The sequence below is a fragment of the Miscanthus floridulus genome, chromosome 18 (assembly GCF_019320115.1).
Source record: "Miscanthus floridulus cultivar M001 chromosome 18, ASM1932011v1, whole genome shotgun sequence".
Taxonomy (NCBI): Eukaryota; Viridiplantae; Streptophyta; class Magnoliopsida; order Poales; family Poaceae; genus Miscanthus; species Miscanthus floridulus.
The window spans coordinates 71,992,795-72,064,883 of record NC_089597.1 but is presented as its reverse complement, the minus strand read 5'-3'; the positions used below and the strand labels follow the sequence as shown (position 1 = coordinate 72,064,883).

The window sequence follows — 72,089 nt, the reverse complement described above, 5'->3', positions numbered from 1 at the left end:
TCTTCCACTAGACACTAAGCACCCCAAAAGTGGGCTAAAACGGGTAGTTCCATCGAGCACACCCCAAGGGAGAACTCAAAACAATCCATGTTTTACATCCAAAATCCAATAATGAGTACGAGCTTACAATACTTAGTCCATTTCATACAACATAGAGTCTTAGAAATTATTTACTATAATACCAGAGTTCAGAGTGCGATAATTAAACAACAGAAAATGTAATAATCATCTAGCAGAAATGATATGTGGATCCTTCTATGCCCACCAGAAGAATCCTCCACACAAGAGCTAACTCCTCAAGTGGCACCTGTAAAATGGTAAAACAAACCCTGAGTACATAATGTACTCGCAAGACTTACCCAACTAGTGGGAATAATTTCCTGACTCTCAAGGATATGATAGGCAATATGGTCTACTGGATTCTTTTGTTTGCGGAAAGCATTACTAGTAGTGCATCCTTAAGGTCAAGTTTTATTAGTAGTCATGATTACTTTATTAGCTAACCATTCTAGGTAAGCACATGTTCTACCTTCAAGCAAGGGTTGAGCAATCAGAACCATTTTACCATATTTCATATTCCTGTTCTTACAACAGTACTAGACCATAGCCAAGTCATATCGTCTCACAGAAATGGCAATTCATGAACCAATGTATCCTAGCTGGGTACCCCAAAACACACGCCACACTTGTACCCCAGGCACAAATGAGACTAACCCTTTTTACTCCTATCGAGGGGTCTAGGTCCCCGTCCAAACTTGGACTCCAAGCCCCACACTTGAGACCCGGTCTCAGCATGGTGCTTAGACCTCCATGTTTCCCCACCTCCAATCAGTCGGTCTGGAAAGAGCCAGAACCCACGATAAGAGCGCGATGAGCCTTCCTGCTCCCATAAGCAAGTATGTGCTTAGGATAATAAGTGTGTGACCTAACTACCATCCACAGCAACGGACAGTCCTCAATCGACATGGATAGGAAAAACAATGTAACTAAGCTAAGCCCTATGGTCGCGGGACACAACTTGTTACACCCACTAGTAACCCATACCATATCCCTGTCCGGTCTCCATTTTCTCTTCATCCTTTTATTATGAGAGTAATAATAATCACCTATTATGAGCAACGACAGGTTACTCACGCTACCGATGACCTAAGCATAGCATCTACTCGAACTTGCACTAGTAGAATTCATAGGGTAGATATATATATATATATATATATATATATGCATATAGTTTCCACAAAATTTTCCTACAATGTAAATGCACAACACATATATATATGGTAGATATGAAAAATAGAGGTTATACACCATTGCTTGCCTTGGGCAGGCTCGGTGTCAGCTGAGTCAGTCAATGGTGGCTCTAGGACCTCCTCCTACATGAGAATCTCCTCCTCGTACTCCTCGACGATCTCCTCAAACTCGTGATCACCGGTGGTCACGATCTCTACCGACTCATTCTCTATATGCATGCGATGACGATGATGCAACAACTTAGAATTTAGGCAACATCAACTCTTAAAATATGAATACAAATGTTAAGCTACTAAGCTAGCTCTAATAAATAAGATACTAAGCTAACTATCATCTTCATCAAGCAAAGTGTTGTGTTCAACTGACAAGCACCTAGTTTCACAATTCAATGGTATGCCTTTATTTCTATTAAAGATTTAATGTATATTTAAACAAAGAACATTTAACTACCCTAATGTTTAGTCTAGTCTAAGGCCACAAAAATTATAATGAGCACATAATAATACAATGAAGCTATGATAAAAATTTCAGGATTAAAGCTATCACCAATTTACCACAAAAATTCCTATAATAATTATCCTAATAATAATAAACACTTTCAAGTGATTTAATACACCTTAGTACCAACATAGATATGTATGAACTAACTATACTAACAGGTAGATCACAATTTTTGGACACTAATACGATTTTATATTAAGTCTACAAGTTTAGCTCAGAAATTAAATTAGAAAAGCATTAACCAGTTCCTAAGAAAAAGAAAAATGATTTCAGCCGCACGGCCCATTTATGCGTGAGACGGCCCGCGGCGGGGGAAGCCCGCGCATGATGGTGCTTTTGCAAAAGAGACCTCAAGCTTATCCCAAATTACACCTAAACCCACAACACTATTCCTATGTTTCTCTAACGAATTCATTTAACATCCTAGCTTTAGTCGAATTTCCTTACGCACGCCCTAATGACTCTGTGCACGGCGCCGTGGCGGGCGGTGGCAGCCGCTCGGGCTATTACGTTAGCCACCAGAAGCTTGTGTAGGCCTAGCTAACGGGCTGACCTCCACCTATGGCCCTAGCGCCTATACTAAGTGGCGGTAAGATGCAGCGGGACACACCAGAGCAGATGGCAACAGTGTGCTGTCGTCTGCGATGGTGGCGCAGTCATTTTAGAGAGCTACGATGCTAATGGAGCAGTAGAGGTAGCGGCAAAGCATCAGGGGCTCACTACAAACCTGGCTGAGGTGATGGTTCAGTCGAAGACTACCTAAGCAGGGTTGGACACGTGCGATCGAATGGTGCGGCAGCGCACCGCGGTGGACACGGCCGGGTCAACGGCGCTAGGGTGGTGGTAGCGGTAAGGCTAAGGGGCATAGAAGGAAGAGGAGTTCTAGGCTAAGCTAGTAGTGTAGCTAATTTGGCTCTAGGTGGTTGGCTAGAGGGCTACCATCGGCACATGCCGATCACGGCCTTATCGGCCCGGCGGCGAGGAAACACCCAAATTGGAGCTTGGCCGGGCCCGATTCAAGGCAGGGTGGGGATGGATGAATAGGTGACTTAATGGCACAGCATGAGACATGACAAATCAAGTCGAGGTGACCTCTCTAAGCAAAATTAGTGAGCAGGGTCTACTGGTCGGGATGGCAGAGAAGGGAGAGGGGTAGGTCAGAGCTCGGTGCATCCTCGCCTTGGCGAGACGCATGCGGAGCCATCTGTGTGGCATGCGTGCAATAGCTACGGACAAAACATGCGCATCCACGACTGGGCATGGCATGTGTGGCTACAGTGCCATAAATGGTGAGGTGATGGCATCAACGGCGGGGGCAAGGCCACACGCATGGTGGCGAGCAGGATAGCAGCAATGTTGCAGCGCAAGGCAGGGAGGATAGCGGTAGCAACAGTGAGGCAATAGATAGGGCAGTCATGTGGTATGGCGGCAGCGGCAGAGGGGGCATAGGGCTAGTGGCTTGCCATGTAGGTGGCCTGCCGCTAGTAGCGGGCGCTGCGGCCAGAGACAGCCAGGCCATGACTAAGCCGAGGGAGGCCCTGGCCCACCAGCACGTTGCCACGTGCGAGCGTGGCTCAGCCAATCGTGGCCATGGTGAGCATCAAAATGCGGTGACCACGTACTCTAGGCCGAGTGACTAGAAATGTGTTGCGCATGAATTTTAAAGCATCTGCAAAAACTAAACTACTGGAGTTGAAACTAAACCGCCTTCACTATGCTAAAGAGGGCCTATTAGGCTACCAACCAGAGCTAAAACATGACACCACCTCTTAACTCAATTTCATAGGATTAATTCCCAAACATGGTGCTGTCAAACTATCTTTAGACTTGAGGAATTCTCTATCTTGAGCTGGATTCAATTTCAAGTTCCATTTCTAAGCTATTAGAAATACTAGCTAGCAATGTTATTTTTCTACGGCAAGACTTGCATTGTCATCTACAAAGTTTGTCCTTCAAACCTTATTTAGGTGTCACACACATGTTCAATAATACTTTTGCTTAATAAAAATTGGTTTTCAACCCTACTTGATACACATGAGCTATTGAATCAACTTTCATTTAACATCTTTATTAGTCATTTTAGGTTACAAGAAATTGATCTACACACTTTATCACATGCTTTATCACTTAAACATGATGCAATTGAAATTTATTTTTATCTCTTTCCCTTAAACAAAATCTCGTCCCAAGATTTCATGTGTGTGCCTAGTGTGGGAAAGAGATAAAAATAAATTTCAATTTACATAATTACCTTGGTGAACTAGAAAGGAGATGGGGATAATGTTTAAAAATATAGCTTTCTTGTTCCCAAGTTGCTTCGTCCTCCGAATGATTTTGCCACTAGACTTTATAAAATTTCACCACTTTGTTCCTAGTCACTCTTTCTTTTTCATCCAAGATTTTAATGGGATGCTCAGTGTAAGAAAGATCAGGTTGGAGAGGAAGTCCTTCAATTTCCACCACTTCATCGGGAACTCACAAACACTTTTTTAGCTGGGAAACATGGAAAACATTATGGACTGCTGACAAAATATCTAGGAGCTGGATACGATAAGCAATAGTACCACACCGTTCCAAAACTTTATAAGGTCCGACATAACGAGGAGCTAATTTCCCACAGACTCCAAATTGATTCACACCTCTCATCAGAGATACCTTGAGATACACATGGTCACCAACTTCAAATTGCAAAGGCCATCTCCTCTTGTCTACATAAGTTTTCTGACGGTTCTAGGCTGTTTTCAAATGACTGAATAACATTGGCTTGCTCTCTCACTTCTTTAATAAAATCAGGCCCGAAATAACCATGGTCTCCCACTTCAACCTAGTTAAGTGGTGTTCTACATTTCTTCCCATATAAAGCCTCGAAAGGTGCCATTCGAATACTTTCTTGATAGCTATTGTTATAAGAAAACTCAGCTAAAGTCAAGCATTCATCCCACTTTTCCAAAAAGAAATGACACAAGTTCTCAATATATCCCCAAGTACTTGGTTGACTCTTTTGGTTTGACCATCAGTTTGCAGATGATAAGCTGAACTTCTAAGGAGGCGAGTACTAAGTCACTTCTGGAGTTGCCCCCAGAAGTGAGAGACAAAAACTGACCCTCTATCAGAGACAATGGTGAGAAGAACTCCATGTAAGGTTACAAATCAATCAAAATATAGTTTGGCATATTTCTTGGTGGAATACCTTGTATCCACTGGGAGAAAATGAGTAGACTTGGTGAGGCGATCCACAATGACCTAAATAGAATCATACCCCTTTGCTGTGCAGGGCAAACCCACAACAAAATCTATAGAAATATCCTCCCATTTCCAAATAGGGATAGGTAAGGGCTATAGAAAACCAAGTGTATGCATATGGTCCGCCTTAACCCTCCCACAAATGTCGCATTTTGAGATGTATTTAGTAATATCCTGTTCATATTTGGCCACCAATACAAGTGACACAAATCATGATACATCTTGTTGCTTCTAGGGTGAATGGACAACTTGGAGTTGTGAGCTTCATCTAAAACTTTTCTCCTAAGCACACCACTTGAGGGAACCACCAATCAGTTCTTGAACTCCACCACACCTTGATCATCAATACCAAAATGAGGACCATGCCCTTCGGCAATTAACTTCTTGATATGAGGGATTTTCCGAAGCATCTTGCCTTTGCTCTATAATAATTTGCTCAAGTAAATCCTAGACTAGAGCAATATGGGCTAACACTTCAGAATGGGTGAGGGGCAAAGATTCTTCATCAACCTGATGCGACTTCCGACTTAAGGCATCAGCTACCACATTAGTTTTTCCTGGATAATAATGAACTTCTAAATTGTAATCCTTGATTAACTTGAGCCTCCTCCGTTGCCTCATATTCAACTCGGATTGAGTGAAAATATGTTTGAGGCTCTTGTGATCCGTAAAAATGTGTACTTTATTTCCCAATACGTAATGCCTCCAAATTTTTTGAGCATGCACCACTGCAGCCAGCTCTATATCATGGGTGGGGTAATTCATCTCATGCTTTTTCAGCTGACATGAAGCATAAGCTATTACACGTCCATCTTACATAAGCACACAACCCAATCTAGTCCTAGAGGCATCACAATACACATCAAATGGCCTATCAATATTTGGTTGAGCAAGAACAGGAGCAGAGGTAAGGAACTTCTTTAGGGCCTGGAAAGCCTCTTCACAAGCCAGACTCCATACAAACTTGACATTCTTCTTAAGCAACTTGGTCATCGGTTGAGCTATTTTAGAGAATTTGAGGATGAAGCGCCGATAATAACTAGCATGACCAAGTAACTGATGAATCTGATGCACTGACATTGGAGATTTCCAATTTAACACATCCTACACCTTGCTAGGATCTATAGAGATGCCTTCGGGGGTTAGGACATGCCCCAAAAACTGCACTCGATCCAACCAAAACACACACTTGCTGAATTTGGCATACAGCTTGTGTTCCCACAATCGAGTTAGGACTATGTGAAGGTGTTGTACATGCTCTTCATTGTTCTTAGAATATACCAAAATATCATCAATGAATACCACTACAAACTTGTCCAACTCCGACATGAAGATCGAGTTCATGAGGTAGATGAAGAATGCAGGAGCATTGGTGAGACCAAAAGACATGATTAGGTATTCATAAAGGCCATACCTAGTAGAGAAAGTTGTCTTTGGTATATCTTGTGGCCGAATCCTAATTTGGTGATACCTCAAATGAAAATCAATCTTTGAGAACACTTTTGCACCAGCCAACTGATCTAACAAAGTATCAATATGAGGTAAGGGATACTTGTTCTTAATGGTTACCGCATTGAGAGCGCGATAATCCACACACATCCGAAGAGTGTCGTCCTTCTTCACAAAAATAGCTAGACAACCCCATGGTGAAGAACTAGGACGGATGAATCCCTTCTATAACAATTCCTCTAACTATTTCTTCATCTTAGCCAATTCTTTTGGAGCCATGCGGTAAGGACGCCACAAAATAGGAGCGGTTCTAGGTTTTGACTCAATGGAAAACTCCACATCCCTATCTGGTGGTAACCTAGGTAGATCTTTACGAAAGACATCTGGAAACTCACAAACCATAGGAATAGAAGCAAGATCAGGAGAAGCTTCAGTATGAGCAATAACTGGTAGGGCGCAAACTGAAGCCATAAGGAGAGACATTCTATCCTCAGAAGAAGGAACCTTTAACTCCATAATTCTCTGCCTAAGGTTCAAGACTACCCCATAATTTTTCAACCAGTTAATTCCCAGAATTGCATCTATGCCTTTCCCAGATAGCACCATGAACTACAGATGATAAGAATGAGTGGCTACCACTAAACTGACTATGTTTGTTAGAGTTTTAACGCATAACTATGCACCTAGGGTTCTGATTCTATAGGCAATAGAAATAGCCATAGTAGATATATTGTGCCTTTTGTGCAAACCCCATACTCATGAATGAATGTGATGCACCAAAATCAAATAATACATATACTGGGTGGGAATCAATGGTAAACATACCAGTCATCAAAGGCTCACCCTGTGAAATTTCCTCAACCTCGGTGAAGTTAACCTGTCCAAAGTGGCTTATGGGCACCTTCTTCCTGATGATAGTCCTCTTGACCAGACGATAGTTGGCCGAAGGCTGAGAAGACTGGGGAGGCTGGTTCTGAGGGCACTCTCGGGCATAGTGACCTTCCTTAGTGACCTTCCTTGCCACACTTGAAATAAGCACTAGGCTTGTTCCCCAATCCCTAACGAGGCAGAACCTGCTGTCCCTGAGGCTGCTGCACCTACTAAGTAGGTGCATGGTACTGAGTGGGCGGTGCCTGGTGAATCTCCTAAGTCTGATGGGACTACTATCCTCCCAGAGAGTGATAGGACACCCTCCTCACAACTTGTACCTTCTGAGACTGTGGGTGACTAGAAGATCCAGAGATCACCCTCTTGCACTTCCACTCAGCATGAGAGTCACGCTAAAGTCCCTCCATAGCAATAGCAGCATTTATTAATGCTCCAAAGGTCTAATAGCCTCCTGTATATAGCTTCTCTTGCAAGATACAGGAGAGACCATGATTGAAATGGTCCATCTTCTCATCAGTGTCCACATGAGTCCGAGCATATTGTGCAAGATGGTTGAACTTGTTCACATACTCCATCACAGTCATATTTCCCTATTTTAGTTTTAGAAACTCAAACAGCTTCCTATTTAGCAAACCAGTAGGAATATAATACTAACAGAAAATAGTGGTAAACTCCCACCAAGTCACATGGTGGTTGACAGGTTGCATGGCACTAAAAGTGTCCCACCAAGCACTGGAACATCCCAGAAGCTGCTGTGCAGCAAAGCGCACCTTCTACTCATCAGTCACAGTGAGTAGCTAAAACTTCTGCTCCATAATATGAAGCCAATGCTCTATGTCCAAAGGCTCAACAGTTAGTGTGAACATGGGTGGGTGTGTCCCCAAGAAGTCTTGGTAGGAATAGGACCTCTTGGGACCGCAGGCACCATCCCTGTTCCTGCCATTACCATCGGGGCCTCCACGGGTGAAGCCACCAATAGCCTGTGCTAGCATCTCCAAGACATGGGCCGACTCGCGATGAGTAGCCAACATCTCAACCATCATCTCTGCATGAGTCATCGGAGGTGGTGGTGGTGGCGGAGGAGGACCAAGGAGTGGGGCCTTGTGGATCTCTCCATTGGCATTGTCGTTATCCTCTCCACGATCATTTTTGCCTTGATCTTCACCAAGACCACGGCCCATCCGAGCACTGGTGCTCCCGCGACCATACCTTAGGATCATCTATAAACATATAGGAACCCACCATTAGGGACAAGGCCCTAGATTAGGAACAAAAGATTAGAGAAATGATAGGGCTTGAAAAGTTGTGGAATGATAAGACTTTTCATTAAGAGGGGAAGCATTTCTTTTTATTTATTAATTTATCATATTAACTACCCAAAAATTATATGTGAAGGGGAGTTTAGCTTAAACAAGATTCTCTTTTTATGATGCATGCATCGACCTATTCATTCGCTCAAGCCAGAATATAGTGGCATTTACATAAAATTTTGGCATAGCGCACACTCACTTCTCGTACACTAATGATTCTTACGCAGCATAAGTTAGTGTACCTATAGAAATTGATTAGATAAAACCAGTGCCACTATCCTAGAAACACCATATTGCTAGGGCTTATACTTACATAAATTTATCGCATCCTATTTTTCACAAATCTTTTGTTGGTCAAATTTGAGGTTTTTTAAAAGAGTTCTTAAACTCGTATACTCATTATTGGCTCATACCACTTGTGGCAGAATCACCAGGAATAACATACTTTTGGAGGCGCTCGTCTTCCACTAGACACTAAACACCCCAAAAGTGGGCTAAAACGGGCAGTTTCGTCGACCACACCCCAAGGGAGAACTTGAAACAATCCACATTTTACATCTAGAATCTAATAATGAGTACGAGCTTACAATACTTAGTTCATTTCATACAACATAAAGTCTTGGAAATTATTTATTACAATACCAGAGTTCAAAGTGTGGTAATTAAACAACGCAAAATGTAATAATCATCTAGCAGAAATGATACATGGATCCTTCTGTGCCTACCAGAAGAATCCTCCACACCAAAGCTAACTCCTCAAGCTGCACCTGCAATAGGGTAAAACAAACCCTAAGTACACAATGTACTCGAAAGACTTACCCGACTAGTTGGAATAATTTCCCAACTCTCAAGGATATGATAGGCAATATGGTCTGCTGGTTTCTTTTATTTGCGGAAAGCATTACTAATAGTGCATCCTTAAGGTCAAGTTTTATTAGCAGTCATGATTACTTTATTAGCTAACCATTCTAGGTAAGCACATATTCTACCTTCAAGCAAGGGTTGAGGAATCATAACCATTTTACCACCTTTCATATTCCAGTTCTTACTATGGTGCTAGACCATAGCCAAGTCATACCATCTCACAAAAATGGTGATTCATGAACTAATGTATCCCAGCTAGGTACCCCAAAACACTTGCCTCGCTTGTACCCTAGGCACAAACGAGACCAACCAATTTTACTCCAGTCGAGGGGTCCAGGTCCCCGTCCAAACTTGGACTCCAAGCCCCACACTTGAGACCCGGTCTTAGCATGGTGCTTAGACCTCCGCCTTTCCCCACCTCCAATCAGTCGGTCTGGAAAGAGCTAGAACCCACGACAAGAGCACAATGAGCCTTCCTGCTCCCATAAGCAAGTATGTGCTCAGGATACTAAGTCTGTGACCTGACTACCATCCACAGCAATGGGTGGTCCTCAATCGACATGGACAGGGAAAACAATGTAACCAAGCTAAGCCCTATGGTCGTGGGACACAACTTGTTACACCCACCAGTAACCCATACTATATCCCTACCCGGTCTCCATTTTCTCTTCATCCATTTATTATGAGAGTAATAATAATCACCTATTGCGAACAACAACAGGTTACTAATGCTACTGATGACCTAAGCATAGCATCTACTCGAACCTACACAAGTAGAACTCATAGGGTAGATATATATATGCATGTAGTTTCCACAAAATTTTCCTACAATGTAAATGCACAACACACACACACACACACACATATATATATATATATATATATATATATATATATATATACGGTGGATATGAAAATAGAGGTTTTGCACTGGGGCTTGCCTTGGGAAGGCACAGTATCACCTGAGTCAGTCAGTGGTAGCTCAGGGACCTCCTGCACGAGAATCTCCTCCTCGTACTCCTTGATGATCTCCTCAAACTCATGATCATCGGTGGTCATGATCTCTTCTGACTCGTTCTCTATATGCATGCGATGATGATGCTAACGGATCAGTAGAGGTAGCGGCGAAGCATCATGGGCTCACTACAAACCTAGCTGAGGTGATGGTTCAGTTGAAGATTACCTGAGTAGGGCAGGCCATGTACGACCGAATGGTGCTATGGGACACCGCGGTGGACATGGCCGGGTCAGCGGCACTGGGGTGGCGGAAGCGGTAAGGCTCTGCCATCGGCACCTGCCGATCATGGCCTTATCAGCCCAGCGACAAGGAAAGGCCTAAATTGGAGCTTGGCTAGGCGTGATTCAAGGTAGGGTGGGGGAAATGAGTTTATTATTTAACCTAATTATCTAAATAAATTAATAAAGGCAAGAAAATAATTTATATAGGAATGGCCACTATGTTTTCTTACGTTCATTTGATGTATGTTAACTGTTGGTAGCATTGGTAGTACTTATAGTACTATTCTTGTTTGTATTGAAATATTATTTTCACTATAATTCATTTATAGTGACTTTCTGGGCAGATTTTAGAGTTAAGCAAATTAACTGGTAAATTTGATGTTTGCTGTGAATTTGGTCAGTAACAAAGTTTTAGGGAACTTGTTTATCTAGCTTGTGTCAAAATTTCAAGGCATTTGGCCTAGTAGTTTGAGAGTTATATCAGTTGGAAGACAGCACTCCCAACTGCCCGCTCTTTGGAATCCATAGACAGTTTTGTAAGATCAGTCTGTTTGAGCTAGTTTGAGTTTGAATTAGACTTTGATGATTCAACAAAAGTTGTAGAGAATTTTATACGCTTTCTAGAAAGTCTTAAATCATGATATTTGGACCTATAGAACTCCAGTTATGGATCAAACTTGTAGCTGTTGTTTGCAGCCTAAAAACGGTGATTTCAGTGAATAACTTGTTTGCTTGATATGAGTCGATGTGATGAGTTAGATGCTAGGCTAATTAAAATAACTTGTTAGTTGCAGGTGCTAGACCTGCTCTTACTAAAGATGAATGACTTTATCTTAGGTTATTAGAGCTTGGTGAGTGTGCCGTTCTTGTTTTCTAAAAGAGATATGCACCTACTCGGTAAAATAGATGTTAATCTTGAATCATCGTGTCTTTCATGCGTCCATCTATACATAGCTGTACATTTCATCATCACCTTCCATCTCTTATGCATGCATGATTCTTATACTATGCATATGCATGCAATAGGTGTTCTAGAGGGAGTCACACTTCTGGAATTCGAGCAAGTACTTCTAGAGGAGCAGCAGCAAGCTCAGGAGCAGGAGGTGCAGGCCCTCGAAGAAGGAGCCAACGAAGAAGTTCTTGAGTGTCCCGATCACCAACCTTTATCTTTTCTAAAAGACAAGCCCCGGAGCATTCTAAGTCTCCTATATTTCAAAAAATAGTTCCTTTGAGTATCTTTATCTGTGATGCATTAAGTGATAGGAATTGGATGCAAACACTTGTTGCATATATATCTATTCCTTGTCCAATAAATGTATCCTGAATCATATTTATGTCCAGGAGCGAATCAAAGCTTAGCCTTGCTTAGACCAGTAATAGTTAGGTGATTTCCTATCACCTGCAAGTTAGGATGATGTCTGGTCACGGTTGGCTATATTTGGTATCATGGAAGATAACCATGTGTTAATAATGAATTGTGACCGGGTGGGATGTTGATAGTGAAGCAACAAGGCAAGGAGGTCTTGGGTGTGGATCTATCCCCGTCTGTGTTAATTAAGGATCGATTCATTGTACATCCTCATGTCATGTTGAACGCATGTCCATCACTTAGTTGGCCGAATAACTCGTTCTGACCACGAAGCCAAGTATCTCAACTCCGGCTAGAAGAATGGGAAGTGAAAGTGCGCACCCTGACGGTAGTAAGGATGTGCGGGGAGCCATTGGCATAAGTCCTAGGTGAGATTGACCACCTGGCAGAGTGGACTCCCTGAGGGTGCGGCGCTGCTCAGAACCGTGATTCCTGAGTTGTACTAATGGTGACCTAAGGCTACCTTTGGATGGTATGCTAGGGTTTGTGTTAGGAATACCCCTCCAGCTAGATAGGAATTGATTCAAATCGCTGTCTCTCCCAAATAGTGAGAACTTGACTGAGCAGTGGCAACGTAGATGCACTTAATGGAACTTGATGGTTAAATCGATGATGATGATGATGATGATGATACAATATTATATTGGATATGGTTACTAATGTTTGGAGTTAATCAATTGCTTGCTCTAGTATAGGTGCTAATCTAGTGATAGGTTAACATTGATAACTTGCTGCATACTCATAATTTAAATTATGCTCTTATATCATTAAAGCATTTATGCAAAATGGTTGTCAAGCAAGATCCACCGATAAAGCCTTGCATACTTCTTGGTATCATTTATTTTTAGTTTACGACGGGTAAGTCTTGCTGAGTACATTCTCATACTCAGGGTTTATTCCCCCTTGTTGCAGATGACGTGCTTTATAACGGCTACTACAAGTATTGTCTCCACCCTGCGGGGGGTGAAGACTTGATCATGTGCATGATCATCTATGTTATCTTATCTTGTTGCTTTTGCTGGATATGACTATGGAACTGGCTTGTATTTGAACTAAGTGTGTGTGAGGGTCTCAAACTACTTTGCTTCCGCTATTTGTGAACTCATTTTATAATAACTATGTGAACTCTGATGTATGAGGTACTCGTGAACTACTTGTGAAATGGATGTAACATGTGGCTTGTTATGTTGAATTACTATGATCTTGGTTGTATGCAAGTTGGTTTGAAATCCTTCGTGGCTTTAGTTGACTACCGGGTTTATATGTGTTCAAGTATGATAGTTCGATCACTTCGGTGATTGCTTTCGTACTTGTGCTCTTATAAATTGGTTGGTTATGTTATAGCTGGCATCAGAGCTAGATTCAACATTAAACATGTCATATGTGTATTTAAAACAAAGGTTTTTGTTTGCAAAAATCAGTTTTGACAACTTATAGCTACTTATATATAGGTGGGTTCAAATCTGAAATTTTATCTAAGTGTGCCAGTGGTCATATCCTCTATGCCCACATAAGGACTTTTAGGTGGCTTATTTAAGTAATGACTTTGGGGGGGTAATTGCTTGCATTTTATTTTGTCATCCATACGGCATGCTATTGTATGGATGCCATCCGCCTGGGTGATAATGTATGGATCAATTGCCTCTACGCCCAGGTAAGTGTGAGTTATGAGAGCATGACCATCCAACTGTCGGTCTAGGGGAGAGTTAGTTGTGGTTACCGGAATGTTTACATGTTGCGCACATGTATATATGAAGGTACTTAATTGTGGGTATATCTGTCGGGTAGCTTTGGATACCGAAGTATATATATTCGGGGATGTATATATGGAGAGTATCTTAGTTTATTGCTTTCATTGTGTGCTTATTTCTCTTTTGTTGGGATGGGCTGCAATGAATTTGTCTGCAGGTACATTAACAATGCAACGTGTAGCTCGACTAGATGCGTATATGAGAGAACGTATGTATGCCACCATGTATGTCGCTAGAATTTTAATTTTTCTTAAGATTCATGAGGACATATGGAACGTGCATGCATCATGTTCACTCATGCCATTACATTTTTGCATCACTCCCTCCCTTATCTTTAATTATTCCATTATATATTTCTCATCCTGTAAGATAATCCTCTCACACCCAAATTGCAATGTTACTACAGATGGCCGCACCAGCCCTACCGCCCAGGAGCAGCACATTCCTACACATGTTTGGCACCCCAACCCTGTTGTGGAGGGTGCTACATTTAGTGGGATATGCGGAGCCGCCTCGTTATACTTGAAAACAAGGGGAGGCTGAAGGAGGGATGTTGTGGTATGACATTGAGGTGGTTGTCCCGCCTCATGCAAATAGACCCCAGTGGCTTGGTTGGAGCATCGAAGCCGATGGACAAACCCCTTGGGAAGGGGCACAAGTGGCAGCTTTGGAAGTTCTACTTGATATTTGTCTAGAGTTTGGTGACGAGATGATCAATGGACCAGCTGAGTCCATTCCTCGAGTAGCCCTATCTGAGGCAGAGTGGCTGAATTTTGAGGATGATCCCTTGGTAATGACTGAGGCAGAAAGGGTACAGAGCTCAGGGCCAGCCATGAGTGCTATGATGGCTATGCTAAAGATGTTTCAGGATCGCCAGGGCACTTATGTCAGTGCCTTGATAGCCCTTCGGTAGGCACTGAATGAACATGCTCATGGAAGGTCAGCGTGCGTTGGGGCACGCCATGCATACCCTAGCCCAGCATCAAGCATAGGGCCACAATCAATGACAGGGACCAGAGCCCAATCAATTTAGTGATTTTAAAGAATTCCAAGATACCAAGCCGTCAGTCTTCAAAGAAGCTGAAGAGCCGCTCTAGGCAGAAGACTGGTTGAACACGCTTGAGCATAAGTTCTGTTTGCTCAGGTTGACAGAGCAGATGAAGGCAGAGTATGCTTCGCATCAGCTATAAGGACCAGCAGGTATATGGTGGCATCATTATAGGTCCACCTTACCTGAGAATGCCCAGATCACTTGGAATCCATTCTAGGAGGCTTTCAAGAGTCATTATATTCCTCCCAGGTTGATGGTCATAAAGCACAATGAGTTTATGAAGCTGGTGCAAGGCACCAAGACACTCACTGAATATCTTCATGCATTCAATCATCTGGCAAGGTATGCTCCAGAGTTTGTTAATTTAGAAGCAAAGATAATCGCCAGCTTTAAGAGAGGGCTTAGCCCCAAACTGATGAAGTCCATGGGAAACAACAAGAGTGCCACTTTCAATGAGTTCATAAGTGATGCTCTTACTCAAGAGAATAACAATAATGTCAATGCTGCTTCCAAAACTCACAAGAGGGCCTTTGAGGCAAGTGCCTCTCAGGCTAAAGCTCTAGTGGCTAAGACTTAGTTTCACCCACCGGCTATAGCTGTTAGGTACTGACCGCCACAGAAGAAGAATCAGGCAAAGACTGGTTTTAAGAAGGCATTTATTGTACCTCTTCCAAAGGGCACCATAGGACTAGGAAATTCTTTTGTTCCACTAGCTAATAGGCCCTGCTAGAATTGTGGCAGGACAGGTCATTGGTCCAAGAATTGTCCTTATCCTCAGAAGAACAATCAGAAGCAAGGGAATTCTGGTGCTCGTCAAGGGCATGTTAACTACACCAACATGATAGAGATACCCATAGGAGAGGTGGTTATTGTGGGTAAGTTTCTTATGAATCAACATCCGGTAGTTGTACTATTTGATTCTGGTGCTTCGCATTCATTTATGAGTCCAGCTTTTGCATCAAAATACAATCAGAAGGTAATTACACTATCCACGGGTAGTTATTACATTAGTGCAGCTGGAAGTAATATTTCTACCAATCAAATAGTACTAGGTGTGAGTATTGAAATAGAGGGACGTGTGTATACAGTGATATGGTAGTTTTGTCAGGATTAGGTATAGATGTAATCTTGGGAATGAAGTGGATGAGCGGTCATGAAGTGCTCATTGATACTTCCACTAGGGTTGTTATGTTGACGGATCCTATCAGCAAGGAGGCTTTCCTAGTGCCACTTCCTAGAGAGCTGGAACTCCACAACACTGCTAATGCTATCTAGACCCCAGGAATCAAGGATGTTCTGGTAGTTTGTAAGTTTCCAGATGTATTTCATGATGATTTACCTGGTTTATCGCCAGATCGAGATATAGAATTCAAGATCGAGTTAGTGCTGGGTACTACACCTATTTCTAGAAGGCCTTATAGGATGCCACCTAATGAGTTGGTAGAGCTTAAGGTGCAGTTACAAGATCTATTAGAGAAAGGTCTTATCCGACCTAGTGCTTCTCCATGGAGTTATCCTGCTATATTTGTGAAGAAGCACAACTCATTGCGCATGTATGTGGATTATCGTCCACTCAATGCTATGACAATCAAGAACAAGTACCCATTGCCCCACATTGATATTTTGTTTGATCGGTTGTCTAAAGCAAAGGCATTCTCCAAAACTGATTTGAGATCTGGTTATCATCAGATTAAAATTAGACTGGAGGATGTGCCTAAGACCGCTTTCTCCACCAGATATGGGTTGTATGAGTATCTTGTTATGTCTTCCGATCTGACCAACGCTCCTGCATACTTCTTATATTTGATGAACTCCATATTCATGGAGGAACTAGACAAGTTTATAGTTGTCTTCATTGATGACATCTTGATCTTTTCCACAAATGTTGAAGGACAAGCCGAGCATCTGAGAGTTGTTTTATCCAGGCTACGAGAACATAAGCTTTATGCCAAGTTCAGTAAATATGAGTTTTGGCTAAAGAAGGTACCTTTCTTGGGTCATGTGTTGTCCGATGAAGGGATTCCGGTTGATCCGTCTAAGGTGCAAGAAGTCTTGGATTGGAAAACACCAACTTTAGTGCATGAGGTTAGAAGTTTCCTTGGTTTGGCTGGATATTATCATCGATTCATCTCGGATTTCTCTAAGGTAGCCAAGCCCATGACCAGGTTGCTTCAAAAGGATGTAAAGTTTGTTTAGACTCCAGAGTGTGAGACTGCTTTTTGCACTTTGCGGACTTTATTGACTTTAGCTCCTGTTTTAGCACAACCTGATATCAAAAAACCTTTTGATGTGTTTTGTGATGCATCAGGTATCAGTTTAGAATGTGTCCTTGTGCAGGAAGGCTGGGTTATTGCTTATGCCTCATGTTGGCTAAGGAAGCATGAAGCCAATTATCCAACTCATGATCTTGAGTTAGCTACTGTTGTTCATGCTTTGAAGATTTGGAGGCATTACCTGCTCATTAACGTGTGTCATATCTATACCGATCATAAAAGTCTCAAGTATATCTTCACTCAACCAGAATTGAACATAAGACAGAGAAGATGGCTAGAGTGGATCAAAGATTATAACTTAGAAGTCCATTATCATCCGGGTAAAGCAAATGTTGTAGCCGATGCTTTGAGTAGAAAATCTCATTGCAATTCTCTCTTGGGAGTAGATTATTATTTGGCACATCTGTTACATCCTACTGTGTTGCACAGTATCACTCTTAGTTGCTCTCTAGAAAGTAAAATCATCAAGCTTCAAAAATCCAATGTGGGTGTGTTCGACATCAAAAGGAAGATGAAGGAACAAGAAACAAAGCACTTTTGTGTTGATGAGAAGGGTGTTCTATGGTTTAAGGATAGACTTGTAGTACCGAAGGACAAAGAGCTTAGAAACCAAATCTTAGAAGAAGCTCACTCATCCAAGTTATCTATCCACCCAGGAAGTAGCAAAATGTATCAAATTTGAAATCTCGCTTTTGGTGGACCAAGATGAAGAAAGAAATCGTAGCTTATGTTGCAAGGTGTGACAATTGTTGTAGAGTCAAAGCAATTCACTTGAAGCCTGCTAGACTTCTTCAACCATTGTCTATACCAAGATGGAAATGGGAAGAGATTAGTATGGATTTCATTGTTAGACTTCCCCCTACCCAAAAGAATTTTAATTCTATATGGGTAATAGTGGATCATTTAATGAAGTCTGCTCATTTCATACCAGTTAGAATTAACTATCGACCAAGTAACTATGCTGAGTTATATTTTAATCAGATAGTACATCTCCATGGTGTTCCTAGAACCATTGTATCTGATAGAGGACCTTAGTTCACTGCTCATTTTTTGGAACATTTGCTCAAGAAGTTAGGCACCAACTTAGTCAGAAGTTTTGCTTATCATCCACAAACCTCCGGACAGACGAAGCAGGTGAATCAAATATTGGAAGACATGTTAAGAGCTTGTGTCATATCTTCTAAAGGTTCATGGGATAAGTGGTTACCCTTGGCCGAATTTTTCCTATAATAATAGTTATCAAGAAAGTATCAAGATGGCTCTGTTTGAAGTGTTGTATGGCCACAAGTGTAGAACTCCTTTGAACTAGGTTGAATCTGGAGAAAGGAGATACTACAGCATTGATTTCATCGAAGAGGCTGAACAACAAGTTTGTACTATCTAGAAACATTTGGAAGCCACTCAAACTAGGCAGAAAAGCTATGTGGATAAGAGAAGGAAGCCCATTGAGTTTGAAGTGGGTGATCACGTTTATCTAAAAGTATCACCAATGAAAGGTGTGCAGCGATTCAGAGTAAAGAGGAAGCTTGCACCTAGGTATGTAGGCCCATATCTGATCATAGAAAAGAGTGAGAATGTAGCCTACAAGATAGAGTTACCTTACGAGATGAGAGCTATCTTCAATGTTTTTCATGTCTCTCAATTGAAGAAATGTCTCTGTGTTCCTAAAGAAAGAGTTTCATTTAGAAATATCAAGTTGAAATCAGATCTAACCTATGAAGAAAGGCCAGTGCGGGTTACTGATACAAGAGAGAGAGTAACCTGGAATCATGTGGTCAAGTTTTACAAGGTTATGTGGAGTAACTAGGGTAGTGAGAGCGATGCAACATGGGAACGAGAAGATTATTTGAAGGATGTATACCCTACCTTTTATTCAAAATGGTACACATTTCAAATCTCGGGGCGAGATTTTTATAAGGGGGGAGGGTTGTAACACCCTAGGTGTTAGGCTTGCATAATTGCACTTGCATTGCATAGCATAAGCATCATTCATTCATGCATAAGCATTTCTATATGAAACATTGCTATGAAACATGTGAAACATACTATTGTTCTTTTATATTTCATTATATGTATGCTTTATGATCATGTGTGATTGAGTGCAAGCGATTGATGTTGGTAACTAAAATACCTTATCTACACTTAGGATGTCTAATGGAACAATGTTTATGTTAATGACCTTGCCTAATTATGCTTCTAGGGTTTAGTTTGACTAGGTGCTCCTCTTGAGTGCTTTTCTTTGACTGAACTGGAACAGTATCATAGAGTGTTTGTATGTCTAAGCAACCTAAAGGAAAGTTGTAGCAAATTATATATGGAACAAACTTTGTTTAGAGGTCAAGTCATGAAAATGTGTGGAACAGTCCCAAACATGGCCCATAAGTCAGATTTGGGTGCTGATGCAGCACTTGAATTTTTCTAAGTCCAAAACCGATTTTCAGTTTGATTGGCTCACATTTGGGATGATTTTACTCCTCAACCATTGAGAATTGGAATGTGATCCTTTAAGAAGAATTGTAGATGGTAGTACGGGATACAACTTTGATTTAGATTGTTTACACTGATAAGCTACGTATTAGGAAATTGATCGGCTCCAAATCGCTCTGTCAGGCTCTGATCGCGGTTTCTAACGGTGGCTACAGTGCCGACCGGTTTCAGACTTCGGCCGCCGCGTGGATGGCCGCGCATTGCCATTGGCCTTTCCAGCCAAGCCACGTCGAGCCTCAGCCTGGCACTTCACTCCCCAACGTTCGTCGTGACCGTCCGCGCTCCCATTTTCATTTCCCTACCTTCCCCTTCGTCGTAGCGCTCGCCCACAGCAGCCGCAGCAGCACCGAGCTCATGTCGTCGCCATTGCCTGCCAGCTGCTTGCACCGCATCACTTCTCCGCCACCATAGTAGCTTCACTATGATTCCACTATCTCACCATGCCCACATTGCTAGCTAGAATCACTCGGTAAGGTCTTCTCGCTGCGCACGGCCTTGCTGGTGTTCCACCGTCGAGCCCTGTCGCCGTGGCTAGCCTGCATCTGACTGCCACTTGCCTTGATAGCGTGTGCACTAGCTGCGCTATAGCTTGTAGAGTCTAGGCATAGCTCTTGATTGAGTTGTCTCAGTCACCTCTGGCGTCTCGCCATCGAGCTGCACCGCCGCACCGCCATGGCTGCTGTCGTAGTCGATAGCTCTGGCCATAGGTCCAATTAGCTAGCTCGTTGTGTTCACAATGTCTTGGTGATCGTCGTTGTGCCGGTGACGTCGCTGGAGAAGCCACCGTCGATGGGCTCCGTCGATCCCATGTCGTCCCGCGTCGTTCCCCTATTTTCGTTTCGCTGACATACGGGCCCGTCTGAACAGTGGACCCCTGTTGTCAGCGACACAGATCTAGAAGATGGTTCATTTATTTCCTGATTTACATGTAACTATGGAAAAATATATCTAGCGCTACGAGTATCCTATTTGTGTGAACCAAATTTTTTTGGGTTCCACATAAAGTGTAGTATTTGATAAAAATATGTAACACACTATTTCCTGTATTATTCTAGGTGAATAAAATAGAGTTTAATAAGTGCTTTTAAATGGTTTCACTTTTGTTAAATCTATAACTTTAGCTAGGAAAGTGCTAAAAATGTGATCCCAATTTTGTTAGTCTTGTATTGTTATGTACTACATGGGAAAAATATTGGTGGCACTGTGATCTTGCTAGAAATATGAGTTTACTATTTATCTTGAATAAATACTAGATTCTTGTGCTATTTTCATGGTAAAAATATGTATCTAGTGAGCATGAAACTTTTTGTACATTGTTATGGTGTTATGATGAACCTAAGAAAAATATAAAATCTGTTGCTTGACACTTTTCACTAGGGTTTCCTATTTAAGCTATTTTAAGCCCTATTGGCTTGTCATTTTTGTGTAGGATGTTATGTTTGTTCAAATGATGTGAAATTTATATAGTAGTCTATTGGGGACATGTATAAGCCACTGTAATTTTTGTAGAATTTTCTATACAATTTGGATATGAGTTTATTATTTAACCTAATTGTCTAAATAAATTAATAAAGACATGAAAATAATTTATTTAGGAATGGCCACTATGTTTTCTTACATTCATTTTATGTATGTTAACTGTTGGTAGCATTGGTAGTACTCATAGTACTATTCTTGCATGTAATGAAATATTATTTTCACTATAATTCATTTATAGTGACTTTCTGGGCAGATTTTAGAGTTAAGCAAATTAACTGGTAAATTTGATGTTTGCTGTGAATTTGGTCAGTAACAAAGTTTTAGGGAACTTGTTTATCTAGCTTGTGTCAAAATTTCAAGGCATTTGGCCGAGTAGTTTGAGAGTTATATCTGTTGGAAGATAGCACTCCCAACTGCCTGCTCTTTGGAATCCACAGACAGTTTTGTAAGATCAGTCTGTTTGACCTAGTTTGAGTGTGAATTACACTTTGATGATTCAAAAAAAGTTGTAGAGAATTTTATACTCTCTCAAGAAAGTCTTAAATCATGATATTTGGACCTGTAGAACTCCAGTTATGGATCAAACTTGTAGCTGTTGTTTGTAGCCTGAAAACGGTGATTTTAGTGAATAACTTGTTTGCTTGATATGAGTCGATGTGATGACTTAGATGCTAGGCTAATTAAAATAACTTGTTAGTTGCAGGTGCTAGACCTCTTACTGAAGATGAACGACTTTATCTTAGGTTATTAGAGCTTGGTGAGTGTGCCGTTCTTGTTTTCTAAAAGAGATATGCACCTACTCGGTAAAATAGATGTTAATCTTTTATCATCGTGTCTTTCATGCGTCCATCTATACATGGTTGTACATTTCATCATCACCTTCCATCTCTTGTGCATGCATGATTCTTATACTATGCATATGCATGCAATAGGTGTTCTGGAGGGAGTCACACTTCTAGAATTCAAGTAAGTACTTCCAGAGGAGTAGCAGCAAGCTCAGGAGTAGGACGTGCAGGCCCTTGAAGAAGGAGCCAACGAAGAAGTTCTTGAGTGTCCCGATCACCAACCTTCATCTTTTCTAAAAGGCAAGCCCTGGAGCATTCTAAGTCTCCTATATTTTAAAAATGGTTACTTTGAGTATCTTTATCTGTGATGCATTAAGTGATAGGAATTGGAGGCAAACACTTGTTGCATATATATCTATTCCTTGTCCAATAAACGTATCATGAATCCTATTTAGGTTCAGGAGCGAATCAAAGATTAGCCTTGCTTAGACCAGTAACAGTCTAGTGATTTCCTATCACCTGCAAGTTAGGATGATGTCTGGTCATGGTTGGCTATATTTGCTATCGTGGAAGATAACCATGTGTTAATAATGAATTGTGACCGAGCGGGATGTTGATAGTGAAGCAACAAGGCAAGGAGGTCTTGGGTGTGGATCTATCCCTGTCTGTGTCAGTTAAGGACCGATTCGCTGTATGTCCTCATGTCATGTTAAATGCATGTCTATCACTTAGTTGGCTAAATAACTCATTCTAACCACGAAGCCAAGTATCTCAACTCAGGCCAGAAGAATGGGAAGTGAAAGTGCGCACCCTGGCGATAGTAAGGATGTGCGGGGAGCCATTGGCATAAGTCCTAGGTGAGATTGACCACCTGGCAGAGTGGACTCCTTGAGGGTGCGGTGCTGCTCGAAATCGCGATTCCTGAGTTGTACCAAAGATGACCTAAGGCTGCCTTCGCACGGTATGCTAGGGTTTGTGTTAGGAATACCCCTCCAGCTAGATAGGAATCGATTCAAATCGCCATCTCTCCCTGATAGTGAGAACTTGACTGAGCAGTGGCAACGTAGATGCACTTAATGGAACTTGATGGTTAAATCAATGATGATGATGATACAACATTATACCGGATATGGTTACTAATGTTTGGAGTTAATCAATTGCTTGCTCTAGTACAGGTTAATATCGATAACTTGTTGCTTACCCATAATTTAAATTATGCTCTTATATCATTAAAGCATTTATGCAAAATGGTTGTCAAGCAAGATGCACCGATAAAACCTTGCATACTCCTTGGTGTCATTTATTTTTGGTTTACGATGGGTAAGTCTTGCTGAGTACATTCTCATACTCAGGGTTTATTCCCCCTTGTTGTCGATGACGTGCTTTATAACGGCTACTGCAAGTATTGTCTCCACCCTGCATGGGGTGAAGACTAGATCATGGGCATGATCATCTATGTTATCTTATCATGTTGCTTTTGTTGGATATGACTATGGAACTGGCTTGTATTTGAACTAAGTGTGTGTGAGGGTCTCAAACTACTTTGCTTCCGCTATTTGTGAACTCATTTTGTAATAACTATGTAAACTCTGATGTATGAGGTACTCATGAACTACTTGTGAAATGGATGTAACATGTGGCTTGTTATGTTGAATTACTATGATCTTGGTTGTATGCAAGTTGGATTGAAATCCTTTATTGTTTCAGTTGACTTCTGAGTTTATATGGGTTCAAGCATGATGGTTCGATCACTCCGGTGATTGCTTTCGTACTTGTGCTCTTATAAATTGGTCGGTTCTGTTACAGTGATCATATGTGACCAATGCAAGAAATGATTGTGAGTTCACAAAAACACCTTAGACATATCTAGGATGGTAAATGGAACAATGTTTGTATTCATGACATAGGCCAATTTTGCTTCTAAGTCCTAGTTTACTCATAATGTCATTTTTCATGATCCTACTTTGACCAAAGTTGAACTATAGCACAGAATGTTTGCATGGTAGTTCACCCTTAATAAAAGTTATAGTTCTTGACATGGGTAACAAACATTGTTTTAGGGCCATGAGCTAATTCAGTGCCTAACATAGTCAAAAATAGCTCCAAAGTAACAATATAATGTTGTTTCTAGACTAGAATCTAAACCTGATTTCAGTTTCCATTTGCCCTAATTAGGAGCTCTATAGTTTGAAAACCATTGCAAATTAGACAAAACTTTCTAAAGAAAAGTTGTAGATCTCTTATAGCTCTACAATTTCTATTAATGAACTTTTTGCTAACTCAAATTGGATTAGGAGATATAGAGGTGCAAAGTGGCACTGTCAATAAGCCTGAGTGTCGATTTGAATCGGCTGGCCAAGCGCGTCCTGGCCGACCGCTGCCAGGCCACGCGCGCCGCATGGTGGCCGCTCGCTGGTGTCGGCCCAACTGATCTGGCCAGTAGAGGGAGTAAAGGGAGGCGCAGCTACTGCTCTCTCCCATTCCCACTCTCTCGCCCTGCCTCTCTCGCTCTTGACCTCGCCATTACCAAGCTACGCCGCCATCGCCACTGCCGCACCACCGTCATGCTCACGCTCCACCACCACCACACCTCCATCCAATCCATCATGTGCATAGCTTCACCGTGAGCCACTCTACCTCCCTGACCCACCAATGTCACCGTTCGAGCCATGGTAAAGCCGCATCGCATGTCGCCGTCGCCGCCATGGCCACGGAGCACTGCCAGGCTTCGAGCTCGCCATGGCTAGCCCTCTCCACTACTCCTACCTCCTTTCTCCCATGGTTTGTCATTGCCTTAGGTCATAGAAGCTCATGCCATAGTCGGTTTAACTCTACCACCACTGCTATGCGAGAATGCGCAACCGCACCGAGCACGCCCGCCATGGCCATGAGCTCAAGCTTGTCACGGCCAGCACCGACTAGGTCCTGTCGCCCCCCTTGAGCGCGTGTTTCCACATCTTAGCACCATTACCGAAGATGGAGACCCATCACCAACCACTATCTCAACGGAACAGCAGGCGCCGCCGTGTGCGCTGTGTGCCGCCATGCATGTGGCCGAAGCTCATCGCTACTTCGTCGTGGTCGTAACCTAGCCCTAGAGCTCCACTAGGACATCTTGATGTTGTAGCCATGCTCACCTGGCCATGTCATCACTAGAGACAGCAAGTCCGCCACCACGCGCCACTGCTAAGCCGCCATGCTCGTCGGTGATGTCGCTCCGATGATGCGCTGAGTCAATCATGGATACCAGTCGACACAGGGTGTTGAGGGGAGCACGTCCGCGGCGACCTCACCACCGATGACCTCAGCATCGGTGAGATATGGCCGGTCAAACGCCGTGCCCTGCTCCTATGTCACTAATGCATGGGGTCCATTGACCGTGGGGCCTAGTTGTCGGCGCCTCTGTGGTGCACTGGACCGGGTGCACGTAGCATTTAATAGGGTTTTCATGTTTTAGTTTTATTTGTTTTTTAGATTTGAATAAAATCTTGCAAAAATCATATCTTGAGCTAGGAGTATCCAAATGGAGTGAACCAAATTTTGTTAGCTTCATCTTGAAATGTGCTATCTAATAAAAATATGAAACCTACTATTTGGGTTATTTTTCTATAGAATTAAATTAATCTAGTAAAGTGCTTTTAAATTAGTCTCTATCTTGTAAAATGCATAACTTGAGCTAGGGAAGTGCTAAAATTATGATTCCAATTTTTCTGGTCTTATGTTGCCATGATATAGATAGAAAAATACTAAACCTACAGTAGGCATACTAGAAATATGGTCTTTCTATTTAACCTTGATTAATTGCTAGCTTCTAGTGAAAATAAATGGGGTAAAAATACATAACTTATGATCATGCAAATTTTTATACAGTGTTCCTGTGCAAGGATGAAAGTAAGAAAAATATGAAATCTGTTGTTTGAAACTTTTCACTAGGCTAAATTATTTTCACTAAAATGAGCCTATGCAGCTTGTTATTTTTGTAAAGGTGGCTATACTTATCCAAATGGCATGAAATTTGTGCAGTCGACTATTGGGGTCATATGTAAACTACTTTAATTTTCTCTGAATTTATTGATCATTGGAAATAATTATCCTCTAAATCTCCCTATTATATAAGGAAATTAATAAATGTGCATAACTAAATTATTTGGGCTTAACCATGATGTTTTCTATGGTGCTTGTGATGGATATGATCTATTGATGTTATTAGTTGGGCGTAGAAGTAATTGGTTATAGGCAGCTAGTTAATTATTGCTTTATAATTCAACTAAATAGCTGCATGAGTAGTTTCTATTGTGTTGACAAATTTAGGATGATAGTGACCTTTCTTGTGAAACTTGTTAATAACATAGTTGTAGATAACCTACTCATCTTGCTTGTCCTAAAATTTCATGCTCATAGGCCAAATGGTTTAAGAGTTATAGCTGTTAGAAGTTTGCTATCAGATTTGCTTGTCCTCTGGACAGATCTGAAAGATTGAATTGTTTGACCTAGATAGCTACTGAATCACCTTAATGTGATTAAAATAAAGTTATAGGAAATTTCATAAGATTTCCAAAAAGTCCACAACCATATTGTTTGGAAGTGTATAACTCCAGTTATGGTCAAAACAAGTGGCTGCTGTCTTGTAGTCCAAAAAATGCTTAAATAGACATTTGTTTAATTACTAGAGAAGAGATATGCACCTACCCAGTAAAAGAAAATTTATCTTGTTATCACTTTAATACATTACTATTAAGGACACTTATGAGTATGCATTTTATCATATCATATTATCCATGTCATTATCTATGCATCCATGATGCCTTATTTCATGCTCATACATATAGGATTGCCCAGAGGAGTAACCCTACTAGAATTCAAAGAAGAGGTGGAGGAGAATCAGGAGACCATAGCCCATAGCTCCCAAAGGCGAGAAGCAAGCTCTAGAAGAACTATAGAGTGCCCTGATCACCATCCTACTTCTTTCCTGAAAGGCAAGCCCCGGAGCATTATAAGCCTCCTATGTTTTATAAAATATCACTTGAGTCCTTTATGTTTGATGCATTAGGTTATAAGAGTTGATTGGAAACACTTGATGCATAGAACTACCTTGTCTAGAAATATACCTTGAATCCTATGTAGGTCCAAGATCGAATAACTGCTTAGCAATGCTTAGCTCAGTAGAAGTCGGGTGATTTCCTGTCACCTGTGAGATATAGGTGGACACTAAACCACGATTGGCTATATTTGCTATCGTATAAAAGAACCATAGGATGTTGTAACTCAAGGCCGAACAGAGTCTATGTTGTAAGTTGACTCATGTGATTTCGTCTACGCCGATTAAGGACTGCATCGTTGTTGGTCCTCGGTCATTTTGAACGCAAGCCTCTCACTTAGCTGGCTGGATAAGTCATTCCGACCATGAAGCCGAGTAGCTTAACTCAAGTGGGGCCTCATTCTATCAAAGTGCGCACACTAGAGGTAGTAAGGATGTGCGGAGAGACGGACATGAGCCCAAGGGTAGGGTAGTCCTGATCGTCCTGGCAACCGATAGAGTCCCTGATTGTGCGGTGCTGATCAAAACCATGAAATGTGTACCTAAGTTGTACCAAAGGTGACCTAAGGCTATCATGGCTGGTAGACCTAGATTTGTGTTAGGAATAAATTCCCAGCTAGTTGCAATCGATTCGAATCACCATCTCTCCTAGATAGTGAGAAACTTGACTGAGCTTCCTTCTACCATAGTGATAATGGCAAGTGGAATGGTTTTGAGAATGATATAATAAATTGCTATGGTTACTATTGTTCTATCACTATTGATATACCACATGTTTGGCATAGGTTAGTTCCTAATCTATAGATGAATAGTTATAATTAACTAACTTGATGACCGAATTATAAAATGTATAGTTCAACTAGTAGCTTTTTTGCAAAATGTTGTCAAGCTAGCTCCACTTATAAAGCCTTGCATGATCCTTGTAGTCACTTTATTTTTGGTTTATGACGGGTAAGTCTAGCTGAGTACCTTCTTGTACTCAGGGTTTATTTCCCACTTGTTGTAGGTAACACATTCTTTCATGGCTATTGTAAGAATTGCTTTTGTCTTGCTGTGGACGAGGAGTAGGCCTCGGGCGAGGCGCTTCTATTTATATATCTAATCTATGATGCTTTTGTGGGTTGTGATCACAGATTGGCAAGTATTTGAACAATGGTGTGAGATGTTGGTTTAAAAACTACTTTGCTTCCGCTACTACTTTATTTGAACTCGGTTTGTAATAACTTTAATCACACTCTAATGTAAGGCAATGTATTTGTGAACTCTATGTAACATGTGGCATGTATGTTGAATCATGTACGATCTTGGTTGTATGTTGGCGATGAATCAAGACCATTCGTGGTACTCGATGGACTACCGGGTTTATATGGACTCAAGTATGATAGTGCGACCGCTTGCGGGCTGCCATTGTACTTGTGCTCTTATAAATTTGACGGTTCTGTTACAGCGGCATCAGAGCAAGATTCAACATTATTCCCATATGTGTATTTAAAACAAGTCTTTGTTTTACAAAAACTAGTTTTGGCAAACTTATAGCTATATATAAATAGGTGTTCAAATCTGAAATTTGAATCTAAGGTGTGCCAGTGATCATTTCCCTTATGCCCAGTTAAGGATTTCAGGTGGCTAAATAAGTACTAACATGGGGTGTTTTATTTTCATCGTCCATACGGCATGCTATTGTATGGATGCCATTCATTTGAGTGGTAATGTATGAATCAAATGCCTCTACGCCCAAGGTAAGATGATGAGTGGCATGACCACAAGATGTGAGCGTGTAGTCTAAGGGGAGACATAGCTTTGATACTAAAGTATATATGTCTCATATATATATATATATATATATATATGTGTGTGTGTGTGTGTGTGTGTGTGTGTGTGTGTGTGTGTGTGTGTGTGTGTGTGTGTGTGTGTGTGTGTGTGTGTGTGTGTGTGTGTGTGTGTGTGTGTGTGTATGTATGTATACTAAGGTATTTAATTGTGGGTTGGCTTTGATATGGTTGTATATGCATATTTATATGTATATATGGGACGTATTTACTTTCGGGTAGCTTTGATATGGAAGTATATATGTGGGTATATATATGGAAGTACTTAGTATTCAACCTAGAGCCCAGATTTTCATTTCTGTATTTATATAATTGTGGGGTTGGGCTGAAATGAAACTCTTGTGTAGGTACACTAACAACAAAACGTGTAGCCCGACTAGTTACATTATTTATGAGAGAACGTATGTATGCCACCGTGTATGTCGCTAGAAGTTTTAATTTTCCTAAGTTTGTGAGGATGTATGGAACGTGCATGCATCATGGCAAATCATTCATTACATACTTACATTGTTCCTCCCCTTATAAGTTTCTTATTCAGTTAAGTAACTCTTTTCTATTATAACGTTGTTCTCACAAGAGTTGCACCATTTTGCTACAGATGGCAGCCTATTACCCACCGGAAGGGAATGAGGTATTCTTGGGTATCTTTGGCACACCTGCCTTGCTCTGGAGACTATTGTATTTTGTGGGGCACATAGAGCTGCCCCAATACTTTTGGACATAGAGGCATGTGCAGGGGGAACCATGGTTTGAGGTCCAAGTGTCCATCCCAGCTTGTACACGGGCACCGTAATACCAGGGCTGGAAAACAGAGTCTGAGGGAAGAACCACTTGGGAAGGCACTTAAGTGGTAGCCTTTGAGATCTTGAGCACACTTTGTCAGCAGCATGGTGATTCACTCACCAATAGTGCAGCAGGATCTATTCCTCTGGTGGATCTAACTATGGCAGTTTGGAGGCAGCATAACCGCGTTTCTATGGTGTGGGACCATGACAAGCGGGCATAGGGCTCGAGTCCTGCTATGAGTGCTATGTTCACTGTCATGCAAATGTTTTATGCCCGAGAAGATGCCCGCTATTTCTAGCAAGAGTCTTATAACATCTGTGTGAACAAGCTCATGGAAGCTAGGGAAGTACAGCGAAGACTGAAGAAGCATGTGCGTAAGCACAAGAAGACAACTAGGGAGGCTCTTTGGGACATTGTTGATGCTCATACAGCGTTGGGAGCCCTATAGACTTAGATGGATAATACTGTTGTAGATAGGAACATAGCACAGGCAGAGACATGGGCCGCCCATGCTCAGAGGGTGTAGGCGATCCAGCAGAGGGATTAGGCCTACCATCTTACAGCGGCTAGATAGGAGGTTAGGACTAGGACTATGTTTCTAGTTGGGCGGCTAGAGAATGACTACCATCGGAGGGAGGCGGAGTTTTGGCGTCAGATTTAGGAGAACCAAAACACCATTGAGGAGCTTCAGCATGATGTTCATCGCCTCAACAACATTATTAATCCTATTCCTCCCCCAGTAGCCGCAGAGGAAGAAGATCCAAATGTTGATGATGGCATGGAGGATGTTGAGGAGGAGTCTGAGGAGGAGGTCGAGCCCTGGGAGGATGACCATGGTCATTATATGTCCGGTGTTGATAGTGATCACTTTGAGCCCTGACTCAGCTATAGTGATTAGCTAGATGCGCTAGTTCTATATCTTTTTTGATCTTTTATGTAATGGACATGTAGCTTAAGTTTCAATCTTCGAATGTATCGTTGATGTAACATTGGAACCTTGCATTTTGGTCCATGATGGTTGGAATTTTAATTAAGTCCTAGTTTCATTTTGTTGGTGAAGTGTGACATGCATGTTAATGCGTTGTGAGTACAATAAGTGATTAAATTGGTGATGTTATGTTGTGAGAATGAACTATTGTGCCTCTGTTTTATTGTATGAATTTAAGATTCTCTCTAGTAATATCAGTTTGGCATGATTATATAATTCTTCTGCAATCTCTTGACATCATCCAATAATCACTTATTGCTGCAATTTTGCAGATGCCTCGCACATGTGCTGGGGCTAGCGCTAGCCAAAATGGTGGCAATGATGGTGACCTCCCACCACCACCGTCACCTTCCACGAACAAATTTTTTGTGTAGTTCTTGGAGAATCAAAGAGCTATGGAAGAAACATTGTGCCTCATTACGCAGAACACAGCCCATACCCACCAGTAGAATCAGGGGGGTAGAGCCAAATCAATACAGTACATTCAAGGACTTTCTAGAGACTAAGCCTTCTATCTTTAAAGTGACAGAAGAACCGCTCTAGGCTAATGAGTGGTTGAACACTATTGAATAGAAGTTCCGTCTGTTGAGGGTCACTGAAATGATGAAGGCCGAGTATGAATCGCATCAACTACAGGGGCCTATAGGTATCTAGTGGACTCATTATTTGTCTACCTTACCTGCTAGAGCAAATGTTACTTGGGAGCAATTCAAGGCAGCCTTTAGGGGGCATCATATTCCCTAGGCTGATGCATAAGAAGGCAGCCGAGTTCATGAAGCTCACTAAAGGGACCAAGACTCTTATAGAGTATATGCATGCCTACAATAACTTGTCCCGTTATTCCCTAGAATTTGTTGATATAGAGGCAAAGAAGATTGAAAGTTTTAAGAGAGGCCTCAGCACTAAGTTGATGAAAACAATGGCCAACTCCAAATGTGCTACATATAATGACTTTGTTAGTGATGCCCTAACACAGGAAAACTAGAACAACCAACATGAGGTAGCAAAAGGCCGCAATGGGTAGCTGAGGTAGGTGCCTAAGGGTCTTCGCACTTCAGAGCTCTAGTTGTAGCTAGGCCACAACTCCATCCCCCAGCACCTAAGTTTAGGCCTCCCTAGAAGAACACCCAGGCTAGCCGACCTTGGAAGGTATTTCTCAAGGCATTCACCATTGCCCTGCCCAAGGGTAACGTAGGCCAAGGAAGCTCAGCAGGGCCAAGAAGTAACCAGCCATGCTTCAATTGCAATTAGACGGGTCACTAGTCTAAGGAATGCCCCTATCCCAAGAAGAATGGGAATCAAAACCAGGGTAATCAGAAGCAAGCCAATCCTAAGGCACATCCTAGATACATGCACTATACAGCCATGGAGGAGATTCCCGCAGGGGAAGTCGTGACTTCTGGTATGTTTCTTGTAAACAAGCACCCGCAATTGTTTTATTTGATTCTAGAGCTTCGCATTCATTTATGAGTCAGACATTTACATCTAAGCATGATCAGAAGATAATTGAGGTAGACAAGGGTGGTTATAGTATAAGTTTAGATGGCGCTACTATTTCCACAAACCAATTAGTCAGAGATGTACTCATCTCCATACAAGAGCGGGAGTACACTATGGATCTTATAGTATTGCCAGGATTAGCCATAGACGTGATATTGGGCATGAAATGGATGAGTGGGCACAGAGTTCTTATCAACACATCCACTTGAACCATTATGTTGAGGGAACCTAAAGGGGATGGTGCTTTCCTAATGCCACTTCCCAGAAGTTTTGATCTTCAAAACTTGTCTTGTGCCATCCAAACCACTACTCTCTATGATATTCCTATAGTTTGTGAATTTCCAGATGTATTTCTAGATGAGTTGTCTGGTTTGCCACCAGATAGGGATGTCGAGTTTAAGATTGAGTTAGTGCCAGGATAGCACCTATCTCAAGAAGACTCTATAGGATGTCACCCAATGAGTTAGCTAAACTTAAAATTCAGCTACAATAACTTTTGGACAAAGGTCTCATTCGACCTAGTTTGTCTCCCTAAGGTTGTCCAGCTTTATTTGTGAAGAAGGAAACATCGTTACGGATGTGTGTGGACTATAGGCCACTTAATGTCGTAACCATTAAGAACAAGTACCCTTTGCCTTGTATTGATATTTTGTTTGATCAATTGGTAAGAGCAAAGGTATTCTCTAAGATCGATTTGAGATCAGGCTACCACCAGATTAAGATTAGGCCAGAGGATATACCTAAGATAGCTTTCTCCACTAGATATGGCTTGTATGAGTATTTGGTCATGTCTTTTGGACTGACAAATGCTCCTGCCTATTTCATGTACCTGATGAATTTGATGTTCATGTCCAATCTTGATAAGTTCGTAGTCGTGTTTATCGATGATATCCTGATTTACTCTGAGAATGAGGCAGATCATGTAGAGCATCTGAGAGTTGTCTTGTCTAGGCTGAGAGAGCATAAATTGTATGCAGAGTTTAGCAAGTGTGAATTCTGGCTGAATAAAGTACCTTTCTTGGGTCATATATTATCTAAAGATGGAATCTATGTAGACCCATCTAAAGTACAAGAGGTCATGGATTGGAAGGCCCCGACTTCGATTCATGAAGTTCAGAGTTTTCTAGGGCTAGCAGGCTATTATCGTTATTTCATTCCTAACTTTTCCAAAATAGCTAAGCCCATGACTAGATTACTTTAGAAGGATGAAAAGTTTGATTGGACTCTAGAGTGTGAGCCTGCTTTTCACACTCTACGAACCTTGCTAACCATTGCTCCTGTTCTGGCACAACCCGACAATGAAAAGCCTTTTGATGTGTTATGTGATGCATCGGGTACAGGTTTAGAGTGTGTGCTTATGCAAGAAGGTTGAGTTATTGCATAGCCTTCTCGATAGTTGAGAAGGCATGAAGTCAACTATCCTACCCATGATTTAGAGCTTATCGTAGTTGTCCATGCATTGAAGATATAGAGACAATATTTGTTGGGGAATGTATGTCACAGATACACTGATCACAAAAGTCTCAAATACATCTTCACTGAACCTGAACTGAACATGAGACAGCGTAGATGGTTAGAGCTGATTAAGGACTATAATTTGGAAGTGCACTATGATCCGAGAAAAGCCAATGTTGTAGCAGATGCTCTTAGTCGGAAATCTGATTGTAACACCTTAGAAGCCTTGTTGGAAAATGGGTTTAATCTATTGCATCCTATTGTGCTACACAACATCACTATTAGTTGTTCACTTGAGAGAAAAATCATAAAACTACAGAAGACAAATGTAGGTGTGTTTCACATAAAGAGAAAGATGAAGGAATAGGAAACCAAGCATTTCAGGTTGGATGAAAGAGGTGTGCTATGGTTCAAAAACCGACTAGTGCTACCGAAAGACCGCGAACTTAGAAATCAAATCCTAGATGAAGCTCATTCATCCAAGTTGTCCATCCATCCATGTAGTAGCAAAATGTATCAAGATTTGAAAACCCATTTTTAGTGGACCAAGATGAAGAAAGAGATCGCCGCCTAAGTCGCTAGGTGTGATAATTGCAGTAGAGTCAAAGCTAATCATTTGAAGCCTACTGGATTGCTCCAACCTTTGTTTGTTCTAGGATGGAAGTGGGAGGAGATCAGCATGGATTTCATTGTTGGACTCCCACCCACTCAAAAGGGTTTTGACTCGGTATGGGTAATTGTAGATCGTCTGACCAAGTCCGCGCACTTCATTCCCGTAAGAACAAACTATCGACCGCATCAGTATGCAGAAATATGCATAGCTCAGATAGTACGCTTGCATGGGGTACCAAGAACAATTGTGTCAGATAGGGGATCTCAATTCACTGCTCGGTTTTGGGAGCACTTGCGCAAGCAGTTAGGTACCAACCTTGTTCGAAGCTCAGCATATCACCCTCAGACCTCTGGGTAGACTGAGCGAGTAAATCAAATCTTAAAAGATATGTTGAGAGCATGTGTGATCTCTTCTAAGGGTTCATGGGAAAAGTGGCTACCTTTAGCCAAGTTTTCCTACAACAATAGTTATCAAGAGAGCATCAAGATGGCTCCTTTTGAGGCTTTGTGCGGTCAAAAATGTAGAACTCCTTTGAATTGGGTTGAGCCCGGAGAGAGGAGATACTATGGCATTGATTTTGTCATGGAAGCTAAAGAGCGAGTGTGTATTATCCAACAACATATGAAAGTCGCTCAGCCTAGGAAAAAGAGTTATGTCGACAAGAGAAGAAGACCTATCGAATTTGAGGTGGGTGACTACATATACCTCAAGGTATCACCCATGAAAAAGGTGCAATGGTTTGGGGTGAAAAGAAAACTAGCACCTAGATATGTAGGCCCATACAAGATCATTGAGTGAAGTGGAAGGGTAGCTTACAAGCTCTAGTTACCTCTAGAGATGCGAGCCATATTCAATGTCTTCATGTTTCTCAACTTAAAAAGTGCCTTCGCATACCTGATGAAGCCATTGAACCAGCCAATACTAAGCTCCAATCATATTTGACTTATGAAGAGAAACCGATCTAAGTTTTGGAAGAAATCGAAAGAGTCACCAGGAGCAAGGTCATCAAGTTCTACAAAGTGGTGTGGAATAACCACAGCGAACAAGATGCCACCTGGGAACGAGAGGATTATCTACGTGAGGTTTATCCCACCTTTTATGAAAAATGGTAGGTCATCCAAATCTCGGGGCAAGATTTCTATAAGGGGGGAGGGGCTATAACACCCCAGTGTTACGCATATAATTGGCACTTGCATTTCATGAGCACAAGCACCATCCAAGCATTCATGAGCATGAGCATATGAAGTTTCAACTCATTCACTCTATCTTTATCACATGTGATGCTGCTTATATACATGCATATGCTTGTGATCATGTGTGACTAATGCAAGAAATGGTTGTGAGATCACAAAAACACCTTAGACATATCTAGGATGGTAAATGGAACAATGTTTGTATTCATGACATGGGCCAATTTTGCTTCTAAGTCCTAGTTTACTCGTAATGTCATTTTTCACGATCCTACTTTGACCAAAGTTGAACTATAGCACAAAGTGTTTGCATGGCAGTTCACCCTTAATAAAAGTTATAGTTCTTGACATGGGTAACAAACTTTGTTTTAGGGCCATGAGCTAATTCAGTGCCTAACATAGTCAAAAATAGCTCCAAAGTAGAAATATAATGTTGTTTCTAGACTTAGAAATTTTTCTAAGTCTAAACCTGATTTTAGTTTCCATGTGCTCTACTCTAGAGCTTTATAGTTTGAAAACCATCGTGAATTAGACAAAACTTTCAAAAGCAAAGTTATATATCTCTTATAGCTCTAGCAATTTCTATTACTAGACTTTTTGCTAACCTCGAACTAGATTAGGAGATATAGAGGTGCAAAGTGGCACTGTCAGTCGGCCTAACGGCCAATTTGAATCGGTCGATCGAGCGCGTCGTGGCTGACCGCTGTCAGGCCGCGTGCGCCATGTGGCGGTCGCTCGCTGGCATCGCCCGATCGGTCTGGCTAGCAGAGGGAGTAAAGGGAGGCGCAGCTGCTGCTCTCTCCCATTCCCACTCTCTCGCCTTGCCTCTCTCGTTCTTGCCCTCGCTATTGTCGAGCCGTGCCACCGTCGCCACCGCCGTGCTCGTGCGCCACCACCGCCGCACCTCCATCTAATCCATCACATGCATAGCTTCGTCGTGAGTCGCTCTACCTCCCTGACCTGCCATTGTCATCGTTCGAGCTAAGGTAAAGCTGCATTGCACGTTGTCGTCGCTGCCATGGCCACGAAGCGCTGTCGAGCTCTGAGCTCGTTGTGGCCAGCCCTCTACTACTCCTCCTACCTCCTCTCATGGTTCGTCATCGCCTTAGGTCATAGAAGCTCACATCGTAGTCGGTTTAACCACCCTACCGCTGCCGCCGCGTGGAAACACGCCACCGCACCAAGCGCGCCCATCATGGCCACGAGCTCAAGCTCACCGTGGCCGGCACTGACTAGGTCCCGTCGTCCCCCTCTAGCGCATGTTTCCACATCTCCATTAACCCTAGCACCATCACCAAAGATGGAGACCCATCACCAACCACCATCTCGTCAAAATGGCAGGCGCCACCACGTGCGTTGTGCGTCATTGTGCTGCCATGCATGTGGCCAGAGCTCACCGTTGCTTCACCATGGCCATAACCTAGCCCTAGAGCTCCGCTAGAACATCCTGACGTTGTAGCCACGCTCACCTGGTCGTGTCATCATCAGAGACGGCAAGTTTGCCACCGCGCGCAGCCGTGGAGCCACCATGCTTGCCGGTGAGGTTGCTCTGGTGATGCGCTGAGTCAATCACGGGTACCAGTCAACGTGGGGTGTCTAGCGAAGCACGTTAGTGGCGACCTCACCGCTAGTGTCCTCGCCGTTGGCAAGATATGGCCGGTCAAACGTCGTGCCCTGCTCCTGTGTCGCTGACACATGGGGTCCGTTGACCACGGGGCCAAACTATCGGCGCCTCCGTTGACCGCGGGTAGAAGTCGGGTGATTTCCTGTCACCTGCGAGATATAGGTGGACACTGAACCACAATTGGCTATATTTGCTATCGTATAAAAGAACCATAGGATGTTGTAACTCGAGGCCGAACAGAGTCTATGTTGTAAGTTAACTCATGTGAATCTGTCTACCCCGATTAAGGACCGCATCATTGTTGGTCCTCGATCATTTTGAACGCATGCCTCTCACTTAGCTGGCCAGATAACTCGTTTCGACCATGAAGCTGAGTAGCTCAACTCAGGCCAGGCCTCGTTCTATCAAAGTGTGCACACTAGAGGTAGTAAGGATGTGCGGAGAGCCAGACATGAGCCTAAGGGCAGGGTAGTCCTAATCGTCCTGGCAACTGGTAGAGTCCCTGATTGTGCGTCGCTGATCGAACCCACGAAATGTGTACCTAAGTTGTACCAAAGGTGACCTAACGCTATCATGGCTGGTAGACCTAGGTTTGTGTTAGGAATAAATTCCCAGCTAGTTGCAATCGATTCGAATCGCTGTCTCTCCCAGATAGTGAGAAACTTGACTGAGCTTCCTTCTACCGTAGTGATAATGGCAAGTGGAATGGTTCTGAGAATGATATAATAAATTGCTATGGTTACTATTGTTCTATCACTACTGATATACCATATGTTTGGCATAGGTTAGTTGCTAATTCATAGATGAATAGCTATAATTAACTAACTTGATGACCGAATTATAAAATGTATAGCTCAACTAGTAGCTTTTATGCAAAATGTTGTCAAGCTAGCTCCACTTATAAAGCCTTGCATGATCCTTGGAGTCACTTTATTTTTGGTTTATGGCGAGTAAGTCTAGTTGAGTACCTTCTTGTACTCAGGGTTTATTTCCCACTTGTTGCAGGTAACACAGTCTTTCATGGCTACTGTAAGAATTGCTTCTGTCCCGCTATGGACGAGGAGTAGGCCCCGGACAAGGCGCTTCTATTTATATATCTAATCTATGATGCTTTTGTGGGTTGTGATCATAGACTGGCAAGTATTTGAACAATGGTGTGAGATGTTGGTTTAAAAACTACTTTGCTTCTGCTACTACTTTATTTGAACTTGGTTTGTAATAACTTTAATCGCACTCTGATGTAAGGCAACATATTTGTGAACTCTATGTAACATGTGGCATGTATGTTGAATCATGTATGATCTTGGTTGTATGTTGGCGATGAATCGAGACCCTTCATGGTACTCGATGGACTACCGGGTTTATATAGGCTCAAGTATGATAGTACGATCGCTTGCGGGCTACCATTGTACTTGTGCTCTTATAAATTGGACGGTTCTGTTGCATTGACGTGATCCAAATGTTAGAATTGATAAAAGTGTTTGGCGGAGCGCATTCAAATATGTGTTGCATAATGATGAGCTCTATCGGAGAAATGCCAAAGACTTGTTGCTTAAGTGCCTGGGTCTGATCAAGCAAGAGTGGCTATGGGAGAAATCCATGAAGGCATTTGTGGTACGCATCAATCGGCCCCAAAGATGAAGTGGTTATTGCATAGAGCCTGTTTTTATTGGCCTACTATGATGGCCAATTACTTTCGTTACTACAAAGGATGCGAAGAGTGCTAGAAGTTTGAAAATATTCAGCTTGTGTCTGCTGCTATGCTTCATCCTATCATCAAACCATGGCCATTTTATGGTTGGGGGCTAGACTTTATTGGCCAAATTCATCCCCCGTCTTCAAAGAGACACCATTTTGTGTTGGTTCCTATGGATTACTTTACAAAGTGGACCGAGACAGTTCCTTTGAAGAATATGACACATAAGGAGGTAATTGAGTTCATCACTGAGCATATTGTTCATAGATTCGACATCCCTCAAACATTAACTACCGATCAAGGGACATCATTTGTGTCCAAGGAAGTGAGGGAATTTACCGAATTATATAAGATTAAGTTGTTCAATTCATCTCCATACTATGCTCAAGCTAATGGTCGGCTGAGTCTAGTAATAAGTCTTTGATCAAGCTTATCAAGAAGAAGATTGAAGAAAATCCAAGGAGGTGGCATGAAGTTTTGTCTGAAGCTCTATGGGCACATCGCATTTCAAGGCATAGTGCTACAAAAGTTACTCCTTTTGAGTTGGTATATGATCAAGAGGTCGTGTTACCCGTCAAAGTGAATTTGGATGCATATAGGCTTGCTAAACAAGATGATTTATCTGTTGTTGTGTATTATGACTTGATGATGGATAATATCGATGAGGTGACTGATGTGAGATTAAAAGGTCTCAATGAAATAGAGAAAGACAAGGATCGAGTTGCCAAGGCATATAACAAAAAAGTCAAAAGCAAATCCTTTCAAGTGGGAGAAGTAATGTGGAAAACCATACATCGAAGAGCAATCAGTTTGGCAAGTGGTCACCAAATTGGGAGGATCCTTACAAAGTGATCAAAGTCATATTCGGTAATTCCTATCTGCTAGAGACATTGCAAGGTGAACGTCTCACAAGAGCAATCAACGGGAGGTATTTGAAAAAGTACTTTCCAAGTGTTTGATAAGAAGCCTAAGCACTCTCCAAGCAATGGCCGATACATGTATCACCCTTAGAACAAAAATGGCCGATGTATACATCGCCCTTAGTCGATGAGCATCCGATGAGAGGGGTATCGTCGTTGTTTGGTTTTGTTTGATTAATTGTTTTCAGGTTCATGCATCATTCACTTAAAAACAGGGGGCATATGTTGACAACCAAAATTGTCCATTTTGTGAAGTTGTCAAAATATGAAACGGATTACATCATTGTGTTCCTCTCATTGAGATGGTCAAAAACATATATGGAACGTCCAATTTGGAGTCTGGATGGAGTTATGCTCTCGAGAAGTTTGCTCAGTTGTCGGCAGTTCCGACCCAAGTCAGAAGTTTCGACTGTCGGAAGTTTCAATAGGTGTCAGAACTTCCGGGAAGCCTGAAAAAACCTACTCGGGTACCAGGGGTTATCCCCACGTCGGGAGTTTCGACAAAGGTCGGGAGTTCCGACTCTCGGAAGTTCCGACGGAGGTGAGAACTTCCAACAGACCTAATTAAAAACCCTGTTCAGATCTGGCCTTTTGGATTCCGATCTGAACTATTCTAAACTCGTGGAAAACTTGAAAAATAAGTCTTGGAGAGGTTTCATACTGGGATAAGACCACCTCTCTCTATATATATGAGAGGATCATGGCCGATTGAGTTCACATCTATCCAATCGTCATGCAAATCAATCTACTACCTCTACTCCAACCCTTTTACCCCCTTCTCCAACCCCAATGATGTTTATCCCTTGATCCAACGACAAGGATGGCGCCCTAGGCTTGCTGGCCGACCTAGGGCAACCCAGCGACGTCCTTGCCCTGACGGGGTCCCTCCCGGACGAGAGCTTCAACGGTTTCTTTGCTAGTTTACCTGAAAACTAGCCGGTTCTTCGTCACGCAAGCACGTTGGTTATCCTTTGGTGGTTTACTTGTAAACCTCTCAGTTCTTCACCGCGAAAGAGTGACATTCTCACTGTGTTCTTCGGTCCATAGCGACCCCGGGTGCATCTAAGGCCCTACTGATGTGTGATTCGGATGACTTCCGACGTCAACAAGTTTTGACGCGCTCGTTGCAAGGAATCTAGCAAGAAGCCTAGAGCTTCTTTAAAGATGGTTGATATACACATGTGACCGTTAGAATAGTATGGCTGATGTATATATCACCTTTAGAACAAAAATAGTCAATGAACTCAGCATCATTGTTATAATTGTCATGTGTTTTTAAACCCGCATATGCTTTGCTTAAAAACATGTGGGCATATGTTAACAACCAAAAAGGAATCGGTGAGTTGAAGATAGATTGTGAGTTGAAGATAGATTGGGGTGCAAACAAGAATCAACTGAAACGATCAACATATTCAACCAACGTTTATCTTCACCACCCACTCTTCGCATTGAAATATGCCGACACTCCCCTTAGACGGGCTGAATCCGAGTGGTTGATTGTTATGTCCCTCCCTCTCCACCACCCACCGACACTAGCTCCCTTAGACAGGGTTGACCGAGTGGTTGATTGTAGCACTAGCACGTTTAGTTTGTATAAGTGTGTTTTTAACACAAACGGTCATCGACGACTGGAGCACCAAGCGCTATACCATCTGCTGCTATTTGTCCACAGCACATTCATGATTTCTGCAGTTGCAAATATTACAATGGGTTCAGCTGCCAGCTGAGTTTCTCTTCAACTTTCTGCAGGTTTCCTCCAGCCTATCAACCCATTCCAAGCATCAAACAGGGGCTTCCATCTGAGCTCCTCCCCTGCACGGCGCCTTGCCTTGGCCTGCGCCTCCGTCTCCGCTTCGCAGTTTGCATCCCCTGCAACAAAGTTCAAACAGATGGAACTTTGTATGTTTCTGAAGCTCATTTGCAGGAACAAGTAAAGAGACAGATATTTTGGTTCATTTTACCATTGGGGCTCCTGGAGCTGGTGGATTGATCCGGTTCCAGTTCCTGCTCCTCCCTTTCTAGTCTCTTGGCGAAGTTCTTGGCTGCTGCAAACACGTTCCTGGGCCGTTCCCACCCACCGCCGAATATGCCATGGCCTTCCTTTGGTTGCGGACGGGACAGGAATTCCAGCACAGGCAGCTCATGGCTCTCAACCCAGTGGATGCAGTTCACGGGGCAGGACTCCACGGCCAGCTGCCCTTGCACAACATAATTCAATTAATCAGCAAAGCACTAGGTGATTTCTATGCTGTCGGCGTCGGGTCAGGAAACAACCAAACGACCTGAATCTGCTGCTCCAGGTCTCCAAACTGGATCTCCACGTGTGCGCTGCCGAGAACGTCGTCCATGGCGAATGTCCTAGCAGCATGATGCACGCACTCCCGGCATCCTTTTGTGATGCGCCACAGTAGTTAGTGTGTATTCGTGGCCATCTACAATGAAACAAAAAAAAAATTGATGCTGGGTAGGTACCTATGCACTTGTTCTCGTCCACAAAGAGAGCTTGACTTCTCACAGGCCCATTCCAAGAACTGTATCCGTCCCCAGTGTAACCGACTCCTAACCCCACTCTACTCCTGCCCCTTCCATCAGCATGCCTGGAAATATCTCGCATCAAAACCTTGTATGCCTCGTTCAGCAACAGCGTGTAGTCATGACCCTGAGCATTCAAATCCCAAATTCTTCTATTTTAGCTTCAGAAAATTAGCACGGAATAGAACAAAATTGATATTAGAAGCTGTCAAAATAAAACTAGCAAACCTCAAAAAAAAAAAAAAAAAAACTAGCAGCTGTTCTTTTCTTGGGCACACCCAAACTATGAATGGAAGAAAAAGGGGTGAACGGAAGAATAGAAGAGCAAATGGTAGAATGAGGAAGAGGGAAACGGATGCACCTTGTAGCCGGCAATGTCTGGATGGTGCTGCTTCTGGAGTTTCCTGTAAGCGTCCTTGATTTCCTGAGGTGTGGAATGAACTGCGATACCCAGCACCTGGTAGTAATAATCCCTGGTCCTTCCCCTTGCTGTGCTGCAGCACCTGATCACACCTCGTGGTCTGTCATGGTGTGGTCTAATCAGTTCATGGTGAACTGATCCATTTCTTGGTAGCAAATGACAGTGATCAGATACAGCAGAGGTGCCGAAGAACCCTACCATTTCTGTATGGATTGTGGTTATTCCTTCTGTCTTTGGTTTTCCCCAGCAACTGGGGATAGTTCTGTTCAGATATTTGCTGCAGATATTTCCAAATAGCTGTCCTTTTCATAGAGTAGATATTTGCAGGAACTTTCTCAATTTCTGCACTTTTCAACAAAAGAAAACTCGACCACAGGGGGAAATGATAAGAACACGGACCGGCAAGGGGAGATCCCCGAGCACACTGCTCTAACCGGTATAACTCGTGAGAAGCTAGTTACATTTTACAAATGTTTAGAAAATATTTGCACAAGTAAATATGTGAATTTTATATAGCCCAATAAGTCAACATGTTCATTTTCAAAGACTCCTAGTCATAGAAGTACACTTATTGGTCACAATGAAATCTACAAACCACAGTACAGGACCAATGCTTGTTTCAGCATATATATATCAGAGTTTACACGTGTTGTACATCTAGGCATACAACTATACATGCCATAACACCCATATGTCCCAACCATACAAGCGTACAACAGTGCTTATTGAGCTAGCTAATACATACATACATACTACATCTGTGGTCTTGTCTGGACTACATAGATTTTTCCATCCTTCACTACTCCCTCGATGTCCTGAGGAGAACCATATAGCTCCTCAATGGCATGGCCAGCCCGTGCGATGCTTGAGAGGATTGAATTTCGAAATCCACGGTCTACTATAAGAGGGTCAGTTGTGTAATCAAGTACAACTTCATCCTCCTCATCCATCGGTACACTAAAGAAACAAACAATTTATCTGTCATTCCAAGCCAATAAGCACCTTAACATATATTCAAGAAAGGGATTTCCCTAACCTATCATATAATCCTGCTCCAGCATAACCTTCCAGATCCTCGCCGTTGGAGTCGGAACGGAAGATGATCGATCGCCTTATGAAGAGACCAATTGGCTTGCTCGGGTAACCAAGTAACTACAAATGGGCTACAGATTAGATCTGGCAAACCAGGTTAATGATATCCTTAGTAGCAATTTTGCAATCTGGTTGGGGAACCTATTGACCATGAAAATTTCCCCAATTAATCTACATTTATTTACCAGTTTACCTATGTATAAAGTATGTTCACTGCTAAGGGTATTAGTGTAATCTCCCTAGTCTCTTTTTTTTAGTGCATAGCACCAACTCTCCAAATGCAACGCTATTACTTTCATGTTGCATTTGAGAGAGGGTGTTAAGGTATAATAGTCAAGGGTGTTAGTGTGATCTCCCTAGTCTAGGAGATTACACTAATACCCTTAACATTCATATGCAGCCTACTTTATAAGTAAGAAAATTCCCATACTTTTGGGTTGAAATTTTCGAGAACGACACAACACCCAATATAATAAATTCATCAACTTCCCAACTGAAGCAGATTGCATGATATTAGCCTAGCATAAGACAATTTCCTAAGAACTAACCTTGGGAGAGTCAAGTTCATCTTTTTTGCAAACAAAGCTCATAGCACGACCAGGATAGGCTCCCACGAGGGTCTCTCCAAGCCCTTTCACCACTTCAGCATATATCTCAGAAGAATCTCCAGACGATGGGTTTGTAGTATGAATGACAAAAGCATAATCTGCATTCACAATTTCTTGCACGAGAACAGCCATCGAAAGGTACTCATGATCGAGTTTCACCTTGCGTGTGCTAAAATATGCTCTTTCGTTCCATTTTGATGCCCAAACCTATAAAGGAAATTGAGATATCCAATGATCATACTTGGAAAATATTTTCTTACATTCAGTTTTCCATGCATGTTGCTTATTTGTAATCGGTCTATCTACAATCTGTGGGATCAAATGACCCCACGAATAAAGGCAAAGAGGTACAACTTAAAAGTTCCTGGTGTTCCTAAGCAAATGACCTACAAGGATATGCCGAAACTTTTTGATCAATTACTAGTATTAATTGTAGATGAGGGTACCTTTTTAATAGCCATCCATGCTTGCTCCCAACGCTTGTCGCCTTCATCACCAGGCCAGGGCATTCCAGAGCCTAGCATCCTCTCCTTCAGCTCATTAACCTGAAACACAAAATAAGGCATACATGAAATAAAAAGATTAATGTCATAATTAAGTCTTAACTGCAACAAATATAAGCATATAGAGATATCTTACCAATTGCATAGGAGCAGTAAGATTAAGAACGGCTTTTCTTATTTCACCAAGAGCACTAAAATCTTCTTGAGCAAGCCTGATCTTAAGCTTCTCTATGCTTTGTGCTACTTCCTGCCATAAAAGAACAATTGAATATAAGGCAGATCGTTTTTTATGAAACAGCAGAGGGTCCCCTACTGATATTTTTTATTTATAAGGAAACCATAGAAAAACAAAAAGAAAGAAACAAGAAAAAGACAGAACAAGGATAATGGATCCAAAAGAAATAAAAAGGGGAGGGGACACTAGTTCAAACTGCACAACAAATCCCTAAGAAGAGGCTTCTTGTTATCATTTGCTTTGATATGGCCAATTCTGTTTCCTGTCTAAAGACACCTTCCAATGAGCATGGTAGGGTCATTTACCATCAAAGATAATATTAGGTAGATCATAACTTATTTCAAGCGTATATGTAGTTTAGCAAATTAGAGTTCATGGTAGAATGAGAATATAAGCTATGAAATGCATACTACTGAAGACGCTACTTACAGATCAGGCTCGGAAAAAATGCATTGGTGTTCTGAATACCAAAATGGCCCCTTAGAAATTGGTGGGCATTGAAGTGCACATTGATATCTTCCCAATAGTGTATTTCAAACATGTAGAAGAAACAGATTTCTCCAACAAAAATATAGCGCTATTGTTCAAGTATATAATGTCAACAAAGAACCACCAACTGACCTTATTAAGACCATCTGACAAAACCTTCTCAAAAGTGCCAAATGGTATTGCAACTGATGTTGGGACACCGACCCATGAAGGTACTTTTCCTTTGAGGTATGCTATATTCCGAGACTTGGCCCCAACCTGAAAATAGAAATGTGAGCGTAAGCACAAGGCCAAAAGAAAAGAAAACCAGCATAGTAACAGCTGGTTTCATCAAGTTTTTCTTATGAATGAAAAGAACTCCTTATGCAAAAGTTTATATTATGTACCATTTCCTCAGAGAATTCTTCGGCTGATATTGCATATTTTCCAAGAAATTTCTTCTTGGCCAATGAAATAGATCGTACTGCATGGCCAGCTTCTGCATTTGGAGAACTTGATTGCTGAAGTTCACTCTCTGTGATCTCCCTATTGAATACAAGATATGAGATGTGAGTATCTAACAGATAATTCCAGATTGGCTGTGAAATGTTGGTAACATGGGACCACTCAGTCAGATACTGTCCAAGTTGATGGTGTGCCATCAAGTGTAGCTTGACCATATAAATTGTGTAAAGTATGAAGGGTTTTTTTTCTCAAACACACGGTGATAATTAGACAGGTATATAGACACTTGTCCTTTACACAGAAGAAGATTATATTAACCCTAAAGACATATCCTGTATGTCATTAATAACAAACCAAAAATTGCTTTAGTTGTTTTCTTTATTTTTATTCAGTGTTGCACTTTGGAATCCCTGGACCTAGTTAGTGTAGGTGTTGCAAGTGTGTTGTTTTTGTGGTAGTGTGTTTGTGTGGTGCCTTTTCAATTTCCTTTGTTAATGCAAAGATACACTGCATATTTTAGGAAAAACAAGCCAAAATTGTCTTTCAAAATATCAATATATATGCATCTAAGTTACCAAATGAATGAACTAAGCTGAAGGAAATATTAAAAAAAGAATTAGTTATTAGCCTTTATAACCTAGCTTCATTAGACATGAAGTTCAAATAACCTCAAGTACCTATAGGTTATATCTGCAGAAGTAGGCTTGAAGGAAAGCAGTTTCTGATCATATCCTTCAAGTTCAGACAGAGTGATGTGGTCAAAACATGTCGCAAACAGTACCTTCATTAGGAAAAAGCTGGTATGTCAACATCAATACAAGAAAAAAAAATCTGAGAAATCTTGCAACATAACTGTGAAAATAAACCTTGCTATTCCTTGCTCGGACTGACACATGGGACAGAACATCTGGCATATCAGGTGTAATTACACCAATTACTCCATCTGGTATTTCTTCCTCTCCCTTGACACTCTTTGCCACAAGGATGGTTGGTTTATCATAAGATTTGTTCTGGACAGCAAGTAACTCATCAACCACAACCACATAACCTGATACTTCAACCGGGCTTATAACCTGCCAACTGTTATCAGGAGCCAGATGTCAGGTGCAGTGTAATAGAATATATTATCAGATTTAATTTCTGTGGTTCACATAAAATTGTGGAGAGGGTCACTAGTACCACTTTTAGAATTATGCGTTCATTTACCGGTGAGACAATGTAAAAGAAGTTCAACAGCAGTCATAGATTTTACATTTTTACCTTCCAAGATTAGCAACGTTCCTTAGAACAGGATCAAATCGGTTCAGAAGAGCAGACAGAGTAGCAGCTGATCCACCGCGTATAATTTCTTCTGTGAAGATACTGACCTGAAAAAAGTGATATCTACTATTAATTTCTTGATGAGCAAATGGAACATTAGGTTTGATTTCTATCAAGTACTCACTGCCCATTGGTCTATGCTGAGTAACGAGCCAAGATATTCAGCTGAGGGCTGCATCATACTATGGTACTGTTCTCCCTTGCTCGCAAGGGCAAGTCTGATTCTGTCAAGAAATGCTTTAGCGTAGAGAGCCCATTGGTCGTCTTTTTTCTTAGCCATTTCCAAGGCTTGGTTCCATCCCTTCAGGAAAAAAAAACATTTAGACAACATCACCATTGTTAAGCATCACAAAATAGAATCACAAATAAGTTCAAACAAACAACTGTTTCCAGATAGCACAAATGCCATCGTAAAACAAGTGTCACTTCTGTATCCATGTGATTCAAACAGTTGAAACTTTGACCATCCATGTGTTTAATGTGCCGAATAACAAAAAAATGCTAAAGGTACACAAAAAATGAAATGTAAATTCATAATACTGCAAAATTAATAGCTGTCACTAAAATGCAGTATCAAAATATATAGGGCAGAGTTCATACACTAATTGTTAGTGACCATGCTGAGGCAAATAACATTTCCCCTCTTACTTGCAGTGATCAAAGTAAGAATTTCAACAGCAGTATGGTGTTACTTAATAGTTCTCTGTATGCATGTTTTCGTTAGCAAATTTTGGCATGATATGAATATTTTTCTAGAGATTTTGGAGAAAACATTTTTAAGAAAGGCACATGGTAAAGAAACAAGAAATAGAAAACAAGAAAAATGAAATTTGCAGAGGCTGTCTGATCTACATAAACAATTGATTATCAATTTACAAAATAATGTAAACCACTATAAAAATCTTTGTATTTCTGGATGATAAAGAGTCGAAGTGTACCTTTAAGCAATACAGGATGTCTTCATTGTCATCAATTGAAAACGCAAGATTTTCAAGGACAAGACTGATGAAGTACATTATTTTCTGGATTGAGCAAAATGGGCATCATGAGATAATGCATTTGGATAAGCTAAAAGCAACATGCGATGCGGGAAAAGGTGCATTTAATAATGTCTTCTATAGCAATATTTGTGTGACCAACCTCTGGGGGTGCATCATTGAGCTCCTCGTATGACCTTTCAATTGCTGTCCTGAAGGTAGAATCAAGAGCAATGTCCAAAAATATAAGATCTTTCATGCGTTCAGGCGAACCAAGAAGCAAAGGGCGCAGTTCAACTCGAGCTTCCAATAGCCCCTAAAAGTTAACAATTTGTTGTCAATAACTGATCCACAAAGCAACCACAAAAATGGGTGGACTAAAGAATTCAGTCAGTTATGGAGATCTAGTTGTTTGAATTGAGATAATGAATCCTAGCATCTGCTCTTTGTTTTATTAGAAATCATGAACTTGGATCTATTATCACTGACCTCAAGAAGTGGTTCCACTGATTTATCCTCAACATGGTCAAGCACAAATTCGAGCAACTCCTATACAGGCAGTAAATGTCACAAATGTAAGAAACTATGAAAGTACATGTTTTGAGAAAAGAAGTTGAGGGATTTTTACAGGAAATCCAGATGGCAAACCCTTCACTGGATTGATCTGAACACCAACCATGAAACCTTCACCCTGTATCGAAAACGTTAGTTCATTAGACATGAGCACAGGTATATAAAGCATTGTAGCAGAACAAACAGGGATGAGGATGATACCTCTGATTTGTATCCCATACAAGTTGCTATAGCAGATTCAAGATCAGCACCAGAATGCACAGCCTAACAGAATGAGAAAAACAGAATAGCACTAGTCAAACATTATGTCAGGGAAAGAACATTCAATCACAGAAAAGATGAGTAAATGCATGTATTCTTTTTTGTCACAAAAAAAGGTACAACGTGACTAGTCTTATCTACACACTAGACAAACGACCACTTCACGACTAGTGATTAATCTTAACTAATCAGAGTCTAAGTTCTAATTGCACATCCATACTTCCTAGACGCCAGACTTGGGTCTCAATTAGGATCTAAATGTCATATGGACGATCCAGACACTCCACTAGGCAAACAGTGATTTTTTTTCTCGAAACAGGAGAACTGCGCATCTTTATATATTATAGAGAGGAAAAAACAGCCCAACAAAAGAAACACACACCACCCTTAACCCAAAAAGAAGTCATGTGTATATACCAACCACCCCTTGACCCAACAGGATGTCAAGGGCAGGTTGCAACAAAAGAACGGAAGAGAAATCGCCTATTACTAGGGAAGACCGACCAACTCTTGGAGCTTTCGTGCTCCAGTCATACTCCACATCCTCATCTCTTCCTCAAAGTATTATTGAGCATCTCTGAGAGAAGGAGAGGCACCATCAAAAACACATTTGTTACTCTGAATCCAAAGTGTCCAAGCACCCAAAATCACAACACTGTTAAACCAATTTTTCCTTGTCTTTTCTATCTTCCGACTTGTCTTCTTCCACCAATCCGCAAATCTCAATTCATTGAATCGGGGTGCAACTCTTTCAAGACCAAGGCGTACCAGAACTGTCAAGCAAATACACAAGTGGAGAGGATGTGCTGGACTGATTCTTCATCTTGGTCACATAGCACACACTTGTCCTGGATGAGAGAGGCCTCTCTGTGCTGATCTATCTGCTGTCCAGCATTTATTTCGAATGGCAAGCCATAAGAAAATCTTGCATTAGCATAATTGGGAACGGCATCATATATATTCTCACTAGCTTGGCTGTCTTAGAGTGAATTAGAACTTAGGCCATAGGTATGATCGACAAGAGGATGTGGCCCTAGACCACATCAGCATGGCTGCAACAGCAAGGTAGAAATCGAAGAGGGCGAAGGACTCGATTTAATTCTACTTGCTTTATTCAAGAAAAGCAAATCCCCTTTTATAGAGCAAGGGTAGCACTAACTAATATCCTAATAAACCAAACTGGAACAAACCCCTAACAATCCTTATCTGATCCCTTCACTAACTTAATCATCAAGCAAAATAGCAAGCAGCTAACTGGTTGACCTACTTGGCGTGGCTAGCTGAGGTAAGCTTCTTGTTGCACTGGCTGTAGAAGCAGGATCACAATGATATAAATGAAATTAAGATTCCAAGAAATAAACATCACATGTCTATGTTAACTTGGCCAGCTATGCAATTGAATGAGTATGCCTCAGCAAAGAACACAAAAGTTAGCCCCTGGAAATTTCTTTAGATATAATGACATATGAGATGGGATGTTTTTTTTTCCAATAATATCATCAAGCAGAGAAATCTAAAAATGAGGGAACCATATAGTTTTTTTTTAAAACGAATAACTGTGTCACATACCTTTAGGCTTCTCATGTAACTTCCCAGGTCACGGAGTAAACCCTCCTTCTGTTCACTTCTGAAATTTGGTTCTGAATGAATAGCACGATCATAGCTCAAGAGACGCTCTTTGGTTATGCCATTTTTGTTCAAGGTGTCCCAGTAAACGCTTATATCAAAATCACTCTTGATATAATCAATTAATGCCTGCCCAAGGAGAGACGAAACCATCAAAATCTCAAAGCCTAAATGTTTACAGTATTAAGAATTCTAAGCATCCTCGCTCAAGAAAAGAATTCTAAGCATCCAATACCTGGCATATCACTACATCATCTGGGCTTGTATTGTTGTGCAATTTCTGGTGCCATTCTTCCATCATTCCACCTTTGCAGTCATTATTTCTCTGTAGCACACCAAGCATTTTATTGTTAACAATGTCTATGTTTTGGATGAGCACTACCAACTGCTTAATTCAGCAAAGCAATGAACGAAAATAACTATATATTCACCAAGGACCATCAGTTTTACCTGTATTACTAATATCTCATCACGAATGCGTTGACCAACATCACCTTCACCTCCACGACCAACAGCAGCCATTATCATTCTTAGTATCTCTCTGTACTGAGGATGAGTTTTGTACATATTCTCAAGATCATCTGTAAACCTATCTTGTGCTTTGCTAATCTCACTGCATCGTTATTGAACATTATGAGATGCCGTACAATATACAAATGAGTTATGTTTTTGTTTGTATCCATACAATATTCTACAACTATTAATTGTATTCTGTTTTGTCATTTATGGTGACCAACAGTCAAATTAGGTTTGCATGTCAAAAGAAAAGGGCAATTTCTGATTCTTTTTAAACAAAGAGTAAAGTAAATAATAAAAAACAGGTATATACCGTGGCTTCACATTATAGTTCTTATTCCATGTTAGTTGCCTGGTAGCCATGAATCTAATCCAAACAAAAAGTCCAACAATACCCAACAGTCCAGCATCTCTGGCTTGGTCAGCTAGATCTGCTGCAATATTGAATCTGTCGAAGAAAGAAGTAGTTTAGGAGAACTTTCCATGTAAAAGGCAGTCATATGGTTATGGATATTTTAGTGCCTGACCTGTGCATAAGAGATCGCTGGGCATCTTCCTCCAGATCTGCTATTCTCTCCAGCAACACCTTAGCAGTGCCTTTGCCAGCATCGCCATTGTCCTTTAACTAAGAACAAATTGGAGAGTTTTACAAGTAAGAGACTGTAAAACAGTCGAAGCAGAAGAAGCAGTATGAAGTTTGCAAGGTAAAGTGGACAAAAGCAATTGCCTTAATATTTCTGGCATCACGGGTGCTGAAATCTAGGAAAAAATCGGAACCATTATTTTTTATCCATGTTTCACCAGACCGAAGAACAAATGGCATTCCTTTGTATCCTCCATCATCAAGCTCTATCTCAACAACCTGGACAATAAGAACCTTGAGATGGCAAGACGGCTAATATAAAGAGGGAATTATAACAAGTTGACGGTGTTAGTTCCACCTGGTAATGCAAACCATCCAATTCAGATTTAGTAAATTCAGTTTCACACGCCTTGTCTAGCAATTTGGAACCAGATGGCAATATATTTGAAGGAGGTGCCTGCACAGTTAAATAACACTGCATTGGCACTGATAACAGTGTTTAATACAGCTGCTTGCAGCTTTAAGAAATGGAAAAGATTTTGGAGTTTTACCGTCCATTCTCCAGCCTTTTTTGCCAAAGACCAGTGAAGAATAAGAGGCTCCGTATGGTTTGTTGCCAAGTGAACTTCTGTTTTATTTTGAACCTTGGTGGAAATTGCCTTAAGAAGAAAGAAGCTTAATTAGCTTGGTGGAAGCAAGGGCGGGAAATGCAAACAAGCTGTCAAGGATCCTAACCAGTATCTCTTTATCACCGAACTTGAAGAGCTTTCTGCTTAGAACTTCACAACCATCCTTCTCATGTAAAGACGTGGTGAAGAGATCAAGAACCGTTGGTTGTTTTGGTGCAACCTCTACTTTCTTTTCCATAACTGTATGCTTATGTTTACTGAGAAGTTGCATGATATCTCTCTTTTTGCGCTGAATCCTTTCTACAGAGAAGTACTTCTTGTTCTTCAGCTGCTTGGAAACTTTACTCTCAATGTTTCCTTTCAAAATTTTCTGCCTCAACTGATCAATAGAGATTCCCATGTCCACCTCAGCCTGCAGTTCCTTCCTTGCTTCCTCAAATTCTACCTGGCAAATTGTGAAATAAGAACCTCCATGAAGCGTTAAGCCAACAAGCTATTTTACGCTGTTGAATCAATGTATTACCAGTTGCTTCTCAGGAGGATAATTTGGCTTGCCCGCTTTCTCCCACCTTATATAAGCCTGCACCTGTACAAGGTCCTCTGGAAGTTTATCAACGGGCATTCGAGATGCAGGAGATTTACTTTCATCTGATGCAGGTGCTTCATGTGCTTTTGTCAATTTAGCTCGAAGCTTCTCTAAAGAAAGACCTCTACTTAATTCCTCTAGTAACTCAGCTCGTGCAGCTTCATACTCCTCCTGGAGAAAAATGCAACAGCTACCTATTTTTAGTTAACTAATAACTTAGTGCATCAAGTTCCTTCCAGATGGACGATGGAATGTTTAGTACTAAAAGCTTGCCTTTTCTTGCTCTGGTGTGTATGACTGCTTTCCCTTTCTTTCCCACCGAAGGTAAGCTTGGATCTGCACAAGATCCTCTGGCACCAAGGTAGAAGTAGCAGAAGAGGAGGCACCAGATGCACCATTACCCTGATGGCAGCTAGACTGGAGCTGAATCTGAAAATTCTGACCATTGTTTTTAAACCTGTCCAACGTAGAGTTCAGATGGTTGATATCTTGTGCATTCAAAAAAACAAGCACTCAAGCAGTGATACACAGTAATCCAAACAGCAGTATTACCATTTGTTCTGTGTCTCGTCAAAGATGAGGAACTCAATAGCTTGCACCGCAGGATCATCTATCTCAATTCTCAGAGTAGAGTTATCACCTGACTGCACAGTTATAGACATTAGTAACTACTGTTCCGAGGTAGCACAAAGATCCTTGATGCAAGACGACTGACCTTTACAAAAGGCGTCCTAAGAGCCCTGTTCTTGTACACTGTCGTTCCATCAGGTTGTCTGGACGGGAGGATCCAATCTCTGCAGCCAAGGAGCTCAAGTATATCAAATTCAATCTAAAAGAATGTATAAAAGTGGCAAGAGAAGCAGTGCCTCTCACCTCTTGTCCGGGCGAAGGACTCCCCAATGCAGAATCAGGGAACCGCTTGTGTTGGTCACCTCCAGGCCGATCACTGACGCCAAACCCTGCGGCGCTGGGTTCACTGCAACCTGTTCCCACACAATGCACCAATAGTGTTATAGAGATAAAATTCGTAGCAAATGGTGAATGAACCTGGAATCCCGCGGTCGCACCTGGAGCTCGGAGTTGGAATCCAGCGTGAACTTTCCGACAAGCTGCGATAAGAGCAACGGAAAGAAAGGAAAATGAAGCAGGCAAATTGCCAAACAGTGGTAGCGCATTAGCTGATGATGGCCCAACGGCGAAACATAGAGCAGACAAGAGGTGCTTACGTCGGGGGACGCGCGGTCCGCGGACGTGGCGACGGCGCGGGGCACGACGGGGCCGCGGCGGGAGGCAGCGAGTGTGGTGGGGCGGCGCTGGCCCCCGCCGCTGCGTCGGAGGGACGCCGACTGCTGCTGCCGCTTCGCTGGCGAGGAGGCCGCGGGCCGTGCGCGGATCGCGAGAGCGCACCGCTCCGCCGCCGCTGCGGAGGCCGCGGCACCGAATCCGGTCATGGCACGAATCTCAACCGCTCGGACGCTTTTGATATCGACGTTGCAGCGAATCTCAGCCGCTGTTGCTCGGCTTGCTCACTCGCTTTCTACGCGTAACAAAAAAAAGACGAAGCAGACATTATCGCAAGAAAGCGAACGAGTGGAAATGGAATGCAGCCAAGAACAAGAATCGACAAGATCAAGCCAGCGCACGCGCGGACGGAGTATCAAGAGGCCAGGAACACAATCATCAGCAAGATGAAGCCATCGCGCACTCACCGATGCTATATATGCTATATTAGCACTTAGCAGGATGGATGCATGGCTCCGAGAGAGCGAAGAGAGAAGAAGAGGATTGGGAAGGAGGCGAGAGGCGAAGCGGGGGCTGCGGAGGAGGAAGATGAAGTGGGAGGAGGAATGGGCGCGGGCGGGGCGGGCGTCAGCGCAGCGTCTCGTTGCTCGCTTCTCTCTCCTCTGTCCCGTTCCCGAAGAGTGCGCACAGAGAGCGGCGTGGATGGACGCAACGCTAAGCGACGCGACGTAATTATCTTCTCGCTTCGAGGCAGCAAGGGAGTGCCAAATTAATGCCTATTTCGCATCCTCTCCCTTCCTATTTCTACCATTTTCAGCGCACTGAAAAAAGTGGCACCATCAACATCAATGGAAAGACATGCCAATCAGATATTTTTCCGATGCCCCTAATTTTATCTCAGTTTCAGACAAGCATATGGCAACAGAATCAAACAAATCTTTCAACATACGCACATGCAAATCCATTGGAGCTTCTTATATCAATCATCAAAATCAAAATAAAAACTACTATAGTTATCCATTTTAGCTTCCTGAATAGCCATCGAAAGTTGCACATTTAAGTCCTTATTAAACCAACCAAGCCGAGGCTTTGACACCTCAAAGTTTTGCTTCTCCCTCGGGCCCTGTTTAGTTGCACCCCAAATTACCAAATTTTTCAAGATTCCCCGTCACATCGAATCTTTGGACGCATACATGAAGCATTAAATATAAATAAAAAATAAAACTAATTACACAGTTTAGACGAAATCCACGAGACGAATTTTTTAAGCCTAATTAGACTATGATTGGACACTAATTGCCAAATAACAACGAAAACGCTACAGTAGCGTTTTGCCAAAAAATTTAGTATCCAAACTGGCCCTTGGTCATTGTCATTTTAGCTTATCTGGACTTTGCTTGCATATATATAAATGCATCGTTGCTAGATTTATACTTCCTACGTGGCTCGGGCCCTAGATAAGAGCAACTTCAAGTGACTCTCCATCCTCTTCCTAAATACTAGGAATAGAGATTTTGAAGAAAAACTACATCTAATAGCTTCTCTAAATGGTTATCCAAATATAACCATCTTTTATTCCGGATTTTTCGCTAGACAAAATTAAAAGACGAGAATAGCTCTCTAGAATGTGCACGAGATATAGAAAATTGTTGGAGAGTAAAAAAATATAGAAAATAATTTTTATGCAAATGATTTTCTAAATGATTATTTAAAGAGTGAGGTTTAGAAAGACTCTTGGAGATGCTTTAAGAGCCTGTTTTGGCCTTTGGCTATTGGTTTTTTCTTATTGAGTTAGTTATGAATTTTCAGCTTCTCAATAATAGAAAAATTGCTCTCAATGTGTCTTTCAGATTCTAATTCATTCTCAAAAGGTCAATTTTCTAGCTTTTCAAAAGTTAACTCAAAGTCAAATTGTTTGTTTCAATTTCTGTCTTTTGACTGGCATGAAGTCAAATAGAAGCGGAAACAAACAAGCCATAAATCAACTTCTAGAGTCATCTTGAATCAAAATTTTCAGTTAGACGAATTTATGGAGAAAAAATCAATATTTATGATGACACCAAATTAACGTAATTAGATGCATAGTAAAATATATTTATGATATGTCTATTTAGTGGTGTAAATATTAATTTATTTTATATAAATTATAAATTTAATCAAAATTGACTTCTGATGATTTCAAAAGGTATTTTAATTGGGACAAAGAGAGTATAAAATAACTGACGTATAACAAGGAAAATGAACAAATGCATAGAGATGGAGAACACGAAAGAAAGATGTCACGTGGATAGATGCTGGCGCCGAGGGAACAAATGCACACTCATGAGACCATTGGGGTGTGAGCGTTGGGTTGTGTTGAATCTTTAGCCCGTGTTTAGTTGCAAAAAAAGTTCCAAAAAAGTGCTACAGTATCTATCACATCGAATCTTGCGATACATGCATGGAGCCCTAAATATAGATGAAAAAAAAACTAATTATACAGTTTGATGGGAAATTGCGAGACGAACGTTTTGAGCCTAATTAGTCCATGATTGAACACTAATTACCAAATAAAAACGAAAGTGCTACAGTAGCAAAATTCCAACTTTCCCCTCAACTAAACAAGGGCTTACTGACTTGCTGCGTCGTGCCCGAATTGTCCACACAGACAACATGCCCAAGAATGCGGAAAAGAAAAGTCCAATGACTACGCTACCTATCTGCAGCCTGTTCATTCGGCTGTGATTTATCGTAAACGATCGTAAAATTTTACACCAAAATAATATTTTTCTCTCAAACAAAACAACCAGCGGTACTGCTCTGCCTATCGGGGAAAGCAAAACCGACACGAGATCCAACGCAGGCAGTGCCGAGCCCGACTGGGGATCCGGCCGACGAACACCACGTCTTCATGTGTACCGCAACCCACGTGCCTGACATCTGGGCCAGAAGGCAAACAGCTGCAGCTGAGGCAAAATGGCTCGCGTGGCGCTTATGCAAGCACACGTGCCGGCCCGGGACGGGTCGGATAACGAGCGGCGGCGACGTGTGCGGTGGAAGGCAGTGCAGCACCTGTTCGGCGTGCCGGCGGCACGGGCTGGCGAGCTAGAAACTAGTATAAAAAAAAGCAAGTGATGCAGCAAGTGTGACGCAAAGGTAACATTGCAAAGAAAATATAGTATCATCCTAAAGTTAAAATGTGTGATTAGTAGGACAATTAAACTATATATACGCATTCAGGAAAACGTGGAAGAACTATCAGTGATGACACTACAATACGGTCGCTTGAACTTATCAGTCTACCTTATCAACTATGGTATAGTGTTTTCCTTTCACAACAAATCAGCTTCAGCCGGCTTATTAGCCGTAGAAAACCATCATCAGTCAAACAATGATCAAAGAAACTACTCCATCCATCCCAAATAAATGCACATCTCACTTTTTAAAGAGTCAAATTTTTAGAGTTTAACCAAATATATAATTATACTAATATTTGTTATATATAATAATCATCATTAGATTGAGCATAGAATATACTTTCATAATAAATTTATTTAAAAATACAAATATTCATGCTATTTTTGTATTTCTAATCAAATTTTAAAAAGTTTGTCTCCTCAAGAAACTATATGTACATTTATTTAGGGGGATATTATTTTCACTGATGTGATAGAACATCTAGGGCAGTGGCGTTGCCTTTTTCCGAGAGGAAATACTTCGGTCTGTTTGGCTGGCCTTCTGGTTGGCTCCGCCTCTGGCTCCTCAAGAGGAGTCCTGCCAAACGTTTTATGGAGCCATTTTTTAGTAAAAAACAGAGGAGCCAGAGCCGTTTTGGTAGAGCCATAAATTGTGGCTCCTCCAAAGGAGCCCCTCAGGAGGAGCCATGCCAAACACTGTGGGGGTATGACCCCCGGTATCCATAGGACAAGACATGGACCGCACCATCAGAGGTGGCCCAGCCCACAAGATCAAGGCGTGCGGCACACGGGACTGATCGACGTGCACAGCAAGGCTACAATAAGATATTGTAATACCAAATAGGATATTTTCCTTGTAACCCTATCCCTCCTGAGCAATAAGAAGGGGCAGGGTCCCCTAGACGGTAGATCTGATCATACGCAATACAACCCACCGAAAGACACAGGACGTGGGGTATTACGCCAAGTCGGTGGCCTGAACCTGTCTAATCATTGTCTCTCGTGTTCTGTGTCACCATCCAGTTCCCTCACACGTATCACAGAACCGTCCAATTTATAAGAGCACAAGTACAATAGCAATCACTGAAGCGATTAAACCATCATACTTGGGCCCATATAAACCCGATAGTCCAATAAAATTGCGAAGGATCTCAAACAACCAACATACAAACCTTTCCACGGCGGTGATGGCAGGGGTTGGTCTAGTTCCGTGTGTTACCCCGTCCACGGTTTCCGCAACCGAATGGGCTGAGCTAACGTCGCTTGCCTCGATGGCTCGAGTGACGCGCTCGGTGAGCTCACTAACGAATGCGTTCGAGCGGAATCCGAGTCCATCGTTCGTAACGGGGTCGGCATAGCCCTCATGTAACATTCTACTGCTCCTTAACCCGCCTACCGATAGATGCCCAGTCGTTCCGGAGAGTGACTCAGGTGGCCCGCTGGCCTCCCCTCGATGGGGATTCTATGGGCATGGCTCAAGGTTAAGATCGAACAAGAAGGTTGAGATGACCCTGTCTGCTTCTGAGCATACTAGACGAGGGTCGCTGGGTTCATCTATGTTTTCTCCCCTGGCTCTGTTTGACACGAGGCGGCCCCGAGCCCTTTCACGGGCTGGCCTTCAAACCCCAGTCGGTCGTTGCTCATGTTGAATGAGGCAACTACCGCTTCGTGATGCAACACGAAGCGTTGTGATGCATTAATTGCGTATGCGACACTTTGGGTGTATGGGATGAATGAATGATTATATGAATGAATGTGTGAATGCGTGTATGAGAATGGATGAATGAATGATCATGCATCAGAAAATAAAGTAAGAATGTTTGGTAAAGTTATCTTGATGACTCGAGTGATGGGTTTGAGGAGCTCTTATCGGATATGTTCGAATGGGATCCGTGTCCGTCTTTTGTGGCGGAGTCGGCGTAGCCCGCATGGGGCATCCCATTGCCCCTTACCTGTCTCTCGGTAGTCGCCTGAGCTGTTCGATCTACTCAGGTAGCCCATTGGTCTCTCCTCGACGTAGATCCTATTGGTGGGCCCTTCCAAGCCCTGCCTGGGAAGGTGGAGGGCCGTTTGCATGTGGTTGCGCCTTGTTTCCTGCGCCCGACGTGCGGTAGTGGTGGGCCATCCTCAGGCCATGTCCTATTTAACCAGGCATAGTTTTGTTGGGCAGGGCGTATCCCATTAGTCAGGATGCATCCCACCACATGCCTATCCGCATTGAATAGGGGAAGAGAGAGCGTTTTTTGCCCCTTCGCCTTTCTTCAACTGCTGCCTTTCCTCCTTAAATAGGGGAAGGGAGAGAATTTTCGTCCCATTCCTTCACATATTCTCCAACTACTGCCTCTCCTTCTTCCCTCTCGCCAAGCGAAAAGAGGGTAAAGAGGGTAAAGCGAGGGAGAGGAAAACTCATAGATCCGTTTGTGAATCCGAAGCACAATGTCGAACTAGAGGTCATCCAATGTAGATGAGGCGGTGCTGGCCGCCTTCACCGAGAAGGGGCTACTTCCACCGAAGGAGGTGGCGCACCGGTGGGCACCTATGCCGGGGGAGGCTGTTCCATGACCTTGGTCCGATGAGGTTGTCTCCTTCCTCGCCTTCCATGAGCGTAGGCTAGGATATCCCATGCACTGGTTCTTGCGTGGGCTCCTCAATGAGTGGGGCCTAGAACTGTAGCACCTCAATCTGACTGGGGTGCTGCATGTCGCCGGCTTCGTGACTGTCTGCGAGGCCTTTCTCAGGATGAAGCCACACGTGGATTTCTTCTGGCGGATCTTCACCAGGTGAGCCTTGTCAGAGGGGAAGCCGCCTAGGACTGCATCGATTGGGGGCTTCATGTTGCAGAAGAAGCCAAGGCCGCCAGGCTCCTACCCCGCGTACTTCCCCTGTGACTCCAATCGGGGGTGGCATGGAGAGTGGTTCTATATTAGGAACCCAGTGGAGGCATCGTTCCTGCCATTCACCGAAAGGAGGCCAGAGAGGCAGGAGAGCTAGTCGTGGGGCCCTCTAGTCGGTAGAACAAGCTAGAGGTCATCGAGGCAAAGCTCTAGAAGCTGGTGTAGCATGGCCTTGACAGGCTACGGGTGTTCCACACCTTCTTCTGCCATCGAGATGCCCCGCTGGTGGAGAGGAGGCGGCCGATGTGGAACTACTTGGGCCTAACAGATCTAGACCATGTGTCGTCGGAGGAGTTGGCGAAGGACGAGGTCTGGAGTTAGCTCGACCGGGTGCTGCAACTGAGGGCCCAAGAGTCCCTCAAAGGAAAGCCCGGACCCCTTCACGCCATGAAGCTGTCCACTCTGGTACGCTCCCCTCTCCTTATTCTGTGTCTTTTTCCCTTTTGCTCTTTTGTATTTTGACTTTGAGTCATCCGTTTCGTAGGGACTCGATGGTTATAAATTCCAGCTGCATCTTCTAAGGGGGTAGAGGGTGTAGCTCGGCAAGCCACTCTAAAGGACATGATGAACGCTAAGAGGAAGAAGAGAGCTAAGAAGGCTCAAAGGAGGCACAAGAAGGAGAAGGAGATCGCTCGGTGGGTGCGGGCTGGTGAAAACTAGAGCGATGTGGAGGCGGAGCTCGAGTCAGAGGAGCCCACGGAGATGGGGGGTGACGCGAGCACCTTCGAGGATGATAGAGATAGGGGCGTCATTGCGACCTTAGTGGAGCATCATGTGCCTATGGCCACGTTCGTCAGCGATGGGCGGGATATGGAGAGGTGCGGCGACGTTCCCACGTCAAGGAAGCGCACCGCAAGCTCGGACACCACCGACGAGCGAGAGGTGAAGCGGGCGCGGTCGCTAGGCCCTTTAGAGGCATCGCTGGCTTTGCCCCCCTGCTCCAAGCATGGCAGGGGCGCCAGTCTATTGGAGGAGCGTGCCCATACCCCTACATCTTTGGGGTCGGCGCGTGTGCGCGAGCCGCAACGGGGAGATGCCCCGTCAATTGCTCCGACAATCCTAAGAATGACCCTGAACTGATCCATAGGGTTCGTGGCCCGTGCGCGGTCCTCGTCTAGCAGTCTCGTTGCCAGTGGGTCGAGGCTTCAAGGCCCTGCCCCTTTCATCTAGGTATGCACCTATGTTACTTTTGATCTCATAGTTGAGTTTTTTAGCGTGACTGACCTGTACTTATTTGACAGCGGCCAAGGACTAATGGGATTGAGCATCACCCAGCCTCTCATACGGGAGGAGTGGAGACCCAGCCTGTCGTGAGTTGCGACGAGCAGTGGGGAAAATAGGCTGGCGGTGGTGCAACCTTCCCTTCTAGGGGTTGCGCCCTCCCAGCCGGTTGCAAGCACGGCAGCGGCGGTGATGACAGCGATCCTCATGGCAACAGTGGAGGTTGGGTCAGAGGTGACCCTCATGACCCCTTCCCCAATAGTCACAGTGGAAGAGAAGAGGGAGACTAGGCTCCCTACCTCGTCCGGTGGAGGGACGCACGGTTTGCCCTCCTGGTTAGAGCTAGAGGTGTCGGGAGGTGACGTGGCCAGGCCAGAGGTAGAACATCCGTCGGAAGGCAATGGGGTTAAGGTAGTGGAGGTCCCCTCCCCCAGCAAGGTAGACACTAGGGTGGAGCCGCTGGCCATCCCGCCGTCATAGTAGTTGCGATGGTCCGGTCATCGGCTGGGCCTTCCAGTGAGTTGGGGGCGACCCGTGAGCTGGTGTGTCCCTGCCTCGGTGACCCGAGGAAGTCTTGGTTCATCCTATGCGATGGGGAGGAGGTGGCGCTCTAGCACTTCCTACAGGAGAGGGGGCTGTCGATGGAGTCCGACCTCACCCAAACCAAGGCGAAGCTCAAGGAGGCCTTGGAGTGAGTTGAGCCCGTCCATCAGGCGGTCTCAGTCAACCTGCTGCGCGTTGCTAAGGTAAGCCTTCTATGTTTTTAGTGTTTGTCCTTAACTCCTTGGTCTTTCGCTGGTTGTTTCAGTATGCTTGCTTCTTTCTTTACAGGAGTTGGAGGCGACGTCGATCCGTAAGTCCCATTTCCTCTGGGAGGAACATGGTCAGATGGAGTGGGAAGCCACGATGTTGTGGTGAGTCACCGAGTTCAAGCGTCAGCTAGAGTTCGCCTGCTGTGAGTCCCAAGACTAGGCGGCCGAGGTGACGGGAGCACGGGCGGTGAAACTGCTCGCGATGGAACGAGTGACTGCTGCCGAGCGGGGACTCAATGCGGTGAATGTCCACTAGGCGGAGACTGAGGCAATGCTCCAAAAGTCCTTGGACACTCTAGAGATGGAGTGGATGGCCCAGTCGGAGGTCGATCGGGAAGTGCTCGTGCTCCGGTGGTGGGTGCTTGGGATGGAGGAGTCGAACGCTCGGCTACTCGAGGAAGTGACCTAGTAGGAGAAAGGACTCTCCATCCTCGAGAACACCTACCTCGGTATGTTCCTATTCTGCTTGTGGTTGATGTCTTGGTTTTTCCTTTCCCCTGCTTCTGAACTTGTCGTGCTTTTTCTAGAACTAGGCGAAAAACTTGGATTTCTAGAGCGAGAGCTAGAGATGGCCAAGCCGGCGATTGGTTGGAGCGTGGAGGAGCTAGCCAAGTCCCTTGAAGAGTGGCATGCTCTTGAGGGGGAGCTCGACTAGATCCGCAACGTCGCCTAGGTCGTTATTTTGGAGGTGTTCAGATCAGCGCCGAGCACTAGCATGCCCGCTATCCAGTTGGCGGAGGTCTCGAACAAGGTTTGGGCACTCATCTCTGACGGGATGTTCTATGGGATGTCAGGGGTGCTGACCTCGGTGGCGACACACCACCCGGACCTGGACTTTGCCATTCATGCATAGGCAGTCGGTGTGGAGCGGGCACGGGGTTAGGCCATGGTGCAGTTGCGTCCTCCTGTTCCATGCCCGGCGACTATAGTGGTGAGCGGATGGAGCGGTTTGACTAGTGTGCCCTATTCCCCGGTAGGGAGAGAGGTCGTGAGTCGGTGTCATGATGTGGAGCTCTCCGCCTGTTGAACGGCGGTGGTTTCCACCAGCGCCTGGAGGTTCCGGTGGATCGCCTGCTCCTGGGGGTTGTCAAACTCTAGAAGGCCACATAGAAGCATTGCCGCAGCGGTGATGTTCTGGCCAGCCTGATCGAACTGTGGGGGATCGTTCCCCTCATCCATGATGTTGCGCTGGATCTGATGGGCACGACCCCGGGTGCCGCTCGCTAGGTTACACGCGCGGGGCACATTGTGCTGCGCCGAGTGTGTCGGCATAGGTGGTGGCCGGCTCTGCCACCTTTGTCATAGCTCCTCGCTGTGCTCTTGCGCATGCGCGAGGGCCTCCACATGAGGGTACGGAGGGGTGTGAGTCTGTAGGGACTCTGCTACCACTGGCGGCTGTCTTGGAGCGTCCACCATAGCGCACTCCCAAGACAGAGGGTGGCTAGGTGCCACGATGTCACCGATGCTGGAGTCGTCGCTTTCAACCTCGTTATCCATGAGATCGTGGAAAGAGGCCATCCCCACGAATTTGGATGTGAGAGGGGGCGGCATCAGCATCTTTTGAAGCCCCTGCACGTACACGTCCACAGGGGGACACAAGGCCATAGGGGAACCAGTTGCACGGCGACCGCGGTGGGGACAATGGAGTCCCTCCGGAGAGTCGGCGAAAAATATTAAATAGCGAGTAAAGAATGATATGTACGTTACTCACAGTGGGGTTTGAGCCCAGCGTGGGTTCAGAGGGAGCCCAGGCACCTCGTCATTGAGGTCGTTGCATGGCCCGAAGCCAACGGAGGGCGCTCCTCCTCCGATGGGCGTCGGGACAAGTGCCTCCTCGCGAAGGCGAAGCACACCGAGCCAGTCGGTGACGAAGTCTAGGCTTATGAAGAGGAAGGTCTGGGACGGCTCGAAGATGGGAGGAACCCATATCCCAATAGGTGGGAGTGTGGGAAACTCCAGCGAGCCAAAACGAGTCATATCGCTTGAGCCCGCCGTGACAGAGATGGCGGAAAGATGGGCCATCTGATGACCAAAAGCGTGAACGTATGGTGTCTTCCCCACGGACGGTGCCAACTGTCAGTGTAAAAAGTGACCAACAAGTAAATATTTGTCATTTTGTCGTACGTTGTGATCGGATGTGACCTAGCACTCAATGACATAGGGTTTATACTGGTTTAGGCAACGTGCCCAACGTCCAGTTTGAGTCGGTCGGTGACTTTATTCATGAGCCTAGGTGCTCAAAGTTTGTTGTGGGGTTACAAATGAGTTGGAGTAAGATGGGGGGTGTTAGAGGTCCAGTCAGACTCTAGACCGAAGGGCCAAGAGTGATGGGAGCTCCTACGTGCACTAAGTATTGGAACATGTGCTCTGTGTAGCTTTAGAGTTCTAGAGCTGTGAAGCTGTTCGAGTGCTCCGAATGTCTAAAGCTAGCAGAGTGAGAGTCGGAATGAACCGTATGTTGTTCGTTTGTTTGTCGTTTTTTAGGAGAGAGCGCATCCCATTTTATAGATGAAGGGGATGGCCTTATAAGTTAAGAGGGAGAGAGTGTGTGTGTTTGTGTTTCCTAGTCTTGTTGCCCACACCATTGGGTACAAGATGTTTTGTTGGCGCCCACAATACTGTTGACGCCTAGATGCATGTGGTAGGCTCCATTGTGTTCTTTTGGTATGGCAAATGTCGGCGCCTACCATACTGTAGGACAAATATCGGCGCCTACAACACTTTTGTGTTCTAACATGTCTAAAAGGTCGTAAAGCACCCTTCTGGTATGGCCTATCAGTACTATCCTACAGGTGTGTAGGGTATGGTTCTCGGTATTGTGGTTGACTTGAACATCTCACCTTATCTGCTTCGTCTGATTTCTTAGGTCCTCACTGAGCGGGCATCCCCGTTCGGTCGTTCCTAGTCAGCTCCGACCGTGCTGGTCGGAAAAAGAGTTGTAAGTAGAGGTTCGGTGTACTTTTGGTCAGAGAAGCGATCGGAGTTGGAAGCGAGCATCGTCCCCTCCTTGGCCAGGCCTTTTGGTTGGAGAAGCAGGTCAGAGTCGAAAGTGATCGTTGTCCCCTCCTTGGCCAGGCCTTCCAGTTGGAGAAGCGGGTCAGAGTCAGAAGCAAGCGTCATCCCCTCCTTGGCTAGGCCTTCAGTCCAAAGAAGCCAGTCGAAGTTGGAGGCCTTTTGGTCGGAGACTGGATCACTCTTTCGGTCTATCGTTAGATATTTAGGCTGGCCTAGGAGTTGCGTGTCGTCTGTAATGTCGTTTGCTGGGGGCGAGCTTTTGCTGGGAAGCAGGCCCATTAGAGACTCCGGGTTTATGAACCCAACACTATGAGTCTTACTAGTGCAGGTTCGAGTAGTTGCTATGCTTAGGTTTTTGATAGCGTGAGTAACCTGCTGTTACTCACAATATGTGATTATTATAATTACTCTCATGATAAAAATGATGAAAGGAAAATGAAGATTGGACATGGATATGGTATGGGTATTGGTGGGTGTAACGAGTTGTGTCCCGCGGCGATGGGGCTTAGCTTGGTTACACTATTTTCCCTGTCTGTGTCAATTGAGGACCGTCCGTTGTTGTGGATGGTAGTCAGGTCACAGACTTATTATCCTAAGCACATACTTGCTTATGGGAGCGGGAAGGCTCGTTACACTCTTGTCGTGGGTTCCGGCTCTTTTCGGATCGATTGATTAGAAGCAGGAAAAGGTGGAGGTCTAAGCACCATATTGAGACCGGGTCTCAAGTGTGGGGGCTTGGAGTCCAAGTTTGGACGGAGACATGGACCCCGTGATAGGAGTGGAATGGGTTGGTCTTGTTTGTGCTTGGGGTACAAATGGGGCGTGTGTTTTGGGGTACCCTATTGGGATACATTGGTTCATGAATCGCTGTTTCCATGAGACGGTATGACTTGGCTATGGTCTAGCACCGTAATAAGAACTAGAATATGAAAGATGATAAATTAGTTCCGATTGGTCAACCCTTGCTTGAAAGTAGAATATGTGCTTACCTAGAATGGTTAGCTAATGAAGTAATCATAATTGTTAATTAAACTTGATCTTAAGGACATACTTCTAGTAATGCTTTTCACAAACAAAAAGAAAACAGCAAACCCATATTGCCTATCATACATCTTGGAGTCGGGAAACTATTCTCACTAGTCGGGTAAGTCTTGCGAGTACATTGTATACTCAGGGTTTATTTTACCCAATTGCAGGTGCAATTTGAGGAGTAGCTCTTGTATGGAGGATTCTTCTAGTGGGCACAGATGGATCCTTGTATCGTTTCCGCTAGATGTTTATTTTTATTTCACTGTTTAATTATCGCACTCTGAACCCTAGTATTGTAATAAATAATTTCTAAGAACTCTTGTTGTATGAAATGGACTAAGTATTGTAAGCTCGTACTCATTATTGGATTCTGGAAGTAAACATGGATTGATTCGAGTTCTTCTATGGGGTGTGCTCGATGGAACTGTCCGATGTAGCTAACTTTCAGGGTACTTAGTGTCTAGTGGAAGATGAGTGTCTCCAAAAACGTGTTATTTCGAACAATTCTACCACATATGTGTGTTGATCCATGGCGATCCAGATGGCGTATCTCAAGATCAACATCATCTAGGGGCAACTCAGCATCTGAAATAGGCATGAGATTGAATCTCTATCCTTCGCGCCATTGTTGCCAAGGGCATCTACTATTTTCTGCTGATCTAGTCAGTTTGCTGTCCTCGAAGTTGAAGATGAAGCCAGGTGCATCACATGTTGGCTCAGGCCCGCATGGAGCCAAGTTCGACTCTGACCTATGCTCATGAGCCTCTTTGTATTCGCTCCATCAAGTTCGACTCCGACCTCTAGATGCAAAGCCAGAAGAAATCCATCTACGTGTCGACCATCAAAGCCTCAACGGAGTCAATCGACCATGTAAGCTAAAATAATCAAACTTGCATGTCTGCATGCATGCACGCGTATGGAAGATGCAAGATCAATACGCTGAGCTGCAACATTAAAAGCTAAGTCTGATCTCTTTTTTCCAGTTGGGTTTTATACTGCATGTGTATATCTCTATGCATCTACATGCGTTTTCATGGTTACCGCAGCAGCAATCATCATCATCTCACATCCTCGACTTGTCGTCATCACGGTTGACCTACATGCTGTGTCTCTTCGCTAACGCCATCCGCGACAACCCGATGACCTAGGAGTCCCACATCGACACAACATTCCGGTGTTGGCACCCGGTCCATGGGTCCACGTGGCGGCAGCGTTGAGCAGTGCTTGCATCGTGGCGCTGGAATTCATCGTCAGGCCACAGGCCTAATCAGTGATAACCATCGCCGTATTGATTTGGACCTAGAACATAACAAGAAGCCAGGAAAGACAGACATCGATCAGTCTAGGTATACGGACATGCAAACCTGATCATAGACACCTTATGATGACGGGAGGCTTTGATGACACGACACGCTTAGCTACTCACTAAGCGAGCTGGTCGAACCATCAAGTGAGCCTCCTGAGCCAAACCATCAAGCGAGCCGCCCAAGCCGACGAATGAGCCACTAAGCAAGCCGCCCGAACCAACAAACGAGCCGCTAAGCAAGCCATCCGAGCCAATGAACGAGCCACTAAGTGAGCCACCAAGTGAGCCGCTAAGCGAGCCACCCGGACTACTTGCTCCGACCACCTGCCACATCACAATGATGATCGCCGCAAAGAACGATGTTGTAACAACTATGACTGCCACCACGACGATAGGCCAGAAAGCTCGAGGGTCGGGCAATTTCGTCGACGCTGACCAGACGTTCTGTCTAAAGCTAAGTCACGCTTTAATATTTTTCTAAATATTCCCCAACCTTCATATATCTCCATGATGTTTCTTCGAGCTGTTTTCTCCATGTTTGTTCTCCAAATGATTTTCTTTCATGTATACTATCTTAAAGATAACATACAGCTAAGCCTAAGGCAAATCCCTGAACAGTCATATTGATGCTCAGATGTTCCCAGAGATGGCCCTGCCTCCGGCTTCTTCCTACACATGTACGAGCGTCTGCCCTCTGCATTAGGAGTGGTCGGCAGTGGCTCCTTAGCGACGCCCTGCTCTTCCTACACGCACATGGGCTCCGCTCTCCGCGTTATGGTTAATAGGCTAGCTAGGGCTGGAGACTCAGCTACACACTAACTGGTTGGACGGTTTATATTAAATATAAACACATTGTGGGGTGTACGACCCTGGATACCCATGGCAGACCACATAGGCTGCGCCCCTAGGGGTGGCCCAGCCCACAAGAAGAAGCCTTGCAAGGCATGACTCTGCTCGGTGCCTTCCATAAGACATCAGGAAGATATCCTAAAGATAATATGAGATCTGTTAGGATATGTATGATCCCAAGATTCCTGTAATTAGTTATTACTTTCCGGTTATCTCTTAGATCTAACCGACTTGTAACCCTGCCTCCTGGACTATATAAGGCGGGCAGGGACCCCCTCTAAAATCACGGCATATCATACGATAGCTAATACAAACCAACAGACCACAGGAGTAGGGTATTACGTCATACTGATGGCCTGAATCTGTCTAACTCATGTGTCTCTGTTGCCTTCTTGTTCTTGATATCGCGCTCCTCTACCAATCAATCTACCTTTGTGGGATACCCCTCAGAGGACTGCCGACGATATTCTGTCGACAGTTGGCACGCCAGGTAGGGGTGTGTGTGTGCTATTTCCTTGTCGAACAAGATGGCTTTTTCCGTAGGCTCTTTGTCCCTTCCATAGCCTAGCTAGATCTTCACGGTCGGATCTATCTCATGGGTCATCAACACTGATGGAGTCGGAGAGCTCCTCGAGCCAGAGCAGATCGGTTCTGCGCTGGCCACCCCTGCACCTGCAACTGCAGATCCGATCTCGGAGGTGATTCTGAGATTTCTTTCGGCAACAACTCGTCGTCCGCTTCCTCGCTACCAGAGGAGGCCGATCAACAATGACGATCTGATCGAATCCATCGATCGGGTCAAACTGAAGCTCGTCGATTGTCTCTCCATCGCCGAATCGGCACTGGACACTCTGGTTCAGCACCGACCACCCTCCGATCCAGATCTATTGAAGGGTGCTCGGGAAACTACAAGGGCTATGGCCCTACCCTTCGGATTCTCCAACACTACCGTCGCTTACCAGCACGCCCTAAGGGGCAAACTCGCTGACCAGATCACCGTCCAGCTCCAGCCGGCTGTCAACATGCTACACTTAGGCCGGAGCCCTGGGGCACACCTCTAGACCATCCCAGAAGAAACTCCAGGCTCTGAGTCTCAGGGCTCTACGGAGACCCTCACCGAAACCTTCTCCGATCAATTTCTCCTCCCACCCTTCTGGGGTGGTGCAATCTTCAACGTCAGCATTGACAGCCCTCCTCAGAACAGCGAAACCAAGGAGGAGCACGTTGCTCGGGAGAACCAAAATGTCAATCGCACGTAGCAGCAAGAAAACGAGGTAGCCATCGCAAGGGCCGAGGCTGCTCGAAGTAATCGGCTTGACTCTCAAGGAAGACCGCTCCCACTCTACCGTGACCTCGATGAGGAATTTCTCCGCGTCGACAGCCATGACGTCTTCAAGACTCCAAGCGCCAATTTGGTAGTAGCCGCCAACGAGCTTGCTCATTTCCCTCAAACACCCGAGCTCGCCAAGATCGTCGCCATGCTTAAAGCGGCTCACTATCAGGTCAATGAGATCCGCAAGGATTAGAGACCTTCGTGCTCTATGAGCACGATTCACTGATCAGCTGCGTCGAGGTCCAATCGCTGCCCAAGTCAAAGCTATTTTGCCGACCAGTCATTCCTCTCTAAGGGGGACCCGGGGGGCATCGCGCCGAACACCATCGCCAACATGACCAGGAGGTCAAACAGGATGCTAGAGTACATCTTAGCAACCTCTGGGATGCGCGATGGTGTATCGAGCACCGTCGCTTTGGTCACCACGAAGATGAAGTATGTCACCGCTAGGATTACGAAAGGGAGTACGACAACCCGAACTCAGCCCTCGAGCCTATCCCCGACCACAACACCGTAGATTACGGTGTCAACAATCTTGAGGGGCCTCCGGCTTTCACAAGGGCACTCTAAACGCTTTGATGGCCCTGTGGTTTTAAGATCACTGGGGTCAAGCCCTATGAAGGAAGAATGAACCCAACTCAGTGGCTGTAGGCTTATGCCACTGTCGTCTGTGCCGCATGAGGAGACACCAGCATTATGGCAAATTATCTCCCCATCATGCTCATGCCACCCGCCATGAGCTAGTTCACTAGCCTTGCGCTAGACTCCATCGGCTCATGGGAAGAATTGAAGAAAGTCTTCATCGACAACTATATGGCCACGTGTACTCGACCCGGCACGAAGCATGATCTTAGCCGCATCAACCAGATGCCATCCGAGCTCCTCTATAGCTACATCTGGTGTTTCTCTGAGATGAGGAACTCTATCCCCAACATCACGGAAGCTGAAGTCATCACCGCCTTTATCCGAGGACTCCACCATCACGAGCTTCGCTCCAAATTCAACCGTAAGCCATTGACCGGTATTGGTGAAATGATAACTACCGCCAACCAGTACGCCGATGCAGAGGAAGCCGAGGTGCACTTCAATGAGGATGCAGGCACTCAGCGACCACATCACCGATACAATGATTGCCCCGATGACCGACGTCACAATGACCGTCGTCCCAACGACCGTAGCTATCATCGCGATAGCGGCCGTGATCGAACAGGAGGACATAGGCTTGGCCAAAATCACCGTCGCTGGCCAGAACACATCTTCGCCGCCGTTAATCAACCTCGCGCCAAGTGTAACTACAACGAGCAGTACCAAAAGATACTCGATGGCCCATGCCCTCTTCACAAGAACGCCAAACACAAGATGAAGGACCACATTGGTCTAGCCAGGGAGTTCTAGGACAAGAGGCTCGATGACGACGCCAACAATGGAACAGGAGGTCGCCGACCGCCTAGGAACAACAACAACGCCTTTTAGGACCATGATAAGGTGGTCGCCACCATCTTTGGGGGCCTCACCTCCACTGAGAGTCGAAGGGAATGGAAGCTTGCCGCTCGGCGAGTGCTTGTCGTCGCTTTAGAAGAAACTACCGCTGACCCTAGCTATCGCCCATCGTCCGAGATCCCCATCACCTTTAGTAGGGCTGACCAGTGGGCAGACATACCATATATAGGGCATTTCCCCCTCGTCCTCGATGCAACTGTCCAGAAGGTGCTATTAAAAAAAGTCCTTGTTGATGGTGGCAGTGCTTTGAACCTATTCTTTGCCGAAGCCCTAAGGGAGTTGGGCCTCGCGATATTAGATCTCACACCCTCGGACTCCTCCTTCTGGGGTGTGGTACCTGGAAGGGCATCTAGGCCACTTGGAGAGATCACCCTACCAGTATAGTTCGGCACAGCAAGCAACTACCGCATCGAGCATATCAACTTCTACATCACCGACTTTAACACCGCCTACCACACCATACTTGGTCGGCCAGCTCTGGCCAAATTCATGGCCGTGCCGCACTATGTGTATCTGGTGTTGAAGATGCCTTTGCCTGTAGGAGTCCTGGCTCTGCGGGCCAACCTTTCTGTTGCCTACGCCTACGAGATAGAGAGTCTCGCTCTTGCTGAAGCCACTGACCTCTCCATCCAGATGGCTAGTGTGGTCTCTGAAGCCAAGATAGTACCCACCGACGACATGGAGATTCCAGAGCTAGAGCTTCCCTGCGCCTTCGCCAAGTCCAAGGAAATCAAGGAG

The 72,089-nt window shown here is 43.8% G+C and overlaps 3 protein-coding genes across 3 annotated transcripts in view; 1 reads left to right on the top strand and 2 right to left on the bottom strand.

Annotated features, from left to right (window-relative positions):
* Positions 1-41,139: 41,139 nt before the first annotated feature.
* LOC136524384 (chaperone protein dnaJ C76, chloroplastic-like) lies at positions 41,140-42,789 on the bottom strand. The gene is made up of 5 exons (XM_066517784.1): positions 42,473-42,789; positions 42,052-42,238; positions 41,862-41,968; positions 41,541-41,772; positions 41,140-41,448 (listed from the first exon to the last, which is right to left on the bottom strand). Exons 1-5 carry the CDS (start codon positions 42,731-42,733, stop codon positions 41,315-41,317), a joined length of 921 nt encoding a protein of 306 aa, XP_066373881.1. The 5' UTR covers positions 42,734-42,789; the 3' UTR covers positions 41,140-41,314.
* Positions 42,790-43,138: 349 nt separating this feature from the next.
* On the bottom strand, positions 43,139-54,979 carry LOC136524380 (alpha-glucan water dikinase, chloroplastic-like). Its single transcript, XM_066517778.1, has 33 exons — positions 54,684-54,979; positions 54,201-54,511; positions 54,042-54,083; positions 53,848-53,957; positions 53,690-53,768; positions 53,527-53,618; positions 53,248-53,431; positions 52,912-53,145; positions 52,495-52,833; positions 52,311-52,418; positions 52,118-52,216; positions 51,904-52,038; positions 51,704-51,801; positions 51,490-51,624; positions 51,111-51,273; positions 50,896-50,985; positions 50,604-50,789; positions 48,975-49,037; positions 48,829-48,891; positions 48,690-48,749; positions 48,364-48,516; positions 48,162-48,245; positions 47,348-47,524; positions 47,164-47,270; positions 46,770-46,983; positions 46,581-46,684; positions 45,846-45,984; positions 45,592-45,717; positions 44,872-44,982; positions 44,679-44,777; positions 44,173-44,439; positions 43,569-43,684; positions 43,139-43,489 (listed from the first exon to the last, which is right to left on the bottom strand). Exons 2-33 carry the CDS (start codon positions 54,423-54,425, stop codon positions 43,285-43,287), a joined length of 4,407 nt encoding a protein of 1,468 aa, XP_066373875.1. The 5' UTR covers positions 54,426-54,511; positions 54,684-54,979; the 3' UTR covers positions 43,139-43,284.
* A 16,861-nt stretch (positions 54,980-71,840) lies between these two features.
* Positions 71,841-72,089, top strand: part of LOC136524009 (uncharacterized) — a 315-nt gene continuing 66 nt past the window's right edge. Inside the window, exon 1 of the mRNA XM_066517501.1 lies at positions 71,841-72,089. This exon is cut by the window's right edge and continues 66 nt beyond it. Within this exon, the coding sequence (XP_066373598.1) occupies positions 71,841-72,089 (249 nt within the window).

What these genes read in the sequence shown, in the direction of transcription:
- LOC136524384 (XM_066517784.1), bottom strand. Translation starts at nt 42,733, where the DNA reads ATGGTAGGGTTCTTCGGCACCTCTGCTGTATCTGATCACTGTCATTTG. An exon ending in GGACGAGAACAAGTGCATAG is followed by an intron (nt 41,969 to 42,051) that starts GTACCTACCCAG and finishes GCATCACAAAAG; the next exon opens with GATGCCGGGAGTGCGTGCAT. An exon ending in ACCTGGAGCAGCAGATTCAG is followed by an intron (nt 41,773 to 41,861) that starts GTCGTTTGGTTG and finishes GTGCAAGGGCAG; the next exon opens with CTGGCCGTGGAGTCCTGCCC.
- LOC136524380 (XM_066517778.1), bottom strand. Translation starts at nt 54,425, where the DNA reads ATGACCGGATTCGGTGCCGCGGCCTCCGCAGCGGCGGCGGAGCGGTGC. An exon ending in TCGGTGATAAAGAGATACTG is followed by an intron (nt 52,419 to 52,494) that starts GTTAGGATCCTT and finishes TTTCTTCTTAAG; the next exon opens with GCAATTTCCACCAAGGTTCA. An exon ending in CATGGATGGCTATTAAAAAG is followed by an intron (nt 44,440 to 44,678) that starts GTACCCTCATCT and finishes TTTCCTTTATAG; the next exon opens with GTTTGGGCATCAAAATGGAA.